The 72,089-nt window shown below is 34.9% G+C and overlaps 1 protein-coding gene across 1 annotated transcript; it reads left to right on the forward strand.

The window, feature by feature from the left end:
- The first annotated feature begins 25,322 nt into the window (after positions 1–25,322).
- On the forward strand, positions 25,323–29,607 carry LOC149145924 (uncharacterized). The gene is made up of 2 exons (XM_089448642.1): positions 25,323–27,093; positions 28,776–29,607. Exons 1-2 carry the CDS (start codon positions 26,157–26,159, stop codon positions 29,267–29,269), a joined length of 1,431 nt encoding a protein of 476 aa, XP_089304768.1. The 5' UTR covers positions 25,323–26,156; the 3' UTR covers positions 29,270–29,607.
- The last annotated feature ends 42,482 nt before the right edge of the window (positions 29,608–72,089 follow it).

A 72,089-nucleotide genomic window follows, 5' to 3' on the forward strand; every position in this document is an offset into this window, starting at 1 on the left:
TTAGCAATTTGTCATTTTCAACTTTTATATAAAGATTGCTATCTGCTGATCCTTTTGAAAAACCTTGTTGATGAAGATATTTGTCCAAACGGTAGTACCAAGCCCTTGGAGCTTGTTTGAGACCATAGAGAGCCTTTTTCAATCTGCATACAAGATTTGGATCATTTCCAAGAATGAACCCATCTGGCTGTTCAATGTACACTTCTTCTTCCAAGTCTCCATTCAGAAAGGCTGATTTCACGTCCATTTGAAATACTTTGAAGTTTTGAAAACTTGAGAGAGCAAGGAACATTCGGATGGCCTCAAGTCTTGCAACAGGAGCAAAGGTTTCTTCAAAGTCTATTCCTTCTTGCTGCGCATACCCTTTACAAACAAGTCTGGCTTTGTTTCTAATTACTTCTCCATTTTCATTCAATTTGTTTTTGAAGACCCATTTTGTTCCGATAACATTCTTATCCTTTGGTCTAGGAACCAGCTCCCAAGTGTTGTTCTTTTCGATTTGCTCAAGTTCTTCATCCATTGCTTTCACCCAACATTCATCTTTGCATGCCTCTTTCACATTTTGTGGTTCAGTAGAGGAGAGTAATGCCAAATAGCTTGAAGCTTCTGCAACTGTTCTTCTTGTTTGTACACCTGCTTCTTTCTGCCCCATAATCTGAGATTCTGGATGATTCTTCTGAACATATCTGGATGGAGTCTTTTCTTCTATTCTTGTTTGCTCCTCTGGTCCTTCTTCTTGAGGTTCTTCTTGAGGTTCTTCTTCTTCATCATTCTGTCGTTGGGGGTAGCCTTCATCTTCTTCGATGTCTTCATGATGTACTTGCCTAGGAATGTATCCCTTTTCATCAACCACTACATCAATGCTGTCAACAATTCTGCCAAGTCTTTTATTGTAGCATTTGTATGCTTTGCTATGTGGAGAGTAACCAAGAAGAATGCCTTCATCTGCTCTAGGTTCAAGTTTGCCAAGCTGCTCATCAGTATTCTTGATATAGCATTTGCTCCCAAAGATTTTGAAGTGCTTTACCGAAGGAGTCCTACCACTCCAGAGCTCATGAGGAGTTTGAGTGCTGTTCACCCGGACATTTGTTTTGTTGAGAATAACAACCGCAGCATGTGCAGCTTCACCCCAGAAGGTTGCGGGAGTTCCTGACTCATCAAGCATAGCACGAGCCATTTGTTGGATTGTTCTGTTCATTCTTTCCACAACTCCATTTTGCTGAGGAGTTCTTGCTGTAGAGAATTCTCTTCTTATCCCATGTTCTTCACAGAAATCGAAAAATTCATTTGAAGTAAATTCCCCACCTCTGTCAGATCTGAGGCACTTAATTTTGTGACCTGATTCATTTTCAACCAAGGCTTTGAAGGATTTGAATTTTTCGAATGCTTCATCTTTGTGCTTCATAAGTCCTAACCAGACAAACCTGGAGAAATCGTCAATGAATAATATCAAGTATTCTTCTCCTCGAGGTGTTCTTTTCCTGAAAGGACCGCATGTATCTGTATGTACTAGCTCAAGAGGCATGCTAGCTGATCCTTCTTTCTCTGGGAAGTTAGTTCTGGTTTGTTTTCCAAACTGACATGATTTGCATATGGTGTTGTCAGGAATTTTGATATCTGGAAGATCACGAACTGCCTGATATTTGCATGCTTTCCTTATTTGTGAAAAGCTTAGATGTCCCAATCTCCGATGCCATAACCAGTGCTCATCATCCTTGCTCAGATAGCATTGTTGTTGTCCTTCTTCAAATATGTACAGATTATTTGGAGTTCTTTTGCCTTTGATCACTGTTTTACCTGTATCAAGATCACGAACAAGACATCCATTTGATCTGAATATAACCTCGGTTCTTTGATCACACATCTGGCTGACACTTAGAAGATTATGCTTCAATCCATCAACATACAAAACATTTCCAGCCTTGACCTTTTCTTTTAACTGAGCAATGCCTTTTCCTTTTATAGTTGCAGGAGTATCATTTCCAAAAGAGACTTTCTTTCCCTTTTCTAGAGTAGAATAAGACTCAAGTTTTTCTTTATCACCTGTCATATGCTTCGAACATCCACTGTCAATGTACCATAGATTTTCCTGTCCCTCTGCATAAAATGCTATCCCACATCTTTCTGTTTGAGGTTCCTTTATTCTCCATGTTTTGGTGCTTGAGGCTTGTTCCCTTTTCTGCTGAAACCTGCTCCTGCATTCAGAGTCTTCATGACCAAAGTTATTGCAAATAGAACATTCAACTTCATTTTCAAGAACCGAAAAGTTGTTATAGGTCCTTTTTGTAATCCCCGTCATACTTCTTTGTTTTTGAGCTTCCCTAGTCATGATCGTTTTATATGCAACACATTGAGCTGCTTTGTGACCAAAGTTATGGCAAGAAAAGCATTGTCCATTGAAGAAACTTCTGCGGTTATCGAATCTACCAGCCAATTGATTGTAATTTCTATTGTCATCTATTCTTGAACCAAATTGAGAAGATTTTACCTGTGGCTGGTTGTAGCTTTTTTTCACCCTTAAGATGGATTGCCCTTGATAGTTTCTATTTGTAATTTGTCCCTGCATTACCTGATGATCTTCATTGTGCTTTTGCTCATTTCTTCTTGCTACATCAAGATAAATTTTTGAGGTGGATGCTTGAGAGGTTTCTCCATTATAGCCCAGACCTGTTTTGTTTAGAGGAGACCGCTGCACATTGATAATCTCATCCAAAGTTTCAGATCCTTTGACAAACTTGAGATTAATAGCTTTTGTTTTCTCAATTTCTTTTCTAAGACCAACAATTTCACCTTCTAATTTTTCAAGATGTTTTTCCTTTTCATCAATTTGAAATTGTAGAGTATCAATGATCATGTTCTTTTCTTCTATACATCTCTTGAGTCTAGTAATTTCATCATAAAGGTTATCCACATCTACAGCATCCATATAATCATCATCTTCAAATTCCATTAACAACTTATATTCATTACCTTGTTCATCTTCATCACTGTTTGATAGACCATCACTATCTTCATGAGTGTAGTAGCTTTTCTTGTTTGCGTTTTGTTTCTTGTTCCATCTAGCAGGTTCCTTTCCTTTATCCTTATAAGGACATTTTGCAGCATAATGACCTACTCTTCCACAAGCAAAGCATTTAAAAGGTAACTTACCTCTGAACCTTCCAGAACCCCTTTGAAGATTTCTGACAAAATTTGATTCTTCTTCCTCTTCTTCTGGGACGTGGCTTGCTTCATAATAATCTCCTTTGCCTGATGCCTTGAAAGCAGCTTCTCTTCTGTCTGATGGACCTCCCTTTCTCATTTCATAAGCAGTTAGAATTCCATGTAGCTGAGACATAGTAAGAATTCGTAGATTTTCCTTTTCTTCTATTGCAGATACTTTAGATTCAAACTTGGGGGACAATGATCTTAGGACCTTTTCAACCACAATAGCCTCTTTTATTTCTTCACCCAAATTTTTCATACAATTAACAACCTCATCTACCCGAAGAAAATAGTTAGCCACACTTTCATCATTATACATTTTGAGAGTCTCATACTGAATTCTGAGAGTTTGAAGTTTAGCACGCTTTACCTGTTCATCTCCTTCATAGCTCGTGACAATTTTGTCCCATATCTCTTTTGCGGATTTATAGTGCATTACCTTCATGAATTCTAATTGAGATATACATCCTAATAGAGTACTGACTGCTTTCGCATTTGTTTCATACTTCTTTTTCTCGGCTGCATCTGTAGGAGTAGCTGAAGGAAAAGCATAGCCTGTCTCTACGATGTCCCAAACTTCTGTACCAAGAGATTGAAGATAGGCAGTAACTCTTACCTTCCAATAATTGAAGTTTGTCCCATCAAAAACTGGTGGCCTGATTGATGCTTCTCTCTCGTAGTTGCTCATGATGAACGATCTACCTTCAAGCGATCAAGCTTCTCTGAAGGACCTGCTCTGATACCAATTTTTGGAAATAATACTGAGAGGGGGGGTGAATCAGTATTATATAATAAATCTTCCTTATTTGTTCTTTGAATTATTTTTGCATGTCAGTATCATAAAATAATGAGCATGAACAAAGAAAAACAGATAGTCACACCAAAGAACACAAGATGTAAGGTGGAAACCCAATGTGGGTGAAAACCACCTGCTGCAATATGTCTCTATCTTCTTTCAACTTAGAAACTTCTTTTACAATGGTTTTGTACTGGTGCAGTCCTTTACCAGTACGCAGGCTGTAACCTGCAGAGAGCTACAACTCTCTCTCTCTCATTTTCCAGTCTCTCTTGGAAGGGAGCTACAACCCCCTACTTCTTTTCATAAAGCATCAGATGATCATCAAGTACATAAAAGTTACAGTCCACTACAGTTATCAGATCAGCAATAACAGAACTAACCCAGAACACCTTATCAACAGAAAAATTCAATCAACAGAACATCTTAAGACAGAGACGCAGTTTTCCCTTCTGTGGCTTGCGTCGCGACGCAATTCACCTTCTGCTTTCCTGCGTACACCCGCAGGTATCCTTCTGCTGCACTGCGTGCCCACGCACTGTTCCTTGAACTGCACTGCGTCCTTTTGCTGCAGGGACGCACCCAGAAACACTATCGCGCCGCGTACTTTGCTGCAGGGACGCACCCAGAAATGCTATCGCGCCGCGTCCTTTTGCTCCAGGGACGCACCTGAACCTCAGTCGCTCTGCGTCCCCACGCAGATCTCCTATTACTGCACTGCATCCCGGACGCACCTGAACCCTTTTGAGCCTGCGTCCCGGCGCACCTGAACCCTTTTGCGCCTGCGTCCCGGCGCACCTTAACCCTTCTGCGCCTGCGTACCGACACACCTGAACCCTTACTGCACCTACGTACCTCCGGGCATAGATGATTTCAAGACTTCAGAAGTAACCCAGACAGTCAGATCTACAGATCTGAACATGCGCCGAAGAGATCTTGGTCCATCAGTAGATTTGCCTTGTTTAGATCTAGACCAGATCTAGCCCTCATAAGATATTCAACCCAAAACATGCTCAAGCCAAATGATCTCCTTTGCTTTATATAGGCAAGCTCCTCCTAAAATCATGGAACAATACCACGAGCCGACACCATAATAACCCAAAACCGTCGGCTAAATACCAAGAGTAAAACATAAGAAACCCCAGGTGTGCTTTTCTCTGCCTTGAAATGTGTGCACTGGGGGGACGCACCTCCTAAACGGCTGGCCTGCGTATCTGGACGCAGTCCCTGCATGGTGTACCTGCGGGTAAGCACCTTCTGAACTGCTTTCCTGCGTCCTTCTTAATTTTCAACAAAATGAGAGCCTTGCCACGGGAGTTGCCATCAAGTACAACATCTGTAACATATAGCCATACCAGAAACATAATGCCAACAGATTTCTTTCCAACTTGTTTTTAAAGCTAATGGTTTGAGATCTTGCATGTTGTCTACAAACTATTATGGAGGTTGTTGCATGTGTATGTGCTCTTATTTTACTTAGATCTATGAGCTAGATTTATTCAGGTTTAGACTTGCATATTTGTATAGGGTTTGCAAAGGGATTATGATTTCTAAGTAAGAACCAATGGTTTTAAATGGCCACATTTATGGCATGTGGACACAAGATATGAAAACTATTAAAAAATAAAAATCTTTCCGAGTTCACCAATATTGTATTTTTATACCATAAGGATGAACAAATTTACTAATGGAAATAAAGACAAATTTGTGGGAGTCATTATGATTTGAACCCCCAAGGAGATTCACTTTCATACAAGAAGGATCAACTATTTGAATCAAGTCTAGAAAAGTTTCAAGACACTATTTGATAAGATTGACGAAAGTCAAGTTATGTAGATTGAGAAAGCACTGATATCTCTTAACCTTCTCTTCTTCAATAGGGTTGAAAATTATTTGGCTCACATGAAGAAGCTATAATTCAAATTGGATGAATGTGGAAAGGATTTTTTCAAAGAATAATGTTCATGTAGCATTGACCTTAATGAATTTGAAGACACCCTATGATGTTTTCTATTTGATATTCCATGCTAATTAAGCTTCCAAAAAAATATGGTAAGGACTATGTATTTGATTTTATATGTGGCTTTCTGATAAAGTGATCCAGGTGGATGTTGGTGGCCACCCACCTATCCCATTTGGACCCCCACAACTGTCTCTTTTAGTCTTTTCAGTTTCCTAAATTGTAGCACAGTTTACTATTTTTAGCAGTTTTTTGGGTCCTGAACTTCCGAAGTCGTTTTGAAGCCCTAAACGGCGTTTTTTTGGGAATCTGGGGCAACATGGGTCCATGGACCCATGTTGCCTCCCAAAGTGGTAGTGCTCGGATAGATCTTTCTAATGAGCTATTGTACGCGTCAAACGGAGATTGTATGCCAAAGTTACGAGCCCGGGAAATTGATGTACCAATTTACCCAAACGGGGCCCACAATTTGGCGTTTCATTTTCTAGGGTTAGGTTTTGGAATGTTAAGGGTTTTCCATTGTTTCTCAACAATAAATAGGCCTTCGAGCCTCATTGTAACACAGTTCAGAACAGTTCAGAGGCATGTAGCCGCCACATCTCTTCTCAGAGATAAGCTACCATCGCCCTAGCTGGTTTCTTTCCATTTCTGTTTGTAAGCATATTTCAGTATTTTACAGTAATGAAATGAAGTATTATGTCCGCTGCATCTCAGTATTTATGGTTATCTCATCTTTGTATTTATGGTTATCTCTATAATTTGTTGCGTTCCTGTCTAAATCCGGATCAGTGGTATCAGAGCGGTTTGCTTTTTTCTCTGTTTTTCTTTGCATGTCCCCAACGAGGTCGGGATATAAGGAGTTAGGGCTTGAACTGGTCGAACCTTTGCAAGACCAGCCTCGAAAATCCCGACGACCTCCCATGGCGGATGAAAAGAAAGACAAGGGGGCAGGAGATCCTATCAAAATCTTGCTCGAAGAAGCCCTCGAGCAGCAAAGGAACGCGATGATGGATAGCTTTGCGCAGATCCTTCAGCGACTACCCAGAGGCGACGCATCGGCTTCCAACAGCGACTCTGGAAACGCCACACCGTTTAAGGTACAAGTGAATTTTGAAATCCCCATCTTCGAGGGTAAAATAGACGCAGATGCCGTAGATAAATGGTTAAATCTGCTAGATGGGTATTTTTCTGTTCATGAATTTTCAAGTCGGGAAAAGATTGTTTTCGCTCTTCTCAAAGCAGCCCCCCATGTCAAGGACTGGTGGGAAACCTACTGCGAGCAGAAGGATGAAAGTACAGGCTCACTATTTTCAGCCGCACCCACTTGGAATGACTTCCGGGATGCCATCAAGGAGTAGTACTACCCTGTCGGAAGCTATGAGGACAAATACATCAAATGGACCACACTGCGGCAGGGACGAGACCAAGATGTGCCGGAGTTCACAAACATTTTTCATACCCTTCGCACACAGTTGGGTATCAAAGATTCTGAGCAGCATCTGGTACTCAAATACCGCGGCTGCCTACACAGATACATCCAGGAAGAGATGGTGTTCTTGAACATCTTCTCACTCGGCACAGCATACCGATACGTTGTCAAAATCGAACAAAAGTTCAAACAGAAGAAGCGAGACTTTGGATCTGCAAATCCGAAGCCCAAAGGACAAAGGCAAGGCGGGGTGACCCAAGACAACCCGTCGAAGCCGCAAGAAAAGAACAACACCATGAATCCGAAGAAGGACACAGGAAAGTGGTGTGAGTTCCACAAGAGTCCCACTCATAACACAAGTGAGTGTCGGACCAAGTAGTCGCTGGTGGCCGAGTTGAAGGCTTCCGAATCAGATGCATGTTCTGACCCTGAGCCAGAACCTGACAAGGGGAATGGCAAAGGGAAGCAGATCATTAATGCAGATCCCAGTGCCACTGTTGCCACTGCCAAGATCCGGAAGAATGAACCTGCAAATCCAGAAGAGGGGGAGCGTATTTTCCACTCACAGATGTGGGTGAAGGGTTCCCTGCTACAATTCATTGTCGACAGTGGCAGCCAAAAGAACCTCATTTCAGCAAAGGTCGTGAAGTGGTTGGGCCTACCAACTACACCGCACCCGCAGTCGTACAGTATCGGGTGGCTTCACGAAGGACGAGATCTAAAAGTTCGCCAGCGTGCCGCCTTCCCTACAGCATCAAACACTTCACAGACGAGGTATTGTGTGATGTTACACCTCTGGATGTTTGTGATGTATTATTAGGCCAGCCATACTTGTGGAGGCGACATGCTGTGTATGAGTCAAGGCCTCGTGCTGTCATTATTTCTTTAAATAATTCATTATACAGGATACCGGAGGTAGCCCCACCTACTGCCACATCTTTGATCACTGCTAAGAAAGGCAGCAAGCTCATCTCCCAGACCAGGAAATTTATCTGTCTAGTTCACTCCCAAAGTAAGGGGAAGATCGTTGCTACATCCATGACCCCTGCAAAGGGTTCCTCCATGCAACAGCAGCAGCAAAGGGATACGGTCATGACAGAACACAAGAACAACTTCTCCTCACCCACAGGGGTACCACATAGGTTTCAGGTGGGCAACAAAGTCTGGTTGCATCGACAGAGAGAACGCCTTACCAGAACCCATCAGAAACTCAGACCACTCCGACATGGTCCTTACACCAGTACCAAGGCTATGGGAAACAATGCTTTGAAGCACAGCATTCCTCCATTCCTTCGCTTGCACCGAGTGTTCAATGTGGACCGTCGTCGACCATGCTTCCCACCATTTCTGAACACATCAGAGATTGCAGAACAGCTCACCAGGGACCAAGTTCAGCAGATGGAGGAACTCAACGCAATGGGGACCATTGCTTCCTAAGGGGAGAGGAATGATCCAAATGGATGTTGGTGGCTACCCACCTATCCCATTTGGACCCCCACAACTGTCTCTTTTAGTCTTTTCAGTTTCCTAAATTGTAGCACAGTTTACTATTTTTAGCAGTTTTTCGGGTCCTGAACTTCCGGAGCCGTTTTGAGGCCCTAAACGACATTTTTTTGGGAATCTGGGGCAACATGGGTCCATGGGTCGATGTTGCCTCCCAAAGTGGTAGTGCTCGGATAGATCTTTCTAATGAGATATTGTACGCATCAAACGGAGATCGTATGCCAAAGTTACGACCCCGGGAAATTGATGTACCAATTTACCCAAACGGGGCCCACAATTTGGTGTTTCATCTTCTAGGGTTAGGTTTTGGAATGTTAAGGGTTTTCCATTGTTTCTCAACAATAAATAGGCCTTTGAGCCTCATTGTAACACAGTTCAGAGGCATGTAGCCGCCACATCTCTTCTCAGAGATAAGCTACCATCGCCCTAGCTAGTTTCTTTCCATTTCTGTTTGTAAGCATATTTCAGTACTTTACAGTAATGAAATGAAGTATTATTTCCGCTGCATATCAGTATTTATGGTTATCTCATCTCTGTATTTATGGTTATCTCTGTAATTTGTTGCGTTCCTGTCTAAATCCGGATCATAAAGACAAAGGAAAAGTTGTCTAATAAGGGTAATTTTACATTTTTATTCGCAAAACTAACATTCATTAATTCACTAGGAAATAATTTATCTAGAAAAACTCAAAGTGCCTTGTTAACATCAAATACCATAGTTCATTTTTCTAACAACCAACTTTCATATCTTGAAGAGCACTAAAGAAGGATAATAATGGAATATTTGTTTATTGGTTCACAACATGACCAACAATTGTCTTGTGATGAGATGTTATGATTACTTCATGAACTCTATATGTTGATTCTCTAGGTTGTTTACTAGTATAGTATGCTCATCATATATAGAGAATTATTGATTTATGTTATGATTTTTTCTTCCTCTTTTGATGCGCTAGGAGAAGTGTGTTAAGATTCCACCATATCCTATTATTGTTAGGGTATTTTATACCCATGCATAATATTATAAGTGGCTATTTATGTTAACATTTTGGGTTAACATAAGACCATGATCTTTTGTTAACATCTTTTTAATTAACATTTTGTCCTAACAAAAGATTTCCTACCATGTGGATAGTTGGAGGATCCAATTTCTTTATTCCAAGCTTCTTTATGCACAAATCCCTTATCACATCTTTGAACCAAAGGAAGTTTTACACATAAATTCTTTAATTCCTCCATAAAATGAAATGCAGGTTATGAAGGAATTTCCACACTATTAAGACTTTTTGGAAAGGGTGGAACTCTATCTAACTTTTCCTTCTCATGCCTTATGTCATGCTGAACCATAGTATTTGGTTTATTTACAAGTATTTTGTTTCCTTCCCAATTCATTGTTCTTCATCAAAATAATTTTTTTCTTGTGGTTTTGGATTCCCTATATTTCATCTAAACCTAAGACAAATTGATTGAGAGTCTAAAATAGAAAGTTATGCATTTTAGTATCATTTACTTGATTCCTATAAATAAGTCGATTTTCTTGGCTTGATTGAATCGATTTATTTGGTTGACTCATTTGATTGGATTGATTTAGTTGATTGGTTGGGCAAGTAATTGAGTTGGTTTTATCGGAGCTTGGTTAGAGGATGGAATTGGAGATGGTGGAAACAATTATTGTTGTGACAGTGGCCAATTCTAATAAGGTCTATTATATTTTTTTTTATTAGCCACTGAACTCCTTGGAATGAATATGATTGTTGATTGTAAGGTGCTTGATAAGACCATGATATTGGAAGTGGTGCTTTCCAAGATTGTTGATTTGACATAAGTTGAGATTGTTGTTGTTGATTAGAATTTGATTAAGAATAATACCAATTTTGATTTGGATATTGATTTAGCCAGGATTGGTTGAAATATTGAGAATGTTGATTAATCTTAGGAAACTACAAATGAGGTTGTCCAAACCTTTACCAATTAATAAAATTTACATGTTCCATGTTCTCTTCAGTAGTTTGGTGTGCTACTTTTAACCTAAAAACTGAAATTACTAACATTATGATTTTCTAAACAAATGTTGCAAACTTTTACTAACCTGGATCTTTGTTGTTGAACTATGTTAGTTCTTTAAATAGCATCATGTCCCATCTCATCTAGTTAATTCATTTGCTCTATTCTTTGTTTTTGTGCTTCAGATAGATCAAGACCCAATTTGATTGTTGTCTTGAAGGTCTTTACCTCGAATTCAATAGGAAATAAGACTTGCTTCCCATAAACAAGTTCATAGGGAGTATGTCCCGTGGTACTTCTCCATGTGGTACAGTATGCCCATAAAGCTTCTAGAAGATTTTCTACCCAATCTCTTCTATGCAGATGCACAATCTTTGTAAGAATTGCTTCAATTACTTTATTGGTGGATCCCACTTGTCCATTTTCTTATGGATGATATGGAGTGGACTTTCGATGTTTGCTTTTTAATTCCTCCATTATCTTCTGTACCAACTTAGATGTAAATTGAGTACTTTGATCTGTCACAATTTCCCTTGGAACACCAAAACGAATAAAGGTATCCTAAAAAATAAATGAAACTACAACGCTTTTAGTAGCAGAAGAAAGTGCTTTAGCTTCTATCCATTTTGTAACATAATCAGTGCAAACAAGAATGTACCTTTTTTGTCTTGATGGTGGATTAATTGGACCAACAAAATCCAGAGCCCATTTCTCAAAAGGTTCAATGAGTACCTGAGGTTGTAGATGCATTTCATCTGAAGGAACAGGTTTCCCCATTCTTTGACAACTATCACATCTCTTAACATATTCTTTGGCATCCTTAAAAAGGGAAGGCCAATAATATCCTAAGAGAAGGAATTTGTAAGCAATTCTTTTATCAGTGAAGTGTCCTCCACATGGTTCATTATGACAAGCCTTCAATATCTCTGGTACTTTATCTTCTCTGACACATCTTCGAATGATCAAATGTGGCCTTTTTTTGTACAATTATCCATTTTTCCATGAGTAAGATGCACTAATTTGAATTACCTTTCTTTTTTCTCAAGGAGACAAATATACTAGTAACTTCCTTGTAGCCAAATAATTAGCAATATCTGCAAACTGAGGAGATTTAATAGATATTGCAAAAAGATATTCATCAAGAAAATTATCTACTACAGGTACATCATTATTATCATTTTGAATCCTAGATAGAAAGTCAGCAATTGTATTTTGTTTTTCAGGTTGATCCAAAATAGTAATATTGAATTATTGTAACAATAATAACCATCTTGTAATTCTGCCATTAGTGATTGGTTTATTCATTAAATACCTAATTGCAGAATGATCTGTATGTACAAAGGTTTCATAACCAATGATGTAATGTCTGAATTTATTAATGGCATGGGAAACAACTAAAAACTCCTTTTTGGTTACAGTATAATTTAACTCCGCATGAGTCAAATTTTTACTCATGTAGTAAATGGCATAAGGAGTTAAATCATTTTGTCCTAATACAACTCCTAAATCCATATCTGAAGCATCAGTTGAAATGTGAAAAGGTAGTTTCCAATTTAGTCCTCTTAGAATGGGAACTTCATAATTATTTTCTTTCAATGTTTCAAAAGCTTATTGGCAATCAGAATTCCAAATGAATTCACAATCTTTTGTGAGCAATTTGAAAAGTGGAGAAGAAATTTTTGTAAAGTTTTCTATGAATCTTCTAAAGTAACCAATAAAACCAAGAAAACTTTTAACATCTCTTTGACAAGTTGGAATTGATAATTTAGAAATAACTTCTAGTTTAGATGTATCCACTCTAATTTCATTCCCTAAAATATGGTGTCCTAAAACAATTCCCTCTATAAACATCATAAAACATTTTTCATGGCTTAATGAAAGATTTGCTTCCTTACATCTAATGAGAACTTTTTCCAAATTTTTAAGAGCTTCTTTAAAGGAATTTCCATATACAATAAAATCATCCATATAAACTTCCACACAATCATGAATTAGATCAGATAAAACACCTTAAACTGCCCTTTGGAACGGTGCAGGTGCATTACATAACCCAAAAGGAAGTAATCAGTAGGCATAGGTTCCCCATGGACATGTAAAAGTGGTTTTATCTTGTTCTTCTGGAGCTACTTGGATTTCGTTATATCCACTAAAACCATCTAAGAATGAGAAATATTTCTTTCCTGCCAATTTGTCTAAAACTTGATCTATGAGATGAAGTGGAAAATGATATTTTAAATTGCCTTTATTCAAATCCCTATAGTTAGTGCATACTCTCCATTTTCCATTCTTTTTAGGAAAAATTACCAATGGTGAAAGCCGTTGGCTATCTGATATTGGATAAATGAAATTCACATTCAACAATTTTTGAAGTCATGGAAAATTTTAGGGGCTAATATTCACAAGTGGGCTAATTTTCAGAAAAAAAGATTCGCCAATTTCTTTTTCTTCTAAAAATGATTTGCCCAAATTTTATAGTATATGATTATTTTACCTTTAAAATCACCAAAATTATATGGACTCTACCTATAAAATAATTAGAAATTTCAATATTTTTATAAATATATCAACAAACATTTTATAGTTTTCATATTAGACACCAGTGAGATTCGCCAAGAATTATAAACTTTAAAATCAATTTCCATCCTTAAAATTTTCTCTATTTGTAGTTCATCTTTAACAATTTCTCTTAAATTTGGATTCATTCTCATCTGAGGTTGTCGAGTTGGCTTGGCATTTTCTTCAATATAAATATGATGTATACAAGTATTAGAATCAATTCCTTTCATGTCAGTGTATTCCCATGCATAAGCATAGGAATGTTCTTGTAACATTTTTATTAAATCTTTCTTTTGAAATTCTTCCAGATTATTATTGATATTTAAGGTTTTTTTTGAAATATTTTTATTGAAGAATTGCCAAATTTTTCCATAGAATGTAAAGATAATTGACTAGATGATAAATATTCAATATCACATTGTTCTTGAAAATGTTGATTAGATTCACAATATGAGGAAGACTCATTATTTTCCATTAAATTCAAAATCTGATCTTCTTCATCTATTTCTGAAGTAACAAAGATTGGTCGTATATCAATATCATCATCTATCCATTCTTCACTTTGTACTTCTATTGTTGTTTTTGCAGGAGGATATAATGTGAACTTCTTTGTTGAACTTCCATCAGAAATAAACATAGCACCAGATCTGCAACTTATAAAAGCATCAGATGTAGCTAACCATGGTCTTCCTAGAATCAATGGATGTCCTCTTAAATTACTCTTCGGTGTTAGATTCATAAAATCAACAAGATAGTCCCAAGAATCTAAGGATACAAATATGTCTTTTAATACACCATCAGATTTAATAATAGATATGTCTGCTAATTGCAACAATGTAGGTGTATATTGAAGATTAGGAAGTTTCAATTGATTCATAGTTTGTTTACTCATGATGTTTATAGCTGCTCCTAAATCAATCAATGTGTTTGGAATTTCGATACCATTGATATGTGTTTTCACAATGGGACTTCCTAGATCAAGATATTTCTGAATTGTTGTTTTTCCCATCATGATATCTACAATTTTTCCAACTAATTGAATTATTTTGACTTCTTTTCTTTTTCTTCCTGGCCTTTTAATACTTAACTCCCTGATTGTCTTTGTAAATATTGGTATTTATTTGATAGCTTGTAACAAAGGAATTTTTATACAAACATTCTTCAGTTCATCTATCATATCATAATCAGGCAATAAAATATGTTTTTCTACCCCTTTATCAATTTTCAATCTCTTAAGAAAATGTGGTGTTTGGACATATACTGAAGGTTGTTCTATGATGGGAGTTGAGTTTATTGGAATATCATCAAAATGTACATGGGTGGTTTGTTTTTGAGATTTTTCTTTTTGATTAAGAGATTTCTCTTTTTCAGAAAGATTCTCCTTTTCAAATTCCTGAATAATAACTGATGGGGACTTCTTTTCCAATACTCTACCAGATCTAAGTTGGACATTGTTTAGATCTAATGGAGTTATCATGTAGGTTTGGAAATTTTGTCCTTCCATATTGTAAACAGGTTGTGAATTTTTATTATTATTTGGATTTGGAAGTGGTTGAGCAGGCAATTGATTTGGTCTTTGAGGAAATGGTAATGAAAGTTGTGGATTTGGATTATGAGGTTGAGTTGGTTGAACATGTTGAGGAAAATATTGTGGTGGAAAAACAAGGTAAGTTTGTTGATATTGAGGATATTTTCCATAAGGATTTTTCCATCCTTGTGCCCAAGGTTGAGGCCAAGATTTCCAAGGCATGGGTGCAATCCAATTGTTTTGTGATGGTTGTGCAAATGCTCGAGTTTTAAAACCCTGATTCATATTTGGTTGTGAATTTTTCCACGGTCTCTTAACAATAAAACAAAGGGGATATACTTGATTTGGTATCACTTCCTCTTGATAAAAAAATTTAAGACCTGGTATTGAAGGACGTTCCTTTGTATCATGATTTTCTGCACATATAACACAGGTTTCTACACTTTTTAAGTGAAGAGGACATTCTCTCAAAGCATGTTATTTTCTACATTTGGGACAAAAGATTAATAATGCAATATTTTCAACTTTTTTCTTATTTCGCACTTTAAAGGTATTTATTTGTTCACTAAGACTTCCCAAAATGTTTGTTTTAAAGTTGTCAAGAAAATTGCCTAATTCAGCCCTACTTATTGTCCCAGCTGTAGATTTATTAATCCTAGACATAAGAGAATATCTTATATTCTTCCCAGTTCTCGCCTTACCTCTTGAAATGTGTATGCATAACTCACAAATTTCTCCAAATGATAACTGAGAAATATCTCCCTTACCCATCAAATTGAGAAGATCAATCCACTCATCTCTAATGGATTTTAATAAGAGAGCTTTCAAAGTTTCTTCATCTAATTCATGCATTTTATCCCTTTTAACATTATAAGCAAATATTTCAATGAAATATTCAATATTTTCATAGTCTTTTTGCATCATTTTAAAGACTTCATCCTTAAGATTATGTGGCATACAATAGTCCTTATATTTATCTAAGAATGTAATTTTCATTTCTTCCCATGTTCTTATAGAATTTACTCCTAAGCCCATGAACCATTTTAATGTTGCATCCTTAAGAGTTGCTGGAAACAATTTCAACTTTTGAGTGTCAAGTAAGTAATCATAAGATATACACAAGAATTCAAACTCAAAGAGAAATGTTTCAGGATCCTCACTTCTTAATCCATGAAAATTTGGAAGGATGGAGGGTGAGATGTTTTTTATTGTAGTTGTTGTATCTTCATCGAGGATAGGAAATCCAAAGGGTTCTCCTCTCCCTCTTCCTCCACCTCTTCCACCTCTTCCTCCTCCCCTATTTCCTCCTCTTCCTCCTCCAATCCTAGGTTGTTCACCATTAATACTACGTACCTCTCCTTCCCCTTCTCCAGCCATTGTAAATTGTTCAAAACTAATATAGGGTTCCAAAATTGAGTTTTCTAATTCCTCTTCTAGCTCTTCTGGTTCTTTTATCAATAGTAAGTTAAAAAAAGTTTCTTCCTCCTATTCTTCACTAGGGATTTATATTTCTTGTCCTAGAAGTTTCTGTCCAGTTGAAGATAGGAAAACTACTTTGGATGTAGGATCTTCTTCTTCTATTACTGCTTCAGTTGCTGAGATTGGTGAATCTCTAGGTTGGATTTCGAATCTGAGTACCTCGGGAAGTTATGTTTGCCTGCAAATGATGGAATATGAGTTTGAGTGGGTGGTTGGGCACTACGAGGTCATGGTGGGGTGAGTGATGATGTTGGAATTAAGCTTTTACCTCTACCTACAAATCTACCTCTAGAATCTCTTTCCCTATGCATATCATTTTTGTTTATTTTGTTTTTCTGTTTAATTAAAAGGAAAAGACTCCTATATACACTTCCCCGATAATGACGCCAAAATTTTTGGTAATTTAATTGATCTTAAATTACTTACATGAAATATCAACCAAGGCTAGTAACTAATGAAGTGTAAGTGCACTGTATGTGCTAGAAGTCTTTGGTTATTCACACACATTCTAAATTAAATTGAGTTATCAAAATATAAATTCTAAATTAAATTAAGTTACTGAAATGCACATGAGCAAATTAGTTATTTCTAGAAAACAAGATTATCTCTACAATGATGATCACATTCTTTGCTTTAAAATAAAACTATTTCTACTTATAATATTCCACACTTTACTTTAAAATAGAAATCAATTTCACACTTACATAAATGAAAATCAATCCAAACTTTGCTTAAATGAAATTCACACTTTGTTGCATAAATGAAAAATGCTCTTACTTAAGAAATCTCATGTCTAAAGAAAATCACGCATATGCATGAATGGAAATCACGCTTGCATGAAAAATGAAATGAAACAAACTTCTGCTTAAAACACACTCACACTTACTTGAATTGAAGATCACACATGCTTGAATATAACAACTAATCCTGCAAATTAATCTACTATCTAAGATGAAACTCTATGTGAAACTAGAACTTTGCTACTAAGCTTTATCCATGTGCATTCAAAATCTAAACATCAAGAATGATTAGCATAATAATTTTAACTTAACTCTGAAAGAAAATTGAAAACATGAATAATCGATTGAATAAACAAAAATCTACAAGAATATAAGGCTAATAGCTAACTGTTAAAAACAAAGCAAGAATCATTATTGTCTCAAGGGGGCCCTCCATGAGAAGCATATAGTCATGATGTTATTGATCAAGCATTTCAACCACGTAATGATGAAATGAAACGACTCTTTTATAAACAAAGCATTAAAATAGAGCTTAAATCTCATTGTTGCGTCCTTACTTCATTGATTGTTCATTTCTACCGAGAGGCATATTTATAAAGCTCATAGCAATAAATTGTTCAAAGCTATACGTTAGTAATCCCTATCAACAGAAACCAAATTTAACTTGAAAAGATAATAATGCATAATTTGCTCATGATTTGCTATTATCAAAGCAAATCATGAGGCATGGATCTCATTCTCGCTTTCCTGTTGCTAATTATGGAGGTTGACTTTACCGTTGACCGCACTGCTAGGACATGTTTCCATCGATCTGGTTCATGAGAATAAGAGGAAATCTTTGAGTGCATCAACTTCCACCTATCCATACATTTCGCTTCCCAATTGACACCTTGGAATCTGTCAAACCACGGACTTGGCTGCAGAATCGTGTATTAGCTGCAGAATCATTGCAATTCAGTAGATGAAGTAAACATTAAACTAACTAATAAAGAACATGATCAATTTATGAAATACAAGACAATTGTATACATGCCATGTCATAATCTCTACAACTTGATGCCCAATGTGTGATTATGAAGGTTAAAATGAAATAGATAGAGTGAAAAAGAGTGTAAAAAGGAAGCAATTGTGAGACTCAACAAGTTCCATCAGGAGCAGTGTATCTTCACAACATATAAAAAAACAACAATCCAGTTGACATTGGACTTTTCTTCGTGACATTAGACTAGGTGATCTCTATGCATATGTCATATTAGAAATTAGAAGAGCAATGATGACATTATTGACAAGATCATACTCATATTATTTGATAGTGTCAATGTCTTTGTGACAAATAGATCCATCATTTCAGTCCCAAGGATGAATTGTCACAAGAGAAATTATTTAATCATTCCAAAATATATTCCAACAAGAACCGAAGAATTCAAACTGAGATCTGCATTGAATCTAGAAAATGCAACATTCCCTCTTCGTTCTGCACATGCACAATGTTCCTCCACGTAGGCTCGGTACAACTGCCAACTATAACCAAGGTCCTCGTTGATTCTGTCATCAACCTTTTCTAGTCAACACTACTAGCAACACTTCAAACTACAAATTGAAATAGTGGAAGATCAAGTTCTAGGGCATAAAGGGCATCTCGACATAATGATTTGAAAAATTAAAATTTTCAGGGACGTTGATCCTACTCGGAAAACCATGGTTCCATCACACCTCATGCTTTGCATTTCCATTTCTACAGAAGATTGTTAACCAGGAAAACCATGAGTGATGGCCACTACCACATCAATCGTGATTAAAAAACAAATCGGGCAGTGCATGCAGATCTATAAAAATAAAGCACACAAATCTATGCAAGGAAAAACAAATTTCACAATAAAAATCAACTTACACACAAACTTATACTAATCTATGTACAGAGCAATAAAACTCAAGGTTGTCTCATCTTCTTGGTTCTTCTCGTAAAGGAATTAAGCCAAAACAGGCTCTGATACCAACACATATATTGAAATTGGAGACATAGTACTAAAAAATAGACACAAAATAATATTCTTTATTGCACACCTTTGCACTCAATTACCACACATTTATATAGTTGGTCTTAGATCCAACTAATTCCAAACATAGATATGGAGGTTGAGATATTCTCTCAAAAAAATCCCAAACCAACTCTAAACTCAACATGGAAGCCTTATCTCCATGTAAATCCTACTAGGTTGTTGGTACTCATTACTGATATGACCACAAGTACTTAAGGTTTTGCTAGTGAAAATTTATTTATAGAGGTAGAAGCCTATATAATGTTTTACCAAGTATTATCATTATATTGGAGCTCAACTCAATTGGAAGTTGCCTTCAAAAAAACCTGTGAACAATGTTTTCTCATTTTAGATTTTCAATACAAAGGTTTATATTACATGTATTTGATATCATTATCATCTTATTCTACTTTTTTATAGTAAATATTTCTTTAGATAGTAACTCAATTTGCCTATTAATTAAGTACACTATATGTTATGTACGCGTGTTTTAGGAATCTTATGTATGGAATAGTAGTTGTTGTAAAATAAATCAAATACATCAAATACTAAGGTCCCTTCTATTTTGCACTTGTTAATTTCCTAAGGATACATTAACCCAATACCATGTTTCAGCATTGTTAAGGCAAGAGTTTGAATATCTATATATATATATATATATATATATATATATATATATATATATATATATATATATATATATATATATATTCCACATATAACTTAATTGATATATTTTTTTCTTTTTCTTTTTTAAATTATAGTGAATTGTAACACATTGTAGTAATGTGAGCAAGGCCCAAGATCAAATCTTTCGGCTACCACTATAACACCAAGAGTATATTCAACAACTCATGCGCCATGAACCAAATATATCGATAACTTATGACTTAGCAAGTGCCGAGATGTCCATAGATAGAGGGGCACCTATTTTTCAAGCCTGATCACAATCAAGGAAAATTTCATTGGCTAAATTTGCAAATAAACTTATTTTCCATGTATTTAAAAAAGAAGAAGAAAATTAGCAAGTCTCATTTTTTCTAAAAATGATTATCCCAAATTTTATAGAGTAAAATTAATTTACCTTAATAATTGCCAAAATTTTATAAAAATTATATAAAATCATTAAAAATTTTAATCTTTTGAAAAAATATCACCCTATCATTTTCCATTTCCATTTCCATTTCCATTTCCATTTCCACCCCTCAAACTAAATTCATAAAAACTATATCCATACTGAACCCTTTTCATTCATTAATGAACTCCAGAAGGTCATAAATTCTATTCTCAATACATTTCTACTTAACTTTATATCTAAAACAAGCAATCCAACGAGTTCCCATCTTGCTAAGCTTTAAAATTAACTTTAATTAGTATTATTCTATCATGGTATCGTGTGATTAAGGAATACCAAGGATAAAGTAGATACTCTTTATTATTATAATAACAATAATAGTAGGATCATGAGATTAAAGAATGTCTCAGATTCTTTCACATTAAGGTATAGTTCGTATGTTAGTATTTTTTTAGCAATAAAAAATCATTTTTAATATATTTAATAATAAAAATAGATATAATTAATATAATTTACAATTAATAGATTTCAACGATAAAAATAGGTCAATTTTGTTGCGCATGGATCCGAAAAGCAGGTCGCACAAAGCTATCATAATTAACGTATTGATATATAATTAAATTAGTTAATTTAAAAGGGGTTAGTTACCGACATTTAGGGTTTGGAATTGATATTTAATGTTGTCGTGTGAGCGTGGAAATTGATACGGATGATCTCATTTGGAGATTCTTCAAACACGTGCCATTTGACGGCACCGCGTGAGTGTCACCGGCTGAACCGGTCGCCCTCGCTATTTCATCTACGCGCACGTATCTGCATTCATTGGAAGCAAGAGCGGCAACTAACTCGTTGACACATGACGGGAGAATCCTTCAAGTTTAGAAGTTGGTCACATGGTAACGATTTGGATAGCAAGGGGCTTGGGGTTTGGTGGGGGTAATACAGAGAATAGACATGTTGAAATGGATTTAATTATGTGATTAGGCAAGTTTACTTGGGTGATTCGTGTCGTTACCTTTCAAGACAAGGTTTATAAGTAATCAGTTGTGGATTTGAACTTACATTTAGAGATGATTCATAATACATTAAATCATTGTTTCAGTGATATATTATTTTTTCTTTTGTAATTTTGGTTCACAGAGTTTGGAGATTGGTGACTACTATGTCAGTGAAATAGTTGTACTAGGTAGATCTACACAAAATGTCTTGTGAGTGACCGCTATGTCTATGGAATATTTGTACCAGACAAATCCATCCAAAATGATCACTACTTGCGAGTACAACCATAGAGCTTGACCCTAAGAATATCAAGAGAATCGAACCAGTAACTTTTCAATAGCAAAAAGTACTTTAACAATGAAAACTTGACCAATTAAACTAACCCATAAAGTTATTACTATTATATTGATATAAAAATATTCATTTAAATAATTATTTAGTACATCTAATACTTTAAAAATCTTCTATATCTTAATATATTATTAATATAATAATTTTTATATTAATAAATAATATTTAGATCTCATATATATCCATGATTAATAAAAAATACTTGGTGAATAATCTACATCTCAATATATAATATTTATATCAAGAAATAATATTTAACAAAAAGCTGCCATAAAAATTACTCAAAATTATTCGCATATTTAACCATGACCCACAAAGAGTAATATGGAAACTATTAACCCTACTTTTATAAAGTGGAAACAAAACACTATCATATCATCTTAAGAACATCCACCTCAAACCAATCCAATGCTTGCGTGGCATGGTCACTTTCAATTGTTAAGAGATTCAACGATGGTGAATATGAATGATGACATTGAGGTGAGGCTTGGTCTTCCTTGGAGTCCAAGTGTGAATGGGAACTAAATTACAAATTTATTTTTGACCTCACATGGTTCTAGAAACATGGGCTCATTGTTTTTGACAAATTCATGTCATTGGTGAGATATCTTAAGAGAATGAAAAACAATGACTTGGCAATTTGGGAACCACATTGGGCTCTTCCTGCACCTTGTTGGCTTGGGGATTTCCCCATAGACATCAACGAGATATTGGGATATAGTCAAGAAGATAGGTTAAGAACTTTTCCAAAATCAATTTATGTTGGTATAGTTAGATGTAAAGGGTGTTAGTTTTGAAAATTTAATGGTATTAGTTTTGAAAAATTTAATGTAAGTTGTTTTTCCTTTAAAGAATTAATATAATGATATTGATTTTAATTTATATTTAAAAATTGTGTAGTTTAATTAATAAATGAATTTTTTTTAAAGTATTTTTTAGTTAAAATTTTTAAAATTTTATAGATATTTTTAAGAATTATAAGTTTAATTATTTAATTTATTAGTGTTGAATTTATTTATGTATTTAAAAGTGCATTTTAAACAATAAAACAACCAAAAATCATAATCTTGCTTGCAATTATATTGCTATATTTTAAGCAAAAAATATTATTTCTTCTATTAATTAGATTGAATCTTTAAAAATTAATAAATTTCAATAAATTTTTATTTCAATGTAGTTAAATATTTAATAAAAATTTTAAATTATGATTTTACTAAGCTAGATATTTAATAAAATATATATTTATTTTCAATTTAGCAAATAGGGCTACCATAAGATTTGAACCAATAGCCTTGACATGAGAAGTACTTAATAATACACGCAATTACCATCTATTCAAAGCCTAATGCATAGAACAAAATATCTTTATAATACCATTAATTTATTATTAACTTATTTTGCTTTTATGAAAGTGTAATTTCCCATTATTGTTGTTATTTTTATAGGTTTTCCTTTCATTTAATGTTAATTGCTGTTAGTTTTATAAGTTGTCCTTTCATTTAATGTTAATTGCTGTTAGTTTTATAGGTTGTCCTTTCATTTAATGTTATTGTAAACATTAGGAGCAAAATTTTCATATGATTACGATTTTGAGCTTGCAAAGTTTATATAATTCTTTACTTATTCACATGTTTATTTGGTGGTATAGTGACAGGCAATGATGCTTGCTATAATCAATGTTTAAAATTTGTTGGATGTGCTTTACATTCTAATGAGTTATGTTGAAGCAAAGATATTCATGTTTACATAATAATCGTTTCCAACTATATTTATTGTACACAAAATAAAGTTTCTTTCTTTAAACAAATGGCATTTCCATAAGCAAAAAAAAATATGCTTATTAACTATCCATGTTTTCATTAGTTTTAAGAGATTTGAGTGTGTTGTTTATAATTTTTTTATCAATTTAGTATTATAACTTACAATTTTACTATGCACAAAATGCTCCTTGTGATTGAACTATCCTATGTTTCTACAATATGTTTCCTAGTCAATGAAGTGGTTATTGATTTTTTTGGGATATTATTAAATGCTTTTTTTTGTATTTCATGGGGAGCTATGAATTTGAAAATGCATTAACATTGTGTAAAGTAAAACATTTTCTTGTCCAATTGCTTAAAAATGTCCTTCATAGGTTTTAGGCATATCTCTTATCCATGAGAACCCAAGATTTTTATTAATGCTCCTCCTTAATTAACTAATTTTTTATCTGTCTTGAAGAAAACCCAAGGATGGGCCTTACTCTACCTCTATATATTCCAATAGTACTATGCATGTGTTTGACCACTTCCTCTAGGTGCGCACATCACCGCCCTAAGGTATAGAATAAAGATATAATTTGGCAAGCTTGAGATGAGAGCACATGAAATTGAGATTTAATCATCTAACATGTAAGCACACACAATGATTATCAATCCTTAAAACCAAAAGATGAGATGGACAATTTTATTGGTTTTACTTTGGTATGTTTCTCAAGGTACACCATAGAGTGTTTCAAATGAGTTCCACATCACTTTACATTTTTTATATATGGTTCTTGTATTCCAACATGACAATTATGTACATTTTTAATAGAAAAACATATTCAATGAAGCAAATATGACTTGAAACATTCAATTATTAAATCCCCCTTCATTAGTATGTTGTGAGTGGAGATATTCATTTTTCTGAGACTTGCACCTAACCTTAATTGTATTTGCAAGCATAAGCAAAAGAAGAAAATCCTCTTTCATTAGTATGTTGTGAGTAGAGATATCTATTTTTCTGAGACCTACACCTAACCTTAATTGTATTTACAAATATAAGAAAAAAAAAAAAACATGTTCTTAGAAAAATTTACTTTTACGAGAATAATAACAATATCCACTTTTAATAACTTAACAACCCACCATAAACTTTTTATTTTTTATATTATATTAATTAAAATTTAATATAAATAAATATGATAAAAAATTTTTATTACACCACTCAACATCAAATTTTTTAACATATTAAAAATGACTACATTAAAACATATTTTTAACCCAACAAAACATTGAATTTTGTTAACATATTTTTAAGCCAACAAAACATTGAATTTTGTTTTTTAAGATATAAATAATTTTAACAAAATAAAATTTATAATTAATTAATTAAATTTACAAAACATTTTGGATTACTCTAATATATTTTTAATAGACAATTTTATAGAAAACAAAACCTTAACTTTACAAAGTATATTTTTATTAAACAATTTTATAGAAAACAAAACCTTCACTTTACAAAGTATGTTTATTATGATATTGTCTTATTTTTAATTTGTTTTCCTCACATCTCTATGTAATGAATGTAACCCAATCAATGATTTTAGTGGCATTCCTCAGAATCTTGTAATTGACCATTGTTAGTTACAAACAAAACATCATTATTCCCATTCCCCTTTCCTCTCCTCCCACACCTGGGCCCAAGCTGCAGGGGATTTAGTATCCATGTGACCAGTCATCATCATTGAGGGGCTTAACAGGGTACCCATCTAAAAGCTAACAAACATAATCATGGTTGGAGACATGTTGTATGCATGCTGTTATGTGGAAACGACGCGTGTAAAAGATGAGATTCTGGCATCCATGGAAAATTATGGTGGACCAATGGAGAGTTTTAGCATTAAACACCCGCCCCTAAAAAGTCTCAATTTGTTTGTTTGGTGCGATCCCTAGAACAATTCAAAGGCTGTTAGAGTATAATTCAATCTACCAATTTGAGAACGCAACCGGCCCTCTCATCACTGGCATCCCCGCCTTCAATTTCTCATAGAAGGTTCTGTTCTGCGTGGATTCATAGCTCACCATTTGACTCGCACAAATAACAGAATAGTGCCCACTTTATGAAAGCCAGGCCATTCAATACAGACACACAGATTGATTGATGATTCTAAGCGTGCCCTGTATTGTACAGGGGAATGATCGCACGAACGCTGTACCGTAGTGGGGAGGTCCATTCATTGACCCACGTTCTGTTCCAGGCCTCAAATTCATCCAATTATGCATGTTGGTTCTTATCCAATTCATTCATCTGATACAGTTTTTGTATAGATTTTGAGATTTTATTCGGAGATCTTGCAAGGAAGACCATACTATTCCTCTGGCAAAATTTTGAGAAAACTTTCAGGTTTTGAAAAGAGTAATCCTTTGGCCTTTGAAGCTTTCATGGGGTCTGTAAGGCTATTTCTGTTTGTGTTATTGTGAATCAAGCTTTGAAATGAATATGAATTCTCCTTTGAGTTAAGAGGTCTGAGAATGGTTTTTGAGGTTCTGAATTTATTTCAATCATAGCAATTGACTCACTTGCAATTCCTGATCTTTGCAATTTATCCTGTTATAATCTTGCTCCTTGGAAGGAGCCCATTAATTGGCCTTTGGGTGCCCTGAAAATAATGCAGTAGAGGGGAGTGAACAGTAAAATTCAATCGGTTAGCCTCTGCGGAGATGTTATTGAATTGATAACAAGTTTCTTCAATGCAGACGTGGGCGATCCCACTGGCAGTAGGGGTGGTGGCTGCCGTGGTCTTAACTTATTTCGTTTTTGCGACCTGGTACAGACGTTATCGTCGCAAATGCAATCAACAGCGAACTCAAGATATAACTACTCAAAATTACTATGCAGGGCTCCTGCAAATAAGAGAGGGCACCCAGGACGCGAACCCCAAACACAGCAACCACCGTGTGGCTAACGTATGGAACGGTTACGATTACAGTCATGGATACTCCCTTAAGGCCTTCACTTGGACGGACCATCCATCTCTGATTGGAGAGGCAGTAGAGCATGGATGGTCCACTTTTGCATTCACGTATATGAGTTCTCAATCTTTTCCTGCGGCTGCTAGTAAATTCTGGGACAGCTGTGCGGGGTCTTCTTATGGAGAAGGGATGGAACCCGAGATCAGCTGGGAAATAGGAGACGGGAGTGATTACATGCAGAAGATTAGGCTGAATCCTGGATTGCCCGCCAAGAAGAACATGAATTTGCTACCTCCTGTTCAGTCCCTGCAGGCTGCATTGCCATTGCCAGGACCTCCTCTGGGGGCCCTGTCGTTCCCACAGGAGGCCTACTTTGAAACCACAATACTGGCAGAGTATGGACCACATGTTGGAGCCCTGGGTCCCCATAAGAGTTTTGCAGAGGGCGAGGATGTTAAGCTCATAGTAGAGCCCGTCAGTTCAGATGATCCTCAGCAGAATGCTGAGATGAAACCTACTAATTCGGATGCCAAAAAGAGCCCTCGGGCAAACAGTAAGGGTTCTGATTTTATGAACAATTTGGCTGTGGATCCTGCAGGCCATCCTAAGGTTATGTCTGTGGGGCTTGCAGTTGGTGGGGCTCCTTCATATCGGTTGCCGGGTTGTGAACCAGGGTCTATTGGATTCCATTCAACTGGTTTTGTCTTCCTGAATGGTGAGCTGTTTTTCCTTCCCCACCATCATGTCATGCATGCTTGCTGTTTTGTATGATATGGAACTGACTTTTGATTTGACTGAGCATGAAATTAGTTTGGCTTCTGCTTCCCCAGAACTGAAAATTCTAGGTTAAAATTTGTATTATTTGATAGCCATGGTGCTTCTATCTTCTGCAAAAAAATAACAGAAGCCAGTTTACTTGAAACTACTTTCTAGAAGTACGCAATTCCTCATGTTTTCAAATCCCATATAACTTTATGTGCCTAGAGAAAAATATGCCCAATATGAAAATCCAGTCATGATATTGCATTAGTGCGCACTGCGCAATTGAACCTGTGAATTCTTAAATCATGTCTTTCCCATCTATTGCATGCATTCATTTTTGTTGGAAGCTTCAGGAAACATGCCTCAAAAGGTTGCACTGCAAAAAAAACTGAATTGCTTAAGTCAACAGAGCTTTACACTCGGCCTTGTCTCTTTGTAAACTCAACTCACTCCTTAAGAGTGGGGGCAGACCCAGCGGGGATGGGACCTTGGCAGCTGGCTTGTCGCTTGACTTCACTAATGAAACAATGCCCTGTTAGCAAATACAGGAATTTGAAAATAATTAATTTCAGCAGCTGGAAATTACAAATTCTATTAATCTTAAAATTGTATTGTGAGAGAATACCATTATAATCAGGGTGAGTGGTTCCGTAGATTAATTCGGTGCATTTTGAACTCTTTGCATTGCTCTAATGTGTCTCAAATACTGAGTTTTTTTTTTTTCTTAAATAAGAAGGGAACTTGTGTCTTGGAAGGAAGAAAATTTTGAGATATTTTAGCCATTTACATTTTACTTATTGATATGCATAGACTTTCTTTTTGAGCCGGTAAATTTCAGGCTTTAAGCATAACTCCATGTTTTCTAGACACCCATGCTCTCACCCTGACATGGAAGGTGTGCACCGACTGCTTAAAATTTTTTAATCACAATGGTGTATTCAAAGATGATGCCTGTGTGCAAGAAGACTAAATGTGGCTTCCAGGGACTTATTATGCGAAGGTCAATCCTAGTAACAACACTTTACATCATTCAACCGGCTTTTTATTACTCTTTTACCCATAGAGTGAAAGTACATAGGCCATGGATCAAAATCTTGTGAAATTAGCATATTCCCTTCATCATCAACTCTTCCCATATCCTAAATGATGCATGCTGTTTTGGCTCAAAGAATTTTCTCGTTTTGGTTTTGAGCAAGAATTTTCTAGTTTAGGTTTTGTCAACCTATCCCTTTAGCCCTGAAGTTATAAGCATCCACCCTCGTCTGGATAATGAATGACCTTTTGTATATGATGATATTAATCCCAACGGTTGATTGTCCTTATGTAATTATCATGCTAGCTGCAGAGAAATAGGATTAAATTTCTACAGTTTGCAAATTTGCATAGAACCAAAATCAATGAATTGGGTTTGCATTAGCCAGCGCTTTGAAGAATGCATGCTTGTTGCTCTTTTTCATGAGTTCCTTTGAAGGTGGTATGCATATTTGACAGTCAATACCTTATCCCTTAATAATGATTAACACGTTCTTTATATCTCCAACTATGAAATGAATGCTGTATTTGTTTTACAGTTCCATATTGTATCCACATGAAGGTTGGAATTTGGATTGAAATAAAATGTGGGTGTTGATGCAGGGATGGCTCATGTAGATGGTGAGACAGAGCAGCATAATTTATCTTCTATGAAAAGAGCTTGGGGTGCTGTGAACACTGTCATTGGATGTGGCTTTGATCCTGAAAACAGAAGAGTTTATTATACATTAAATGGCAAGCAGGTTTACTCTCTGACGTGCAAATTAGATGAGTTTAGTAATCCTCTGTACCCAATAATTGCAGCCAACTATGATGTGACTGTGTTGGTAAATCTGGGTCAGAGTGCATTTGAGTATGCTCCGGCCAATGATCAAAGGGTGGCTGATCCATGCTTCAAGAGGCCACTTTTTCCTAGTCCTCAAAAAGCACCAGGTGTCTTATATGAAGACAGTGGTGATCTTTTCTCGATGGGTAAACTTGATTCACAATGGCTAGCAAATGTTGACTCTTCAAATACACATGATGTGCAGCTGAAACGCCCGCCTTCTGAGGGTGATTCTGAGTTCTTTGAGATTGCCCTCGATGCAAATAAGTAAATACAGAACTTGTCCATATATGGGATTCTTTGCCAAATGCATCATAGTAGAGTTGTATTTTTGTCTCATTATACTTCTTTGGTTCATCTCTTTGTTCCTGAGATTGGTAAGGATATCCAATTTTGAAGCCCAGACCCTCCCCTCTTATCTCTTCTATCTGGAAAATATTATATAGGTCTGTGTGTGTGTTTCATTGGAAGGTAATGTCTTATGTATAGTACTCCTGATTCTAGTGGCAGCTGGCTTGGTTTCAGCTTTCATCCCAAATCGATCATGGGACGAGAATGGAATTGAAGAATTGTGATTGGTCATTTAAACAACTAGGCGATGTTCATTTCCTTTTGGAATAACATCCAAAAGATTAAATGCACACTGCAAATTGGTGACATGATTCACGAGGATCATGACATGTTCTCTCTTTTCAAGACTTGTGAATTCTAATTGAATTATGGATCTCTCTCAAATTTAATGAAAATGCTGGTTGAAGATACTATTTTAAAACAATTCTCCTCAAAATAAAAATAAAAAAAGATATTCTTGTAGTTTCAAGTTACCAGGCATCATCTGTCACATTCAAATGAATTTTGCCATATTATGCTGACAGGCCCTAAAACATTCCACTGCCACTTTCACAAGGCAATGTCTGTTTCCAAACTTGTATAAATTGGTCAGTATTAAATATTGGAAAATCCAAAACTGCAAATCCATTAAGCATTAGAGAAGTGAGCATAATAGATTGAGCAAGGCATTATGGACAGAAATATTGTGATTGAGTAGACATATTTGTTGACTACTCCTTCATTAGTGTCGAGTGTATGATGAATACCACAGTGCATGTTAGAGGTGTGAGGTCCACAACAGAGCCCTCTCCTCCTGCCCAAGAGGGGAAAGTTGTATCAGCCTTATAACTCCAATCAAAAGCAAACAAGCGGAACTGGGTATGTCACATGAACACTACCCAAAGTTGCTAGATTCGTTCAAGAATTGTTTGCTTTTTTAAATTCGAAGTTCAGAGGATGAAACAGGAAAACTGCCAGCTAGGATATCTGTGTCCATCTTCAATGTCATTGGTAATTTAATGGAAATATGCTATCCACTTGGGTTCTAGAGAAATGGATTGCAACCGTATGGATAGATGGGGATAGTCTTTTATGAATTGAATTTCAAATTAAAATGGCAAGAGTTTCCCTCAAGATATATTTGATTTAAGCCAATAAGACTACAATTCCAACAATAATGAGCGGCAAAGGAAAACAACTGTTGTGAAAGAAGGATATAATATTAGATTGCAGGGAACTTCAATGTAAACAGTGACAGTTATTGATTGAAGATGGAAATCACACATCAAGAGTCCACTAATTATGCTTGCCTGAAGCTAAGTGAAAACCTTCACTGGATAGAAACAAATCTAACCTTTAGCTACATTTAACCTCTTTCAAGAAGCATGCAGAAAGCCCACATTCACAAGATAACCCTTCCATATTGTTCAGGCCTGTTTATATTGTCTGCACATTGAGGTCAGCCTGGTTTTCATTTATTGAAAGGTTAGCACAATAATAAGCTTTTTTCATTTTTCAGTCTGTATATTCCATGAGAATATACATGTTTCGCTGAAGATTTTTCTCAAAAAAGGAATATACATGTTTCAGTTCTCAGAGGAGCTAGGTATGTTCAACAATAAAGCAGCTCGAAGTTACTACAATAAAGCTCATCATGTCACTTACACATGAATTAAATGGAATATATCTATTTCAGTCCTCAGAGAATTACTTATACTCAACAGTAAGGCAGCTCGAAGCCACTACAATAAAAGCTCATCATGTCACTTACGCACAAATTGAAACTAGTAGAGAGAATAACAATCATTCCTCTAACCACCCTAAACAAACATTATTTCTTATTTCTTATTTCTTATCATAACATATATTATTAATATATTATTATTATTAACCGGTTTAAGATTACTGTGTTATATTGGATTGCAAGTCAGAGAATATATAATCCACACAAGATTGCAAGTTTTCCAGAGAATATATAATCCACCACAAGATATCTTCTGGGTGTTTGGATTTGAAAGGTCGACCAACATGTACAGTAGATTATTGTACAGAAAACTTGCAATCCAATATATCATTATTCCTGGAATCCTTTTGGTTTTGTGCAATTTTTCTTGGAATCCTTTTGGTTTATGGGAAGCAAACTTGCAATGCAAGATATCATTAGTCCTGGAATCCTTTTGGTTTATGGGATGCCCTTTTTTTGGACAATGGATTTGTTTTGAGAAAAAGAGATTTAGGACAGGAAATAGATTTGCTCTTAACAAAAAAAGGGTTAAATTTAGAGGGATAGAGTATATAGACACTTTTATGAATTTTAATAATCAAATCCAGTCTACAAAAGTAGATTGTCTAGGATATACAATTTCTTATACACTTAATTTAAGCATGATATTAAATTTTATTTATTATTATTATAAATTATAAGGTCGAGAATAGATTGGAGGATTTGGGTGATAAAGATTATTTTTGAGTTGCATCTTTCTAATATGCATAGTCTAACTAATAGATGAAATGGCTATTTTCTAGCCATTTTTCCTATTAATTTTGTCCACAATTCAATAGAGATTTGTAAGAATCATTAGTTTAAATTGTTTGAGTGTCTTAGGATTTTCGACATGTTGAATCTATTAATACATTTTAAACTAGAAAAAATCACAATCTTGCTATAAATTATATTGTTAAATTCCGATAAAAAAAATTAAAAACCATAATGCAAAACCCTACATCATTCTATACACTTTTATTTGCAGAGTTGAGCAGCATCGAACAATGACGATAGCATTTCAAGAGCAGTAGTATTTGAAAAGTAGAATTGCCATAGCAACATTCTCGTTTGGTGATTTAGAACCGCAAGATCTGTCACTTCTCAGTAAATCTGAATATAAATTTTGAAATTCGAAATAGTTTCCCGATGGTTTACGCAAACTGCCGCATCAATTATGCGGCATAATTTATGAAACTTATGTATGTATCTTTGTCATTATAATAATATTATTTAAAAAATTAAGGTTTGGATTATCTCATTTTTAATTTTGGGGTTATTGTTGCTACTGCATCATAATACTTTATTGATTCTGATGTGTACATATATGGTTTGGATAACCTTGCATAATGATTTACCTTATCCTAACAGTGAACGTGATTAATATTCTGAAACCTTAATTTGTACGGTAAAGACAACTGAATCTATTAATTAAATCTGTAGGCTAAAACCATATCATAGTTGATATTTTTAATTAACATGCTTCTTATTAAAAAGTAACTTTATATTATATTAGTGATGTTAATCATCATTATTATTAAATTAGTATAAATTTTTAATTTTTAAATTTAAAAAAATTCTTATTTTTATTTTCAAACAACTTTTCATGTTTATTAATATAATATAAATTTTGTGAAGAGAGTTACAATCTAAAAAACCAAATGAGAGTGAAAACATTAATTGAAAAGTGTTATGGAAGGCAAAGAATCTAAAATTTATAATATAGAATTCCAAAGTTAGAAAGAAAAAATAATTGTTTTGTATATATTGCCACATAACTTACACTTCTGATAATGTGGAAGAAATCTTCAATCCACTGGGTCTGACTTTGGGGTGAGTCTCAAGTTGAGTTTAGTGTCTCTCTATCTTGACTTCTTTGTCTAGGCTTTATAAGTTGAATGAAATATAAACTAAGAAAATGAATGTTTTGCATTTTTTTTATAAGTCAATCTAAACCAAATTATGAAATGAGATAGAACACAAATCCCCCCCTGTGTATGGGGGATGGGATGCCTAGGGGACTCCCACTAGCTCCCTCAAGGTTACAATGTTTTCTGAGGAAGGTTTGAAACTCTTTGAAAAATATGGAAAGGTTTGATGCCCCCTTTTCAACAAAAGGGAAGAATATGGATGCTTTTCGAGGGTCTTGGATAGTCCAAATCACCAAAATTTGGTCAAACACTTTGGTAAAAGATGCCCCAAATGACTTTGGGAACATCCAAAAGCTTGGTCTAAAATCCAAACAAAAAAAAGCCAACTAAAATTTTATTGAAAAGATAGTCTAAACAAGCAAGAAAGAGCTAACTAAAGCTAGCCTTTCTTGACTATCTTTTATCTATTGTCTATGCAACAAATAAATAACACTCAAATTTTCCAAACAAATCATTTGATAGCTTAAAATAAAGTAACCAGGAAGATTTAAAAAAAAATATATATAGTTTTAAAGCAAGAAAAGAAGAGAGCTTGTAAATGGTGTTAAATTTTGTAACTTGGGTTGGCCTTCATAATGTATATTTTCATCATTTATGTATTTATTAAAACATGTTCTTCATGCTCAAAAGAAAATTTTGTTATTATATTTGTCAAAAGAAAATTTAAAAGGCATGTTTTTCATGACCTTCTAAAAAAGGAAAATTTGAATTGTTTTTGGTTTGTGACTCCACAAGAAGACCAAGTCGACCATCTTCCTTATTAAGTCGAGTGAGCTCCAAAGAGGCACCTATTCAGTCCCCGAAGGGACTATATATATGTGCATTCGTTCTCCCTCCAAAAGGGCAATTCAAATCATTTGTTTTATATCTTTGAGGCCAACCAAGATGGCAATAAAGTAGGAAGAATTGAAGGCTTGCAAAGGATGAATATCTCTCTCAAGGAAAACCAAATTTCTGTGGAAGATCATTATTGAAGGTTGAACCTCTATGCTGGATTGAACCTCTGTAGAGGAACCAAATTTTATGTAAGGACCAGAAGACCGAATTCTGTGGGCATATATCTTGAGGGTTGACTTGGCTTCTTGGTGGAATGTTGGTATAGTCATCTTGTTGGTCAATTTGTCTATGATTTTGATGTCTCTCTTACTAACTTAATTCTATAAGGAAATGGTTATTAGCTTTTTCCTCCATGTGGGTTCTCCCATGGTAAATTATTGTGTTCTTGTGTGGCCGTCTCTTTCTGATCTTTATGGCATTTTTGTTTTACTATTGAACCCCTATGTGTAATTACTTAAAGATCACAAGAAAAGGATTAACCTAACTAAATTCATAAGAAGTAATTATCAGTATAGAGGATGCCCTAAAAATCAACATCAAAGCTTATGGTTGAAAGAGAAACCTTGAAGATGAAGCCTCGTTAGGCTTTGAAATGAATCCTTTCAAATTTTAGTTAAATTTGTATGGTAGACCAAAGTTCCTCAAAAGTTGGATGAAGCAGCGACAAGCTCAGAGCCCTAATTCCTAAGCCTCGGCCCTAGTCTTTGTATTGAGCTTCATGACCTTTTGCATACGCCGAAAAACCTTAGAATGTATGAAACATCTCAGAGTAAAAATATAATTGCAGGCGGTTGAACATGTCCACAAGTGAGTAAGAAAATTTGGCACCAAAATTTGTTTCAAGAGGACCAAGAAGCATCAAAATGATAATATTTGTCCCAACGTTAAAATAAGAGGTCTTGAGATGATAAACTAACTATTTTTTTTTAAAGATCAGTGGATCATATTAGAGATACAAGACACTATGACTAAACTCAAATCACACTTAAAGGTCTAAATCCATTTCAATATCGAAAGCCTCAGAGTACTGCTCAAGATCAAATCTCAATCAAAGATGAAGGCCGAAAGGTCGATTGAATGGAAAATCATTTATGGAGAAAAGCCCTGAAATATTTTTGTACTAGCATACTCAAAGCTAGAGATTGACCTAATGATAAGTGTGAGAAAAAGAGTAAGGTTGAAGTATGACACTATACATTTCTAGCTAAATAAATACAAGGACTAGAAATATAACAAAATACTACCAAAATTTGAAGTGTGATGTTAGAAATTTCAACACTACAATTTGAGTCATGGATCATTTCAAGACTGAGTCACATAAGAGAAATATGTGACCTTTACTCAGGTTCTAAAAGGATTGAAGTATCATGTGCTGCCTTTTGAAATGTTGCATTTAAATAATGGTATCTATTTCATGACTTATGGATGCTCAAAGAAGGAAAGAAAGGACATATCGTCGTCACTAAGTATGGCTTTAAAGAAAGCCTACTTACTGTGGAAAACATGTTGATTTTTTTCTTTAAGAATCATGATAATGAAGTTCAAAGAAGTTATTGAAATGATCATAAGATCCTCTGAGCCTGAAATGTAATATTTTTTGAAGAAGCCTAACAATTAGAATCTAAAGATGATCCTTTTAAAGTCATTTAGTTGGCCCAAATATCTTGAGTCCATTTTTCAGAAGGAAAGACCTAGTCCTTCTCATTATAAAGTCATGTGCAAACCCAGTGTTATGACAAGTCAAAGTTATAAACGATATAACCTATTGATGTCAAGAAAGATATCTTGCATCTATTGCCATGAATATTGGGTGCTGAAGAATGATGAAGTTATTTTTTGCACATTAAAAAAAAGGCCAAGCATCTATGGACAAATAATGTTGTTGTTACAAGGATTTTGAAAAAGAGGAGTTTCTTGGATCATCATTGGACATCCTTGATGGATCAAAGGCATTTCGTTTCTAGGTTTGAACAATTGAATATCTAGGGATTGTAAATCGTAGCAAGCAACAAGGCTTGGATAAGAAATCCCTAGGGTTTATGGACAAAACACTAGGATTGGTCGCTTCTGTTGAAATAAGAAATCTTAAAGGAATTACATCACGATGACGATAAGGATGAAGCTGATTAAGTTGTAAAATGGATGCAAGAAAACCAAGATCAAGAGGGACCTGATTTTTTCTCAAAAGATAAGTATTTCGTATCTCTCTTTTGAATTATTACTATTGTTGTTTTTACTAGTATTTAGTCTCTTGTCTTTATATCATATGCTTGGTTGTAATTGTTTTTGCATGGCCTCCTAGTAAGAATTGCAGGTATATGGTAAAGGCTGCCAAGGTGGAAGAAGTGGAATATTGAAGCAAAGCACGTGACAAGAAGGCTCTTCCTAAATAATGAGTTAAGAGATATTATACTAGATAAAATCCAAGCTTAGAGGGAGCTAGTTGTAGGTTTGAAGTATGCGTACAACAAATGGTAGCTTGGACAAATACAAATCAAGAATTGAATAAAAGGTTCACCCAGTAAGAGGGAAAGGATCATGGCAAAGAAGTTTGTCCCGGTTGGCACTATAGTATCATTGTTTTGAAGATTGCACCAAGTTGATGTAGAGGCTACTTTCCTCAATAATTGAGGAGGAGGAAGTGTACATAAGAGCTACCTCAAACTTATGAGGTACATGAATAAGTATTATACTTGTAAGAAAAAAGAAGGCTTTGAATAAACTCCTCGAATTTGATATACTTGAATTGATGGATCAAGGTTGATCCTATATGATTTTTTTTTTTTTCTAATGAAAGTAGAACTCATTGAAGGAGCAATCAAGGCTTCCTCGGAAACCTTGTTTTAACTTCGAGGGGAGTTGACCTCTAAGTTCGATATGATGGATTGTCATTGATAGCTAATATGTAGAAAGATAGCAGTGGTAGAGGGAGCAACCTCAATTACCACAAAAGGATATGTCTCAATTTGAGAGGCGTTGAAAAATGTAGCTAGGTTCGGTCTTCATAATTATCATTGTACTTGTATCAACATGTGTTTCATGTAAAAGAAAAAAAAAGAAAAAGAAATTATTATCATTATTATTATTTTCTAGTCAAAGAATGTTCTTCATGTTTCTAGGGTTTATTGAGTCAAAAAGAAAATTTGTTATGAGTCAAAGTCCCATTTGGATTTTTTTAAAGAAAATTAAAGTTTTTTTTTTTAGCCAAAGTGTCTTCATAAGACCAATTTGGCTCTTCAGATGGACATGTCGTCCAACCCATAAGCCGTGTCTCTTCATATGGTCGAACAACTATATATTGGCACATGTGATCCACATTTTGACATTTTTTTCATTTTGGGTTCTTTGTGGAAGAAGAAGTTTGGATCTGTAACATTAAATTTTGTGCCAAGAAGAAGAAGAAGATACCAGCGAAGTTAAGGGAAGGGGAAGGAGGTCAATGGAAAGAGAAAGAAAACTGTCTTACCCTAATTTCATCCTCACATGCGAAGTTCCTGCAATTTTTCATAGGTTGTTACATGGTTGAGATTTTAGGGCCCGAAATTTTAGGGGACAAATTTTTAGGGGATCATTAGAATGTATAGATTTGACCAACATTGACTTTGTTGACTTTGACTTGTTTAAGACTTGGAGGAGGGATGACTTGGGTTCATTGTGGAAATCTTGGTCTTAGTATTGGGTCTTGGATATCTCATTTTGATCTAATTCTAAAAGAGGATGTTTTTTTGGGTTTTCCTTTGTGTGGGGTTTTGCCCTCGCTTGGAGCCTAATTTCTTGTCTTCTGCCTCTTGTGATCTTCATGTTTATTTTTTATTTTTTTTAATTGCTTGATGAAGAACATAATAAATTAAATAAGAAGCCAACAACCATTCATAAGTAATTATCAAGTAAGAGAAATCCACCTGATCTTCATGCCTATTGATTTCTCAACAAGAGGGAGCACCCAGTTTGGGTGACTGGAAGACATTTGTGATCTTGTGAAGGGAGCAGAATAATTTGTGGTTGAGCCAAGATATGTTTCTCAACATGTGTTGAATTACTAATATGGTACAAATGGTCATGGATTATTTGAGAAGTATAATTGTAGATTTTAGAGTGTCAAAGACAGAAAAAACTCATCAAGATGTTGCTTCAATGAGCATGAAGCAGTCATTTGTCGCACTTAGCATGTTAGAGATTGAGTATATTGCAACTAGATTGGAAAGTTGAGAAGCAATATGACTTCAAAGGCTAATTGCAATATTATATTGATCAAGTGCTAGTGATGACCATGATGATAGGTTGAACTACATTGGGATCAAATACCACTTCATTCAAGACATGGTACTGAAGGGCGAATCTTTAGTATATCTCCACTGATGAGCATGATAGGTGATAGTCTGATGGTGCCTCTTTCTATAAGGAAGTTTGTGCACTTCTAGGACAAGCTTGGGCTCGTGGAGAATACCTCTCTTATTGAAAGGGAGAGTTGATGAGACACCATTATGAATGGACATTTTCCCTATTTAGTTGGCCCAAATATCTTGAGTCCATCTTCCTGTTTTGTGTCTATTCAGTATCATCATCTATCATGATTTTATCCTTTTATACTTATTCACTTTCATCACCATCTATGTCTTTTTCTTAATTTATTTATTTTTTAATCATTTTTATTCACTTTGATTCTTCTCATAATATTCGTATTTATCTTATCTATTTAATTATATATATTAAAAAAAATCATCGTAATTAATTTTTTTTTTTTGTATTCTTAGTTTCTCAAATTTTTTTTTTTCAAAATATATTTTTTTACTAACTATTTAACTAATATTCTAATAATAAAATATCTCTTAATATTTAGTTATTTTAATAATATCTATAATATTTATCACATTCTATAATAATCCTTTGTACTATTTATTTAAATAACTTCAGTTATTTTTTTCACAATTTATTACCATTATAATCTTCGTGGACTCTCTCTTTAGTGAAATGTTCCTAAAAATCGTAAAACGTTAAAAGAATGCAAGCAAAGTTTACCTTTATCCAAAAAAGAAAAACTGAAGTATTGTATCCTGTGGAAACAAAACAAAACTGAAGTTTCAATGTGTATCCTGTGAAAATTTAAAGCGTCCTCCAAATTAAACGCTGTATAATACTAAAGCGTCCTCTTAATTAAATGCTCACTTGTATAATGCTCTTAATTAAGCTTAGAGTTGATGATGGGTCTTCCCTAATAAACACAACTCTCCTATTTTTAAACACAACTCTCCTATATTTGATTTAATCCAATGAGACTACAATTCCAACACTAATGAGCGGCAAAGGAAAACGACTGTTGTGAAAGAAGGATATAATATTAGATTGCAGGGAACTTCAATGTAAACAGTGACAGTTATTGATTGAAGATGGAAATCACACATCAAGAGTCCACTAATTATGCTTGCCTGAAGCTAAGTGAAAACCCTCACTGGATAGAAACAAATCTAACCTTTAGCTACATTTTGCCTCTTTCAAGAAGCATGCAGAAAGCCCACATTCACAAGATAACCCTTCCATATTGTTCAGGCCTGTCTGCACATTGAGGTCAGCCTGGTTTTCATTTATTGAAAGGTTAGCACAATAATAAGCTTTTTTCATTTTTCCATGAGAAAAGTCTATATATTCCATGAGGAAAATACATGTTTCAGTTCTCAGAGGGGCTAGGTAGGTTGAACAACAAAGCAGCTCGAAGTTACTACAATAAAGCTCATTATGTCACTTACACAGGAATTAAATGGAATAAATATATTTCGGTCCTCAGAGAATTACTCATACTCAACAGTAAGACAGCTCGAAGCCACTACAATAAAAGCTCATCATGTCACTTAGACATGAATTGAAACTAAGTAGAGAAAATAACAATCATTCCTCTAACCCACCCTAAACAAACATTATTTCTTATTTCTTAATCATAACATATATTATTATTATTATTATCAGATTTAAGATTACTGTGTTATATTGGATTGCAAGTTTTTCAGAGAATATATAATCCACACGATATCTTCTGGGTGGTTGGATTTGGAAGGTCGACCAACATCTACAGTAGATTATTGTACAGAAAACTTGCAATCCAATATACCATTATTCCTCCATTATTCCTGGAGTCCTTTTGGTTTTGTGCAATTTTTCTTGGAATCCTTTTGGTTTATGGGAAGCAAACTTGCAATGCAAGATATCATTAGTCCTGGAATCCTTTTGGTTTTGTGCAATTTTTTCTAGAATCCTTTTGGTTTATGGGATGCCGTTTTTTAGGTGATGGATTTGTTGCGAGGAAAAGAGAGTTAGGACGGGAAACGGATTTTCTCTTATTAAAAAAAAAAAAGTTAAATGTAGAGGGATAGGGTATAGACATTTTCATGAATTTTAATAATCAAAACCAGTCTACAAAAGTAGATAATGTCTAGGATATACAATCTCTTATACACTTAATTTAAGAATGACATTAAATTTTATTTATTATTATTATTATAAATTATAAGATCGAGAATAGATTGGAGGATTTGGGTGATAAAGATTATTCTTGAATTGTAACTTTCTAATATGCATGGTCTAACTAATAGATGAAATGGTCATTTTCTACCCATTTTTCCTCACAATCCAATAGAGATTTGTAAGAATCATTAGTTTAAATTGTTTGAGTGTCTTAGGAATTTTCGAAACAATGAATCTATTTATACATTTTAAACCAGAAAAAATCACAATCTTACTATAAATTATATTGTTAAATTCCGATAATAAAAAAATTAAAAACCATAATGCAAAACCCCTACATCATTATATACACTTTTATTTGCAGAGTTGAGCAGCATCGAACAATGCCGATAACATTTCAAGAGCAGTAGCATTTGAAAAGTAGAATTGCCATAGCAACATTCTCGTTTGGTGAGTTAGAACCGCAAGATCTGTCACTTCTCAGTAAATCTGAATATAAATTTTGAAATTCGAAATAGTTTCCCGATGGTTTACGCAAACTGCCGCATCAATTATGCGGCATAATTTATGAAACCTATGTATGTATCTTTGTCATTATAATAATATTATTTAAAAAATTAAGGTTTGGATTATCTCATTTTTAATTTTGGGGTTATTGTTGATACTGCATCATAATATTTTATTGATTCTGATGTGTACATATATGGTTTGGATAACCTTGCATAATGATTTACCTTATCCTAACAGTGAACGTGATTAATATTCTGAAACCTTAATTTGTACGGTAAAGACAACTGAATCTATTAATTAAATCTGTAGGCTAAAACCATATCATAGTTGATATTTTTAATTAACATGCTTCTTATTAAAAAGTAACTTTATATTATATTATTGATGTTAATCATCATTATTATTAAATTAGTATAAATTTTTAATTTTTAAATTTAAAAAAATTCTTATTTTTATTTTCAAACAACTTTTCATGTTTATTAATATAATATAAATTTTGTGTAGAGAGTTACAATCTAAAAAATCAAATGAGAGTGAAAACATTAATTGAAAAGTGTTATGGAAGGCAAAGAATCTAAAATTTATAATATAGAATTCCAAAATTAGAAAGAAAAAATAATTGTTTTGTATATATTGCCACATAACTTACACTTCTGATAATGTGGAAGAAATCTTCAATCCACTGGGTCTGACTTTGGGGTGAGTCTCAAGTTGAGTTTACTGTCTCTCTATCTTGACTTCTTTGTCTAGGCTTTATAAGTTGAATGAAATATAAACTAAGAAAATGAATGTTTTGCATTTTTTTTATAAGTCAATCTAAACCAAATTATGAAATGAGATAGAACACAAATCCCCCCCTGTGTATGGGGATGGGATGCCTAGGGGACTCCCACTAGCTCCCTCAAGGTTACAATGTTTTATGAGGAAGGTTTGCAACTCTTTGAAAAATATGGAAAGGTTTGATGCCCCCTTTTCAACAAAAGGGAAGAATATGGGTGCTTTTCGAGGGTCTTGGATAGTCCAAATCACCAAAATTTGGTCAAACACTTTGGTAAAAGATGTCCCAAATGACTTTGTGAACATCCAAAAGCTTGGTCTAAAATCCAAACAAAAAAAAAGCCAACTAAATTTTTATTGAAAAGATAGTCTAAATAAGTAAGAAAGAGCTAACTAAAGCTAGCCTTTCTTGACTATCTTTTATCTATTGTTTATGCAACAAATAAATAACACTCAAATTTGCCAAATAAATCAATTGATAGCTTAAAATAAGTAAGCAGGAAGATTTAAAAAAAAAAATTAGTTTTAAAGCAAGAAAAGAAGAGAGCTTGTAAATGGTGTTAAATTTTGTAACTTGGGTTGGCCTTCATAATGTATATTTTCATCATTTATGTATTTATTAAAACATGTTCTTCATGCTCAAAAGAATTTTTTTTTATTATATTTGTCAAAAGAAAATTTAAAAGGCATGTTTTTCATGACCTTCTAAAAAAGGAAAATTTGAATTTTGGAATTTTGGTTTGTGACTCCACAAGAAGACCAAGTCGACCATCTTCCTTATTAAGTCAAGTGAGCTCCAAAGAGGCACCTATTCAGTCCCCGAAGGGACTATATATATGTGCATTCGTTCTCCCTCCAAAAGGGCAATTCAAATCATTTGTTTTATATCTTTGAGGCCAACCAAGATGGCAATAAAGTAGGAAGAATTGAAGGCTTGAAAAGGATGAATATCTCTCTCGAGGAAAACCAAATTTCTGTGGAAGATCATTATTGAAGGTCGAACCTCTATGTTGGATTGAACCTCTGTAGAGGAACCAACTTAAGTGTAAGGACCAAAAGACCGAATTCTATGGGCATATATCTTGAGGGTTGACTTGGCTTCTTGGTGGAATGTTGGTATAGTCATCTTGTTGGTCAATTTGTCTATGATTTTGATGTCTCTCTTACTAACTTAATTCTATAAGGAAATGGTTATTGGCTTTTTCCTCCATGTGGGTTCTCCCAGGGTAAATTATTGTGTTCTTGTGTGGCCGTCTCTTTCTAATCTTTATGGCATTTTTGTTTTACTATTGAACCCCTATGTGTAATTACTTAAAGATCACAAGAAAAGGATTAACCTAACTAAATTCATAAGAAGTAATTATCAGTATAGAGGATGCCCTAAAAATCAACATCAAAGCTTATGGTTGAAAGAGAAACCTTGAAGATGAAGCCTCGTTAGGCTTTGAAATGAATCCTTTCAAATTTTAGTTAAATTTGTATGGTAGACCAAAGTTCCTCAAAAGTTGGATGAAGCAGCGACAAGCTCAGAGTCCTAATTCCTAAGCCTCGGCCCTAGTCATTGTATCGAGCTTCATGACCTTTTGCATAGGCCGAAAAACCTTAGAATGTATGAAACATCTCAGAGTAAAAATATAATTGCATGCGGTTGAACATGTCCACAAGTGAGTAAGAAAATTTGGCACCAGAATTTGTTTCAAGAGGACCAAGAAGCATCAAAATGATAATATTTGTCCCAACGTTAAAATAAGAGGTCTTGAGATGATAAACTAACTATTTTTTTTAAAAGATCAGTGGATCATATTAGAGATACAAGACACTATGACTAAACTCAAATCACGCTTAAAGGTCTAAATCCATTTCAATATCGAAAGCCTCAGAGTACTACTCAAGATCAAATCTGAATCAAAGATGAAGGCCGAAAGGTCGATTGAATGGAAAATCATTTACGGAGAAAAGCCCTAAAATATTTTTGTACTAGCATACTCAAAGCTAGAGATTGACCTAATGATAAGTGTGAGAAAAAGAGTAAGGTTGAAGTATGACACTATACATTTTTAGCTAAATAAATACAAGGACTAGAAATATAACAAAAGACTACCAAAATTTGAAGTGTGATGTTAGAAATTTCAACACTACAATTTGAGTCATGGATCATTTCAAGACTGAGTCACATAAGAGAAATATGTGACCTTTACTCAGGTTCTAAAAGGATTGAAGTATCATGTGCTGCCTTTTGAAATGTTGCATTTAAATAATTGTATCTATTTCATGACTTATGGATGCTCAAAGAAGGAAAGAAAGGACATATCGTCGTCACTAAGTATGGCTTTAAAGAAAGCCTACTTACTGTGGAAAACATGTTGATTTTTTTTTTTAAGAATCATGATAATGAAGTTCAAAGAAGTTATTGAAATGATCATAAGATCCTCTGAGCCTGAAATGTAATATTTTTGAATTGAAGAAGCCTAACAATTAGAATCTAAAGATGATCCTTTTAAAGTCATTTAGTTGGCCCAAATATCTTGAGTCCATTTTTCAGAAGGAAAGACCAAGTCCTTCTCTTGATAAAGTCATGTGCAAACCCAGTGTTATGACAAGTCAAAGGTATAAACGATATAACCTATTGATGTCAAGAAAGATATCTTGCATCTATTGCCATGAATATTGGGTGCTGAAGAATGATGAAGTTATTTTTTGCACATTAAAAAAAGGGCCAAGTCTCCGTGGACAAATAATGTTGTTGTTACAAGGATTTTGAAAAACAGGAGTTTCTTGGATCATCATTGGACATCCTTGATGGATCAAGGGCATTTCGTCTCTAGGTTTTGAACAATTGAATATCTAGGGATTGTAAACTGTAGCAAGCAACAAGGCTTGGATAAGAAATCCCTAGGGTTTATGGACAAAACACTAGGATTGGTCGCTTCTGTTGAAATAAGAAATCTTAAAGGAATTACATCACGATGACGATAAGGATGAAACTGATTAAGTTGTAAAATGGATGCAAGAAAACCAAGATCAAGAGGGACTTGATTTTTTCTCAAAAGATAAGTATTTTGTCTCTCTTTTGAATTATTACTATTGTTGTTTTTACTAGTATTTAGTCTCTTGTCTTTATATCATATGCTTGGTTGTAATTGTTTTTCCATGGCCTCCTAGTAAGAATTGCAGGTATATGGTAAAGGCTGCCAAGGCGGAAGAAGTGGAATATTGAAGCAAAGCACGTGACAAGAAGGCTCTTCCTAAATAATGAGTTAAGAGATATTATACTAGATAAAATCCAAGCTTAGAGGGAGCTAGTAGTAGGTTTGAAGTATGCGTACAACAAATGGTAGCTTGGACAAATACAAGTCAAGAATTGAATAAAAGGTTCACCCAGTAAGAGGGAAAGGATCATGGCAAAGAAGTTTGTCCCGGTTGGCACTATAGTATCATTGTTTTGAAGATTGCACCAAGTTGAAGTAGAGGCTACTTTCCTCAATAATTGAGGAGGAGGAAGTGTACATAAGAGCTACCTCAAACTTATGAGGTACATGAATAAGTATTATACTTGTAAGAAAAAAGAAGGCTTTGAATAAACTCCTCGAATTTGATATACTTGAATTGATGGATCAAGGTTGATCCTATATGATTTTTTTTTTCTAATGAAAGTAGAAGAACTCATTGAAGGAGCAATCAAGGCTTCCTCGGAAACCTTGTTTTAACTTCGAGGGGAGTTGACCTCTAAGTTCGATATGATGGATTGTCATTGATAGCTAATATGTTGAAAGATAGCAGTGGTAGAGGGAGCAACCTCAATTACCACAAAAGGATATGTCTCAATTTGAGAGGCGTTGAAAAATGTAGCTAGGTTTGGTCTTCATAATTATCATTGTACTTGTATCAACATGTGTTTCATGTAAAAGAAAAAAAAAAGAAAAAAAAATTATTATCATTATTATTATTTTCTAGTCAAAGCACGTTCTTCATGTTTCTAGGGTTTATTGAGTCAAAAAGAAAATTTGTTATGAGTCAAAGTCCCATTTGGAATTTTTTAAAGAAAATTAAAGTTTTGTTTTTAGCCAAAGTGTCTTCATAAGACCAATTTGGCTCTTCAGATGGACATTTCGTCCAACCCATAAACCGTGTCTCTTCATATGGTTGAACAACTATATATTGGCACATGTGATCCACATTTTGACATTTTTTCATTTTGGGTTCTCTGTGGAACAAGTTCGGATCTGTAACATTAAATTTTGTGCCAAGAAGAAGAAGAATATACCAGCGACGTTAAGGGAAGGGGAAGGAGGTCAATGGAAAGAGAAAGAAAACTGTCTTACCCTAATTTCATCCTCACATGCGAAGTTCCTGCAATTTTTCATAGGTTGTTACATGGTTGAGATTTTAGGGCCCGAAATTTTAGGGGACAAATTTTTAGGGGATCATTAGAATGTATAGATTTGACCAACATTGACTTTGTTGACTTTGACTTGTTGAAGACTTGGAGGAGGGATGACTTGGGTTCATTGTGGAAGTCTTGGTCTTAGTATTGGGTCTTGGATATGTCATTTTGATCTAATTCTAAAAGAGGATGTTTTTTTGGGTTTTCCTCTGTGTGGGGTTTTGCCCTCGCTTGGAGCCTAATTTCTTGTCTTCTGCCACTTGTGATATTCATGTTTTTTTATTTTTTTAATTGCTTGATGAAGAACATAATAAATTAAATAAGAAGCCTACAACCATTCATAAGTAATTATCAAGTAAGAAAAATCCACCTGATCTTCATGCCTATTGATTTCTCAACAAGAGGGAGCACCCAGTTTGGGTGACTGGAAAACATCTGTGATCTTGTGAAGGGAGCAAAACAATTTGTGGTTGAGCCAAGATATGTTTCTCAACATGTGTTGAATTACTAATATGGTACAAATGGTCATGGATTATTTGAGAAGTATAATTGTAGATTTTAGAGTGTCAAAGACAGAAAAAACTCATCAAGGTGTTGCTTCAATGAGCATGAAGCAATCATTTGTCGCACTTAGCATGGTAGAGATTGAGTATATTGCAACTAGATTGGAAAGTTGAGAAGTAATATGACTTCAAAGGCTAATTGCAATATTATATTGATCAAGTGCTAGTGATGACCATGATGACAGGTTGAACCACATTGGGATCAGATACCACTTCATTCAAGACGTGGTACTGAAGGGAGCTGTGAATCTTTAGTATATCTCCACTGATGAGCATGATAGGTGATAGTCTGATGATGCCTCTTTCTATAAGGAATTTTGTGCACTTCTAGGACAAGCTTGGGCTCGTGGAGAATACCTCTCTTATTGAAAGGGAGAGTTGATGAGACACCATTATGAATGGACATTTTCCCTATGTATTCATGACCTTGGTTAGAGAATGGTTTGATATTCTCCCTATGTCATTATGACCTTGGTTGGAGAATGGTTTGACAAATTAGATAACATCGTGGACTAAAATTCTTCCTGTGTATTTATGACCTTGGTTGAAGAATGGTTTGATAGATTAACATTATTCTTGTGTCACTTTGACCTTGATTGGAGAATGATCCATTAGAATACATTTTTCTTGTGTCACTTTGACCTTGGTTTGAAGAATGGTCTGGAAAAGGATATTCTCCCTATGTTAGTTTGACCTTGGTTGGAGAATAGTCCTATAGGTTACTTAGATGAGCATGATCCTCCCAGCAACATGCTCAGATTTCTTTCTAGAGTGAGTTTGTTTATCATTGATGAGGCCTCTAGTACTTCACCTAGACTATGTCTATAGTTGTTTGATGTTGAAATGTGATTATGTTGATGTTGGTGACTAGGATATTGATGATGATGCTTATCTTAATGTTGATCCTTCCTTATAGAATTGTTACCTTGAGAACATCTTGATAGTCATTATGAATACCTCCCTAGTTAAGAGGGAGTGTTGAATTTTGTAACTATGGTTGGTCTTCATAATGTACATTTTCATCATTTTTGTATATATTAAAGCACGTTCTTCATGCTCAAAGGAATTTTTTATTATTATATTTGTCAAAAGAAAATTTTGAGGGCATGTTCTTCATGACCTTCTTAAAAAGGAAAATTTGAATTTTGGAGTTTCGATTTGTGACTCCACAAGAAGACCAAGTCGACCCTCCTTGTCAAGTCAGATCAACCCCAAAGAGGAACCTATTCAGACCCCAAAAGGGCTATATATATGTGCATTCATTCTCCCTCCAAAATGACAATTCAAATCATCTATTTTACATCTCTGAGGCCATCAAAGATGACAATAAATCAAGACAAATTCAAGGCTTGCAAAGGATGAATATCTCTCTCAAGGAAATGATTGAATTTCTATGGAAGATCACTATTGAAGGCTGAACCTTTATGCTAGATTGAACCTCTATAGAGGAACCAAATTTTACTGAAGGACTAGAAGACCTAATTCTTGAATTGACCTAATTCCGTGGGAAGATATCTTGAGGGTTGACTTAGCTTCCTAGGTGGATTTTTGGTCTGGTCATCTTGGTGGTCAGTTTGTCTAGGACTTTGATGTCTCTCTTGTTGACTTAATTATATAAGAAAATGATTATTGTGTTTTCACCCATGTGGGTTTTCCAAGGGTAAATTATTGTGTTCTTGTGTGGTTGTCTCTTTATGATCTCTATGGTATTTTTGTTTCACTATTGAGCTCCTCTGTGTAATTATTTTATGATGGAAAAAGATCACAAGAAAATGATTAACCTAACTAAATTCATAAGAAGTAATTATCATTATAGGGAATGCCCTAAAAATCAACAAATAGAATATTGCGCAATGGAGTATTTGTTGGAGCATGGTGGGATTTTTCTTCTTATAGTTTGAAGTTCATGAAACATCTAGCCAAAGTGATCCATATTTTCAAATCAAGGTGCTTGTAAAGCTTTAAAAAATCTTTCTAAGAAACTCTGTTAAATATAGGTGCTTCCTACATAAGAAACCTAGAAAATATGCCAATCACCAAGAAGTACATATAATCTTTGATTTCTAAATGCAAGAAAACAAATAGATTTCACCACAATCAAATTGAGAAATATACTCCTACTGGGTAACAATACCCCTTCAAAGGCCTATAAACAAAGCTTGAAAGCAAATTAAAACAAAGCAATGTTACCTCATGCATTAAAATCAAGCATCCACACAAAGCTTGTACACCATTATTTGCCTCCAAAACCCTTTTTTTGTTTCAATGATGAGTACAATACAAATGAAAGCAAGGCTCCCTTCCAATCCACCACTAACTCCTTTTAAAATAGAGTGCCTTGTTTTATAAACCAAAAGGGAGGAGTTTCAAAACCATAGTTTCCCAAGAATCTCTTCAACTAGAAAAAGAAGAAACCCTTTCACTTAGAAAAAAGGAAACTATTCCACTTAAAAAAAGGGAAACTTTTTAACTAGAAAAAAAGAGGAAACTCTTTAACTATGAAAAATAGGAAACTTTTTAAATAAAAAAATAGGAAACTTTTTAAATAAAAAAATATGAAACTTTTTAACTTAGAAAAAGAGGAAGCTTTTTAACTAAATGAAATGTTAAGTTATTCATCTTTTTGAATGAATAGTAAATTTTCATGAGGATAAATTAATATTTTCTCTCAAAAAGGGGTAATAAGGTAAAGTGGGTACTCTGAATTAAAAAATGAGCAACTCTAAGGCATATGACACCCCGGTTTGACTTTTTTAACGAAAATTCTCATTTGCAAAAATTTTTTTTACTATACAAAAAAATCATAGAAAAATTGAATGCAATTTTGTAAAACTTTGAATAATGAGTAGCATGGTAATATACATTAACTCTGGACTTAAACAACACCACTAAGGCCTAGCCATTATGACGTACTCCAACTTTGGAGGTATGAGTGAAAGAACTTAGGAATTTATTAATCGCAAAAAAGTAAAAAAAAAGAACAAGTAAACAAAACACTCTAGAGTAATTTCACTAGTAACCAAGTCCTAAGGAGCTAAGTATTTTACATAATTTCATCATACTAACATTATTTATTACAGTTTCCACATGGGGGTACAAAAGTTGCATAGAGAAGAAAGCCATAGGAAAAGACACAATTGTCGTGCAAGGCTTCTGAACTTGAAATTTTCAAGAACAAGTGTCTTATTCAATGTTGGGTCCCTATAATACTAGTAATTACCCCATTACTATTGTAGTTGTACCCCTTATTAATATTGTTGTGCCCCTATTATCCCCATATTGTTATTACTGTGCCCCATGGAATCCCTCTATTATTATTTTTGTGGCTTCATATTATTAGTGTGAGGTCGGTTGGGTTATATTGTGACTCCTTAGACTCCTATATATAGAAAGGAGGTTTTGTCATTTGTATCATCCAAGAATTGTTCATTTATGTAATGTAAAGGAGGTTGCCCCCTCGAAGAGGCTGAATTTTAAGGCGTTGATCCATCTTTCTATCTTTTTCTTGAGCTGGTTTCATAACATTTGGTATCAGAGCTTTAGATTCTAGGGTTTCGCTACTCCAAACAGGTCATCGCGGCATTTTCGCTATAATTTATTTTTTTTATTTTTTATTTTTTATTTTTTATTTTTTATTTTTTATTTATTTATTTTATTTTATTTTTTTATTTTTTATTTTTTATTTTTTATTTTTTATTTTTTTTTCTGCGACGTTTTAGAAGCTAAAAAAACCCATTTGAGAAGAAATCGCGCTGAATCTCAGGTCCGAATTTCAGATTTTTTTGCGCTATATTTGCGGAGATATGATTTGAGGAAGTTGGCCTTTTTGCAGAATCCGGAATTACATTCCAAATAGGTGACCTGGGGAGAATCATCATAACTTTCTCTCTGAGCATCAGATTGAAATTTCGTAAGAAGGCACAGAAAGAGGACGAACTGTAGTTTCTTCCATATATTTTTCAGAGCAAAAGGTCGAAACAGTGACTCGTGGCACGCCGTACAAGTTCGCTCTACTGAACTAGTCTATAATCAGGTCACTGTGGGAAATTTCGTATAACTCTTCCTTGGAGAATCCAATTTGGATCACACTGGTGGCACTGGAAAGAGGACACAGAGGGCTACCACAGGTCATAATTTCAGAATTAGATGATCCAAAATTACAAAGATACATCAGAGGCAATATTGAGCTCCTACAAAGTGAAAAAAGGTGTGTAGATTTTTTTAAATTTTTGCTTAAGCTTGGTTTGAAAAATTATTTTGAAGGAATTCAAAGGGCATAGTAGAGCATTAGTATCTATAACTGATGCCCTGAGGAAAGAAAATGAAAACACCTAGTAAGCAATCTGAAAGCTCTAGCATGACTCATGAAGAAGAGGAAGAAATGCTACATGATATATCAAAATTACAAGACCAAGCGCAACAAATTTCACGCTCACAAAAGCTAACAGAAGCTAAGATAAATGGTGTGGAATCTAAGATATAGAGCGTGGAAGCCAAGATTGACGATTTGAAGATAGATTTGAAGGTAGATTTGACAAATTTTCTACAAGAAATACTTACTAATGGTGAAAGGGGAGTAAAGGAAACTCATGATGTGAACAAAGAAAATGTTAATCATGATTTCATAGACTCTAATGTTGGATCGAAGACGCACGATATTCCAAAAATCGATATGAGGAAGTTTGATGGCAAGGATCCCGCAACATGGATTTTACAGATGGAGCAATTTTTCGATCTCAATAATGTGCAAAACACACAAAAGGTACGTATAACAACTTTATATTTGGAACCAAATCAGTTTGTATGGTATCAATGGCTTTGCTCTCGTAAAAAATTTATCACTTGGGCAATTTTTACGGAAGAATTGATAGCACATTATGAGGATACAAAAATCAACACTTTTTTTGGCCAATTGATAAGTCTCAAACAAAAGGGTTCAATAATGGAGCACATTGAGGAGTTCCAAAAATTGAACATAAGGGTAAAAGATATTCCAGAGGAGCATAGGATTGATGTGTTCATAGGGTCTTTAAAGGATAATATCCAACATGATGTTCGCCTTTGGGAACCTGATTCATTAGAAAAAGCATTCATGTTAGCAAGAAAAATGGAAAGCAAAATTATGGCAACCAGGAAGCATACCACTCACAACTATAAAGACGAAAGTGTTGTTGCCGCTAGTCTTCCACAACCTATAAGGTTGACACCACAACAATTGGAAGAAAAAAGAGAAAAAAGGCTTTGTTACAGTTGTGATAGCAAATACACTAAAGGTCATAAGTGTGCTAAGAAGAAATTATTCTACATATATTGTGAAGAGAAAGAAGAAAAGGAGCAAGAAAGGTCAAAAGAAGAGGATATACTCCAGGAACAAAGCCTAGATGAAGAACAAATGAATCCGACCATATCTTGTAATGCATTGGCGGGAATTACCACTCCTCAAACCATCAAGATAGAAGGAAAAATCAATAAGAAAAAGGTAATAGTGTTGATTGATTCAGGAAGTAACCACAATTTTATTCATTGTAAGGTAGCAAAAGAATTGAATTCCTTCTTATATCTAGCACCAGAGTGTCAAGTGATGGTTGCAAATGGAGGAACAATAAATTGCTCCGGAAAGTGCCATAATATCAAGCTATCCATGGGAGAATATATATTGACTAGCCCAATGCTTTCCATTCCAATGGGAGGTGCTAATGTTGTATTAGGAGTCCAATGGCTACAATCCTTGGGTACAATAGCTTTTAATTTTCAAGAACTTTTCATGAAATTTTCTGTGGAAAGAAAGGAAGTTGAATTAAGGGGTATTGCAGGGAAACCAGGAAAGATAATCAGCTCTAACGGTATGACAAAGCTTCTAAAAAAGGAACAAAGAGGTGTAATTGCACAATTATGTTCGCTAGATGTTTCCACATTGGAATCATCTATTTCTCCAGATCTCCAAAAAGTCTTGGACAATCATTCCAAGGTATTTGAGACTCCCAAAGGTCTCCCACCTATTCGTGATCATGATCATGCTATTCATCTAATTCCAGGAAGTGTTTCTCCAAACATCAGGCTGTACAGATATCCCTATGACCAAAAGAGTGAAATTGAACGTATGGTTGCAGAAATGCTAGAGGCTGGTATAATTCAACCGAGTCAAAGTTCTTTCTCTGCTCCAGTAGTATTGGTACACAAGAAGGATGGATCATGGCGCATGTGTCCGGATTATAGGGAGCTTAACAAGCTCACTATTAAAGATAAGTTTTCCATTCCTGTCATTGATGAATTACTGGATGAATTGCATGGATAAATTTACTTCACCAAGTTGGATATTTGTTTAGGATATCATCAAATCAGAATGAAGACTGAAGACATTCCGAAAACAACATTTAGAACTGATGAGGGTCATTATGAATTTTTGGTCATGCCTTTTGGCCTTACCAATGCACCTTCAACATTTCAAGGTTTGATGAATTCCATTTTCAAACCATTCCTTAGAAAATTTGTGTTAGTATTTTTTGATGATATACTAATCTACAACAAGTCTTGGAAGGATCATGTTGAACATGTTGACAGGGTGCTACAACTATTGGAGGAGAAACAATTATATGCAAAAAGATCCAAATGTTTCTTTGGAGTACAAGAGGTGGAATATCTGGGTCATATTGTATCTCATGAAGAAGTTAAGGTAGACCCTAGCAAAATTAAAGCCATTAAGGAATGGAAAATCGCCACATCCATAAAGCATCTGCGAGGATTTCTCGGGTTGACAGGGTATTATCGCAAGTTTGTTAAGAATTATGGGAGAATAACAGCACCTCTAACAACATTATTGAAGAAAGATGCATTTTCATGGACTCCGGAAGCAACAAAGGCCTTCGAACATCTTAAAGAGGCAATGTGCCAAGCACCGGTCTTAGCTACACCAGACTTCACAAAAACCTTTATTGTGAAATGTGATGCTTCAGGAAATGGAATTAGTGCTATTTTAATGCAAGATGAAAGACCCATTGCTTTTGAAAGTCGTCCAATCAAGGGAAAGTTTTTACACAAAGCTATTTACGAGAAGGAAATGTTGGCAATACTCCATGTACTTAAGAAATGGCGACCCTACCTAATGGGAAGACACTTCAAGGTAAAAACAGATCATGATAGCCTTAAATATTTTTTAGAACAAAGATTATCCTCTTAAGAGCAACAAAAATGGGTCACAAAGATGTTGGGTTATGACTTTGAAATCATCTACAAAAAAGGGAAGCAAAATGTGGTGGCAGATGCACTCTCAAGAAAGGATGAGGACGTGGAAGGATTGTTGTGCGCCATTTCTATTATCCAACCAGGTTGGATAAACGAAGCAAGGGAGGAATGGAAGAATGACGAAGAAGTGTGGGCACTTATTCGAAAGTTACAACAAGATTCCAGTACGTCTGATACATTTAGCTGGAAAAATGATTCTTTATGGTACAAAGATCGCTTATACCTCTGTAAGAATTCCCAACTAAAACATAAGATTCTTATGGAATTGCACACTTCTCCCTTAGGAGGGCACTCAAGATTTTTAAAAACTTACCACAGGGTTAAGAAGGAATTTTTTTGGGATGGCCTTAAATCAGATATTCAAAAGTTTGTGGCGAGATGTTTGGTTTGCCAACAAAATAAAGTTGAAACAATTAAGACCCCGGGTCTATTACAACCTTTATCCATTCCAAGCCAACATTGGGAGGAGGTTTCAATGGATTTTATCACAGGTTTACCCAAGTCTGAGGGAAAGAGTGTCATCATGGTGGTAGTTGACAGACTTACCAAGTATGCACACTTTTGTGCATTATCACATACATTTAAAGCCAGTACAGTATCTACTGCATTTATGGAAACAATTCAAAAGCTACATGGAAACCCAAAGATTATTGTAAGTGACAGAGATCCCATTTTCACTGGAAATTTTTGGACAGAATTATTTTCTTGTCTTGGTACTCAGTTAGCTCATAGCTCATCTTATCATCCTCAATCTGATGGGCAAACTGAGATACTAAACAAATGTTTGGAAGGATATCTTCGTTGCTTTGTATCTGATAAATAGACACAATGGGTCAAATGGTTGCCTCTGGCTGAATGGTGGTATAACACTTCCTTCCATACAACAACAAAAATGACCCCATTTATGGCACTTTATGGATATCAGCCACTGTCCATCACATCATATTTAAGAGAAAATTCTAAGGTTCAAGCAGTGGAACATCACATCGAACATCAACAACAAGTCCTCCAACTCTTAAAGGATAACCTCGTGTTGGCACAGAATAGAATGAAACAACTGGCAAACCAACATCGCAGTGAAAGAAGTTTTGATGTAGGTGATTGGGTATTCCTACGGCTACAACCATATAAGCAAATGTCCCTCAAGCAAGCTAAGAAGGATAATAAGTTATCAACAAAGTATTATGGTCCGTACAAGATGTTGCAAAAGATTGGTACTATGGCATAAAAATTGGAGCTTCCTGCAGCCTCTCGATTGCACCCAGTTTTCCATGTTTCATGTTTAAAGAAGGTTATAGGCAACAAGCTCCCAGTTCAAACAATATTTCCAGAACTTGACAAGGAAGGAAAAATTATATTGGAACCGGAAGCAGTCACTAAAACAAGAACTCGACAGCTACGAAATCGAACAATTTCAGAGTATCTTATCAAGTGGAAGAACTTATCTGCTGAAGATTCCACATGGGAGGATGAGAATTTTATACAGAAGCATCCAAAACTACTCAAGCGTTGAGGACAACACTTTTTTGAAGGAGAGGGGCATGTTGGGTCCCTATAATACTAGTAATTACCCCATTACTATTGTAGTTGTACCCCTTATTAATATTGTTGTGCCCCTATTATCCCCATATTGTTATTACTGTGCCCCATAGAATCCCTCTATTATTATTTTTGTGGCTTTATATTATTAGTGTGAGGTCGGCTGGGTTATATTGTGACTCCTTAGACTCCTATATATAGAAAGGAGGTTTTGTCATTTGTATCATCCAAGAATTGTTCATTTATGTAATGTAAAGGAGGTTGCCCCCTCGAAGAGGTTGAATTTAAGGCGTTGATCCATCTTTCTATCTTTTTCTTGAGCTGGTTTCATAACATTCAACCTTGGTGGCTCAGTGCAAGTCTTGCCTAGAAGATTTGGGGATGTAGCAACATGATCATACACTATTAAATAAAACATTTTTATTTTTTGAATGAATATTAGTTTAGTAATTTTATGACTATGCACTATTAAGATAAAATTAGTACAACCAAATAAATTAAATGGCTGGTAAACTACTATAGGTATCAATCCATGATAATTATCAAACACTTTATAATACATATTACATTGTCAAGATTTTAAAAAATATAACAAATAATTAAATTATAACTTTATTTTAAATTATGCAATTCAATTGACAATTGTTGTGTTATGATAAATTATTTAAACCATAAGGTTCAAGGTTCATATCCCCATGAGTCAAACAAAAAAAAACTTCATTTTAAATAATAATAATAATAATTAATTATAGAATGAATTAATATATAAGTTAAACATATATACAAAAATGATGTTAAAGTGGACCTAAAGGTTAAAAACATGTGTTTTTTCCAAAGAGCTCAAACATAAGGAGATAGAATTCAAGGTTCATATAACCATGAGTCAAACAAAAAAAACTTTATTTTAAATAATAATAATAATAATTAATTATAAAATGAATTAATATATAAGTTAATCACATATACAAAAAATATGTTAAAGTGGACCTAAAGGTTAAAAACATGTGTTTTTTCCGAAGAGGTCATAAGTTCAAACATAAGGAGATAGAGTATATACACCTCTATAAAAGTCTAATGCACTAATTTTCCCATGAGGGCAAATGTAAAGCAAAAGATTCAATGTTCAAATCCCCTGTGGGTCAAACCAACAAAAAGGAGTTAAACATTTATACAGAACTTATAATAAGATACTTAAAAATGGAAAACTCCATCAACCCAACAAAAAAAGTTAAACATTTATACAAAACTTATAATAAGATACTTAAAAATGGAAAATTCTATCAACCCCACTTAATTGTGGAGATCCTTAATCTATAAATAAATTTCATTACAATATCATAAGCCATGCCTAAAACATGAAGCTCTTCAATATCAACACACTTTATATATTCAATATATAAACCATAGGCCTCAATAGTAACATCAACACAAGTAATATATAATGAATGTGGGATAAATACAAACTTAGCTACCAAATGACATAACTACCACAATGAACCTCGTATGTATTTAAAATATAAAGAGCCACATAAATGGTTATATTAGTCTAATATTACCATAATTTATGTGAGAGTATAAATACTTATAACTCTAAATGCACTTAGTACATCAACGAATTTGACCACTAAATACATTAAGACCTTGAAAGCTAGTGTTGGTAGGAATAATAAAGTAGAGGAAGAAGGAAGAAGACCTTGAAAGATAGTGTTGGGTTGAAGACTAAAGTTAATGGGTTGTAGTGGTTATCTAGTCTTTAAGGAAAATTAAGAAAACATGGGAAGGGGAAGCTAGTAATGCTAGGAAGTCTAAAGTTCATGGGTTGGAATGGTTACCTAGTTTTTTTTGGAAAAAAATGAAAACAAGGGAAGAGAAGGCTAGTAATGCTAGGAAGACTAAAGTTAACGGGTTAAAGTGGTTATCTAGTTTTTGGAAACAATTAAGAAAACAAGGGATGAGAGAAAGTAGATCACTAAGTTTCTCAAGAGGCTTGATATTATTTTAGTATGTAATGCACATTATAAATTTAACCTTGTTACTACAATAAGCCTCCAAGACTCATCAATCATAGAACTTTATACAATTCCAAACATTATGTCATTGTTTAAGACCTTGAGGCCTTTTTAAAATATTGAGCTTAATAGTGAGAATACCACTTTACATAATCAATGTTGGATAAATAAAAACTTAACTAATAAGTAACTTAAATACCTATATTAAGGAACAAAGAACCACTTAGATATTTCAAATAGTAAGAGCCACATAAATGGGTTCCAATAAGTTTAATATTGCCCTAGTTTATGTACATAAATGCCCCACATATGATGATTATACATGTTATTGACACAATGGGAAAACTTATCATATGTTATTTGTCAAACCAACAGTGGGGACAACCATAACTAATTGCTATCCACAATTGTAGGTTGACTCATCACTATTATTCAAGGAAAGCCATGTCACCTGTAATTACCCATTAGTGGTCTATAAGGGAGTAGACTTTCACTCCTGCTAGATGTCTTTAGGTCTTGGGTTGTTAACTTGTTTCCTTATGTTTGAGGAAGACGAACTCTTAGCCAATCAAAAACAGTTTTAGGGCATACTTCAAGCCCAAATACAATATATATTCTAGTATTATTTTATTAAAAACTCTCCATGTTTACTTTTATTAGTGTTAACTAATTGGGACTTCATTGTTGGAGACTTTTATTGCTTGCAAATGTGATCAGGTGATCAAAAATTTGCTCAAGTTCAAAGTTGTCAAATTGGTGTGGAACCTAAATGACCATGTAGTGCTCATCATCCTAAATCCGGCGCAACTTGTTTCACGCAAAACAGACTTCGTATGCTCCCAGAAACATGTTCTGTACGTTTTCATAAACAAACGAATTTTTGCAAAAAAAAAATATGATAGCCCAATCAGTAGTCCGTACTACTGATGTGGCGCTGACTAAGCATGCCTATGTGGTAGGGTGACTGTGCATTGATTTTTTTCCTTCAACAAATTAGGTGGTGCCAAGTGGCACGATTTCAATGGTGTTGACATGGCATGATATGGTTGGTCGGTTGGTGGCCAACCATAGGCTGCCACATGGCCCAACTAGGGGCTGCCACGTGGCAGCCCAAGGGCCACCAAAATTTTTTAAGGTCTGAATGGACTAGGCGGGGGTTGAACACAAGACCTCCGTCCAGCAAATAATGCCATCTATCGTCATGCCACTATATGTCTTATTATATTATGGCATGCAAATTATATTTAAATTTGGAGTGTTGTGCCATTCAGAAAAGGGGCTAGCCTGTAGGGGGCTAGCCCTTGGGCAAGTGCAACCCAACAGAACAACAGGTGGAGCGGAGTGGGGGCATGACCGACGGGGGCAGGTTGTTGGCCTTAGCCCTGTGCATGCGTCCTCCCCATGTGGCATTAATTTTCGGAAATAAGTCCACATTGGGCATTTAATTGCTCTAACAAATTCACTCAGAATTTAACAGAATCAACCCCCAGTTAGCAAAAATTAGGGCAAATTTGTAGAATGGTGCTAGATTTTGGGGAAATTGTAGAGCGAATATTGCAAGAGTTAGGGGAAACCATAACTTCTTCAGTTTTTGACCAATTCAAGAGTAGAAAGAGGCTAGATAGAAATTTTTGGGCATTTTGTAGCCATTGGAGTAGGTTTCAGAGCTGTTTGAGCATTGTAAACTAATGTATTCACACTTTTGAGCATAATAGAGAGGGCCAATCCATTAATAGTTGGACCGAGGAGACATAGCCCAGGCGGGGTGAACTCCTTCATCATGTGTTGTTGTGATACTATTTTGGTGATGTTCTTGTCTATTGTATGTTGTTGTTCAATCATTTGTTTATGTTAATTTGTACATGAAATTTACATAAAAACACTCAAAAACTCATGATAAAACTTGCAATTAACCTCATGAATCCTTAAGCACTTTTACATATTCTGAAGAGGAATTTAGCACAACAAAACTAATTTTCCCATTCATATCAAGTTTGGTATCAGAGCTCTTGGTTTTCTTTGTGCAAGGAGGATTTAACTGTTTGCAAGTGAATGTGATGCTTACAAGGTTGAAGCTCAAGAGAGGAGAAGGAAAGCTGGTTGAAGGTCTTGAAGTTGGGTCAAGGAGAAGGAGAGAAAGTTTTCCACAATCTCCACCACTAGTTCTACCTCAAATTGCAGTTGAAGCTTCAACAAGCATGTCACATGAAGGAGAGCCTGCAAATATGTCAGAGGATGAGAAGGTTTTTAGGAAGGCTTTCTTTGACATGACAGAGATGGTGAAAGTCCTCTATGAAGAGAGGAATACAATACTGCACGGTGAAGGCTTCAAGCCTCCAAAAGGAGAAGGTTCTTTAGGAGGAGAAGGTAATGGAAATGGAAGTAAACCTCCACCATATCCACCATCATCTTCATCTTCATCTTCATAGGCATATTCATCCTCCTCCACTAATACAACCCTTACTCATACTCATCAACATACCTCAAAAGGAATTGTTAAAACAACCCTATTAAAAATTGATATTAAATTTGAATTGCTTATGTATAATGGTGAAGTGAATGCAGAGAAGCTTGAAAATTGGGTTCGTTAGTTGGAGGTCTATTGCAGAATTCAAAAACTTCAAGATGATGACACAAAGATTCAGCTAGCTTCCTTGATATTCGAGGGTGCAACACTAATATGGTGGGAATCCAAGACACGAGAAGAGATAAAAAAAACATGGTAAGATCTCAATTTCTTGGTTTGATTTCATTGTTGCAATTAAAAGACAATTTTACCCTCTATCATATATGAAAAAAACCATCATGAATTAGCAAAACTTTAGACAACTTAAAGGTAAAAATGTGCAATATTAAACCCAATAATTTAGAAGAGGGTCCCTGACATTAGATGTAGATTTGCAATCACAAGACACATTGCTGCAGTATATAGGGGGTTTACATAGTTACCTTAGGCATATGATACTTATTTTTAATCCCAATAGTCTAGATGAGGTTTGTGTGCAAGCCACTCATCTTGAGGAAAGAGGGAAAAATATTCCAGAAGAGGGTAGAAAAAACCCATTTAAGGGTAAAGAAAAAGCAAAGGATTTCAAAGGGAAAGGAAAGAAAAATGCATCCATTAAAAAAGGAGAGAAAACAAGTAAATATTGTTCCAAATAGGGTCACAAAGAAGACCATTGTTGGAAGCTTCATCCATAGATGAGGCTTAATAAACTCAACAACAAAGGAAAAGAAAATATAACTACAATCATTCAAGAGGATTTGGGATCCGATTTAGGTGATGAAACTAAAATTACAACCATGGGTATAAAACGAAAAGAAGCTATTGCTAGCACTAGTACATCAAACTGTCACACTAGCACTCCAAATGAAGAAACAAGGATTAATTTATTTCATGTGAGGGTTATTGTAAAACATACAAAAATTGACACACTATTTGATAATGGGTCACAAGCCAATGTGATATCTGAAGAATCAGTCAAGAAACTTAATCTTGAAACCATTCCACATCCCAAGCCATATCCATTGGGTTGGATATGCAAGGACACAAACTTACAGGTTACAAGGAAATGTATTATTCGGTTTGCAATCACAACAAACTTCATTGACGAAGTTGAATTAGATGTTGTACTGCTTGATATTTCAGGAATTGTTTTGGGTAGTCCTTACCTCTATGATAGAAAAGAAATATTCTATCACCATGAAAACAAGTACCACTTTTTCAAAGATGGTGTGGAGTATATTGTGAGAGCTCATCACAAGAAACTAAATCTTTCATTAGTTAATGCAGGGCAAATGAAAAGACTAGTGAATTCAAGCAAGAATTTAGTGCTTCTTATGATCAAACCAAAGAATGATGTTGATTATGAAGCGTTTGAAGGTTGTGATACAAAATTGAAATCTGATTGTGTTGATGTAGTTAACCAATATGATGAGATGTTTCAAGAACCAAAGGGATTGCCTCCCAAGAGAGGAATCCAACATGAAATACCATTGCAGAAATATTGTCATCTTTCTAACATTGGCATGTACAAGATGTCAATAATGGAAAATGCATAAATACAAAAGAAAATCCAAGAGTTGTTGAACAAAGGGATCATCCGACCATCTCCTTTGCCATACGGGTCACCTATTGTTTTGGTGCCCAAGAAGAATGGAAAGCATGTCACTAAGTGGAACTTAAGGAGTGGATTTCATCAAAGTAGAATTGCTGAAGGAGACACATGGAAGACGACATTCAAAACAAAGCAAGGTTTGTTTGAATGACTAGTTATGCTTTTTGGTCTTTTCCATGCTCCTACTACTTTCATGCATATGATGAATGATGTATTGGATCCATTTCTAGATGAGATAGTCTATTTAGATGACATCTTAGTTTTCATAAAATCTCTTGATGAACATGTCATGCATGTGAGAAAAGTACTTGATGTCTTGAACAAAGAACAATTGTTTTTGAGGATGTCAAAGTGTGAATTCGGTAAAACTTCTTTAGTGTGCTTGAGGCATATTTTTGGAGGAGGTGAGTTGAAGATAGACCCCTCCAAGGTCATGTTGATGCCTCGAAAATTGTTGCATCAACATTGGGGAAAACCACCCGCTCTGGACCTTAAAGGCAACTCCTTTTCCGTTTGGTGTGGTGGCTCCGACTGAATATAATGGGACCAATTTCCCAATGATTTTTAAATAGGATGGATAATTGATTGATTTTCTATTATCTAATAATAATGATGGATGATTTATTCTAAAATGCAGAATCATAAACAACTAATCTATCCTGGGAAATTTCGACTTTAGTGCAACTTTTGATAATTCTTATTTACAAATAGGCATATAGATGACTCCACTTATAAATAAAAACATTCATTCATATGATAATTAATTTGTTCAAGTAGTTGAACAAAGTAATAATTAACAAATTATTACACTATTCTTCATATATCATTGACATAAATACGATTGAAAGAATAACATTCCTTAAACATTCAATAGTGATAAGTAAAAGGACTGCTGTTAAAACACATACATATATCAAATGATAGCAAGGTTGAATAAACGCTGATTCATATAAAAGAATGGAGCAAAGACATAGATAATAGTACCATATGTAATTTGAATCCCTTCCGATATCAATCGCATTCAGATCCCGTCTTCCAACTTAGAAATACTCTCACAAAAAGAAATAGTGCATATCTCATCAAAGTATTCTTCATTAAAATTCAGAATATAGGCCCAGTCTTCATAAAAAAATATATATCGGAAGCACAATAGTGCAACTCCCGATCCAAGTTTTGATACAAAAATTGAGGACCCTTTCTAAAGACATGAAAGGGTCTATAAATACTATCTAAGCTAACTAACTATGAAATAAAAATGCTATGAGGTGGTATAACCAAATCATGAAAATCTCCTTGAAATAGACATGCTTGCAGTCGATAGAATGATTCACTGTTTCGACTGATTATCCTTTGGTTTGAGCTGGCATATAGCGAGCATTGGTTGCAATTCTGGAGGGTGACTCATACGTGAATGCAGTTGGGCTAAATACGTAGCATCATTAATTTCAGGAATCATGTAACTGATTGCATCGGTTAAACATTTCATTGCTGCCTTTTGACTATGTGGTTTAACCAAGAAGAACCAAAAGGTGTCCCAAGTTAAACTTTGGATGCCCGCGATTAATCTCTCCTTCTTTTCTAATTCCTGTTTGCATGTCTTCTCCAATGCTTTAGCTGATGGCAATTTACCTGGAGTGCATTCTGAAATCAAATTAGACAGATAAAGTGTATCATTAATTAATTCAATTAAATTACCAGTCGTTGATCTACATCTTGAAGTTGCCCTCTCTGCTTTCATCAATTGAGATTTCCATTCTAGGAACATAATTTCTTTATGTGATTCCAGAATTTTAGGCAGATTTGCAGCTTGTCCTTCCTTGGTTTCTTGCCAAGAAAGAAAGTTTGTTAATATCTCATCGGCTTGCTCCAAATTATGCCTTGTGTGAATTGATTTATCAATCATTGATGAAGAAATTTCACAGAGGGGCTCAACAAGAGAAATATTATGACATAGCAAATTTAATTGATTAATCAATGCCTTATTGATCTGGAGAGCTTCGGATTTGAACTCTGCTGCTTGAGGAAAACTTTTGAACTTTTCTATTTGTTGTGATAGTTGAGTGATTTGCTCATCTTTTGTTTTGCTCAATTGTTCATTCATTGACTTCAGCTTGGCCAATGCTAGGGATAATTCTTTTTGTTTCTGAACTGCACTTTGGTCTATCCTCTGCTTCTCCTTGAGCAATTGCTCATTTAGTTGGTTATTTAATTGTTGTTTGCGCTGCTAACTATTGTTCTAATTGCTCTATTCTCTGTTGCCTTTCGGATACCTGTGCTTCCAGTGAAACAATTGTCTGATCTTTTTCTTTGAGTAAATTGCTAACTTCTGATGCTTTATCCATAGTAGCTGCCGAGTATGCCCCAGCATATTGAGAGAGTTTTGTAAGGTCTTCGGAAGGATTAATTTCTTCTCTCCATACCACATTAGCCATCTCCATTTGTGCAGGTAAAAGAGAAGATTGATCAAACTTTCTCTTTTTCCTTTGTCTTTTTACTACAGCCTTATGCTTAGGGCTGTAGAAGACATCTAAAGGTGGTATTTCTTCTACATGTAGGATGATTTCATCAGATGGATTTTCTGGAATTATCTCCATATCTTTTTGAGTGATGGGTGGGCCACTGGTTCCTTCAGTTGGAACTGTATTAGTTGTTGTTTTGTGACCAATTGTCACTTCAGGCGTGCTAAATCCCTGTAAGGTCTCAGTATTTCTTATAATGGAATCGAACTGTTGCCATTCTTTAAGAAGCTTGGGATCAATCTAAGTATCTGTATCCATGAGTTGACTATCTTTTCCCTGTTCCTATTCCCGTTCCTTTTCCTTTTCTTTTTCGGAGACCTTTTCCACATTAGAGGTCTTATCAGTAACTATTTGTTCAGCCTGACCAGATGACTGGACTGTAGGAGCTGTGACTAAGAGGTCTAAAGGCAGAGTTTGCAACCTCTGTTCTCTAAGCCTATTAAACACTTCTAGTCCTTCATCTTGATATTTGATTCTAGCCAATGATTTAACCTGAAATAATGATTCAGCTGAGGAAAATAGATCATCGAAGTCATCCTTTCATGATCGAACTTTGCAAGTTTGGCTTGTTCAAGAACATTATAGGCAACTTTTCTTGGATCATATTGCCTGTTAGGAATTGTAGCAAGATTCAGCATTTGTATTTTTTCTGCCTCCTTTTCTGCATGTTTGTAATCATGAAGAGTGAAAACACCACATCGTAAAGGGAATATAGGCCATACCTGTTTCTTGGAATTTCTAAGAGTTTTAGATGTCCCATCTACTGTTATTTGATAAGCCAATTCCCGAGCTAACAATTTATTGGGCACATACAGGGGAAGGACATGGGGTTTTGTAAGGCTACCAAAAAGCCTTATATAAGTGATTTTTTCCTCCCCAAACCAACTGCTAACTGCTGTCAAATCTGTTTATGCTTCTGGGGATATCCTAGGAGCAGGCTTATCAAAAATAGAGTAATAAGTAGGCAAAATAAAACCGTTGCAGATTTTATACAGATAATTTTTATAATTAGCCTTCCATAACTATTCATGATAGATATGGATTGGTTTAGGGTCTGCGGGGGTCCATCTCCACCCGAGCAATGGAAATTCAGAATTGAAACAAATAGTATCCATAATGAATGCACTGTAATAGAATGGAGTAATGGTCCTAGTAGTTTGATATGCATTTGCTTTGTACTCTAGAATTGTTGTGGCTAGTTTATCAGATAAAATATTGGCCCAATCCATCACATAGCCATTGATTGCAGCCTCCATTAGAGGGACCATTTCTATAGTGAATTTAGCAGAGTCATGTATTCCCCACATTCTACACATCATAGCTCTGGCATAACAGTAAGGAGAAGCCAATGAGTCTACAGAGTACTTACCTGATGATTCGTGCTTGTGCTTCTCAGGGAAATGTCTCCACTGCTTAATCGGGGCTGATTCTAACTTGTTTTCCTTTGCAAACGCTTCTAGGAATGCTTTGTTGTACCGCTTCTCAGGCTCAGGTAAGTGATACATTTTCCTTAGATCATCCGGCTGAAATGAGCTGAATACCCTCCCGTCATTTGTGCAAAAGGTTCTGTTTGTAACTGGAATTTTTTCCACCACCCATCTCACAACATCAGTATATGGGAGGACTTTAGCTCGCGCTGCTATTCTGTGAAGAAAGGAGCATGCCAACTCTTTAAGAGTTCCTTCAGACTTATTAGTTGAATCAGCCGTGGCCTCTTCTGATAATTCTTTAGGCTCTTCAACTTCAATTAGATTATAGATACTCTCCCAGCTAGTGTTTCCCAGTCCGAGACACGTTGTGTCTGATATTAATCCCTTTTTACTTGGTCCTGGATCTTTTACTGGAGGAGCTGCTGTTGCAGACTTCTTTGATTTTTTCCCCATTTTGCTTCAGATTTTTGATTTCAGCGGAATTTTGCACAAGCAATTGAAAAACCGTGATACAGAGAAATGCTGCTACAGACCAATATGATAATGAAAAAGAGTTACGTCAATCAGCAGGTGATAATGGAATATAGTTAAAGATTGCCGCAGATAAAATCTAAAGAAAAGATCTACCCTTAACTGCTTCATTGAATAGCCGTTTAACCTGTCAATCGTGGTAAAGAAGGTTTTAAATGCCCATCATGTCGCTTATATGCTGAATGATTAATTCAAGCGTGCCTTAGATTTCTTTGATGGATGATCAGTGATAAATCGCAAATCGGCGATCAGGAACGTCAAGGGAAAGGCTTTAACACTTGCTTTAAATATCTCCGATCTCCGAAAGGTGATATAATGCATGCAAACCATTTTAAATATATTTTCAAGATGTGCGCCTAATTAATATATCGCAATCGGGAATGGACTCGGGCTTTATTGTTTTGTCAATGTGATTTCGCCGATTGCCGATTGCGATATGCTTTATCACATCAGAGGATTTGAGCATGCCTTTGTTTATGTGTTGGCTTATTATTGTCATCGCCGATTTTCCGATTGCGATATGCTTTATCGCATCAGAGGAATTAAGGGGCTCCATTATATTGTGCTTGGCATTTGGCTTCTCCGATTTCCGATTGCGATTGCCTTTTCGGATCAGAGAGAATGGATAAGGTTTATTGTGGCTTTGCATATGTTTCCTTTGTTATTGCGATATGTGATCTTCTAATCGCTTTATCGCAATAACGAAGAGTTTTATAATATTTTTAAAGTCACACTTTTATTTCCATTCAAAAGGATTTTAAAATGATTCATTTACCTTAAGCCTTTTAATAAGGGTTTTTCCTTATGATGGGTTAATACCGATTTTATTTATGAACACACAAATCTTATCTAAGTTGAATTAAAGGGACCCATTTCTTATTTAAATTTTATGTAAATATTTTTTAAGAAATGGGGGGTTGTTGTTTAGCACAACAAGTTCATGTCATGATGAATTGTCCAATGCCCAAGACAATCATGGAGTAAGAATTTTTTTGGGAGAAACCCAATATTGGAGAAAGTTTATTGCTAAATTTTCTTCTATCGCAGCTCATTTGCATGCATTGACTAGTGTGGAAAAGGTCTTCCAGTGGGGAGGCAAGCAACAAAAGGCATTTGATGTCTTGAAATAAAATATTGGTTCAACTCATGTACTTGCAAGTGACTATGCCATGGGCGCAATCCTCATGCAATATGGTAAGCCCATTTCATGTCATTCAAAAATTTTCAATGGTGTAGTGACAAAGTTGCAGCAATCAAGGCACTTTCGATGGATGGGATCCTTACAACAATTCCACTTGGTCAGCAGGTATAAGAAAGGTATATACAACAAGGTTGATGATATGCTTTCTAGGCCTATTGTTAGTGCAACTACTTTACTCAAGCATAATTTTGTTTTGCATGAAAGTTATGTTCAGCAATATGCATACTTTCAAAATGTACATTTAAGCTTGAGTCAAGAGAACCAAGTAGGGGAATTTGATTACCATTTGCATCATAATTTTTTGTACCATGTTGGTAATAAGGATGTTTCTATTAATGGTGACATGAACAAATCCAAGAATTTTATTGAACGATTCCAAATGGTACCTCAAACAGTTCAAGATCAGCTTGAAAAGAGCCAAGGCAAGTACAAAGTAAGGCACGACAAGCATCGTGTAGATCACAAGTTCCAAGTCGGTGATGAAGTTTGGCTTTACATTAGAAAAAAGAGGCTCCAAGGATAAGGTAAAAAGATGAAACCAATTCGATATGGTCCAATCAGAATTCTGGAAAAGATTGGTGACAATGACTTTAGGTTGGATTTTCCTTCATATAGGAAAATTTATGCTGTTGTTAATGTGGAAAATTTAAGGTTGTATGAGGCTCCTCTAATTGAACATCAAGAAGAGAATGTTCAAATTCCTTCCATTGAAGATTTCTCTCCTAAATACCTTGATGAACTACAACAAGACACCATTCTTGACAGAAGAGCAAGGTCTTCAAAATGAGGGACTGTAGATTACCTTCATGTGCGGCTCAAAGGAACAAATCCTTCTAAGGGGAACAACTGAAGATGATCTTTTGGGGTCCAAAAGCTTCTAGTGGGGACGAGGGATCAGGAGCTCAAATTTTTCTCAAAATTAAGCTTTGTCATATTGGTGTGGAACCTAAACGACCACATAGTTCTCTTCATCCTGAATCTAGTGCAACTCGTTTCGCGTGAAACAGACTCCGTATGCTCCCAGAAAAATGTTCTGTTCGTTTTCCTAAACAGGGGAATTTTTGAAGAAAAATATATATGACAGTCCAGTCCAGTTAGCAGTCTGTAATGTTCACATGGTGCTGACTGGGCATGCTTATGTGACAAGATGACTGTGCATTGATTGTTTTCCTCCGATAAATTAGGTGGTGTTAAGTGGCACAATTTCAATGGTGCTGTCATGGCGTGATATGGTTGGTTAGTTGGTGGCCAACCACAAGCTGCCACGTGACCCAGCCAGGGGCCGCCATGTGGTAGCCGGAGGACCACCAAAATTTGTTAAGGGCCTAATGGACTGAGAGGGGGTCGAACACCATACCTTTGTCCAAGAAATAGTGTCATCTACCATTGTGCCAATATATGTCTTATTATATTATGGCATGCAAATTATATTTAAATTTGAAGTGTTGCACCATTTAGAAAAGGGTCCTGCCCACGGGGGGCCAACCCCTGGGTGCATGCAATCCAACATAATTGTGGGCGGAGCGGAGTGGGGGCCCAACAAGCGGGGGTGGGCCGTTGGCCTTAGCCCCGATCATGTGGCCCCCCCATGGGGCCTTAATTTTAAGAAATAAGGCCCATTGGGCATTTAATCACTCCAACAAATTTCACCTAGAATTTGGCAGAATCGGCGCCCAGTTAGCAGAAATTGGGGAAAATTTGTAGGATGGTGCTGGATTTTGGGGAAATTGTAGAGCGAATAGTGCAAGAGCTAGGGGAAGCCATAACTTCTTCAGTTTTTGACCAATTCAGGAGCAGAAAGAGGTTAGACAAGCATTTTTGGGCATTTTGGAGCCATTGGAGTAGGTTTCAGAACTGTTTGAGCATTGTAAACTAATGTATTCACACTTTTTAGCATAATAGAGAGGGCTAAGCCATTGGAAGCTGGACTAAGGAGACGTAGCCCAGGTGGGATGAACTCCTTCATCATGTGCTGTTGTGATACTATTTTGGTGATGTTCTTGTCTGTTGTATGCTATTGTTCAGTCATTTGTTTATGTTAATTTGTACATGAAATTTACATAAAAACACTTAAAAACTCATGATAAAACTTGCAATTAACCTCATGAATCCTTAAGCACTTTTACATATTTTGAAGAGGAATTTAGCACAACAAAACTAATTTTCTCATTCGGATCAAAATTCCCCCTCAATTTATCCAATGCAAATAATCGTTTTTAAGTTGTTCTCACTTTAAAGGTCTTTGAATTATGCTTCATTTATGTTGGCATTAATGTTTCATTTATGTAATCATTGCGGTGTGTCACTTTTAATAAAATATCTATATCTAGGAACACTAGAGCTAGTAGATAGCTTATTAGGTTCATGTGAAAGTATTTTAAGGAAGGAAATTGGATATTATTCTTAAAGGGAAGATTAAGGAGGACATTATTTTGACAAAGAGGTTGAGGACCAGAAATTATCTCATCATCATTTGAGAAGGCCATCCAATGAGAGCTCCAACTAAGCCATTGTCCGTTTAAATGATGACTTTGATTGGTTCTATTGGGTTCTCACTCCATTTTGACTTGTGATGTTAGCAATTTCTCATCAACAGAAAGAAAGAAATCAAATTTAGCCTCTTGTAGAGCTCTTGCAAGAAAGAAATACCTTAAGATGACTTGAGGGCTCAATCAAGCCACACCTATAGTTTCCCGTGGGTAAGGGGACTTCTAAAATTGTAGTGATTAATCTAAATCCAAATCTAGTCTAGAATGCAAGTGAGAGAAAATAAATCCTAAGCCTGTCTCGATTAGGAAGATGTGGATCTAAAACCAAGAGAAATGTAATTAAATGAATGGGGATTTAACATGTATCTTTTATATTGACTATCAGGCTAATGAAATATTTCTATAAGTTGATAGTATTGTTGCAAAATGTACTTTTTTCAGAGATCTTAAAAAAATTAAATAATTTGCTATCAAAACTAGGAAATAGTTCATTGAATTATAATAACAATTAAATCGATTTTAGATGGAATATTTATGATAAAATAGTTACTCATAAATTTGATTTGAGCACATGAGAAAAGTGAAACAACAAATCCATGAAACTAATGAATTCTAAGATAGCTAATCCAAAATACAACCATCTTCATATGAAACAAAAGTGCACAATATGAGATAATTGGCACATATCTGCAATTAAAAGAATGTGATTTGCATTAACAAATAAAAATAATTGAAAATACAATCAATAAAACCTGTTTCCTTTGCTCTATTTCTCCATATATCTCCAACAATCCTTTCAAAATGACCAGCTCTCCTAACAGGAAGAATAATTACAAAAGTGCATACTCTCTACCTCCAAGACAAAGACCATATTTCAAAAGGAAAATCCCCTAACAACCCAGATCTGAGTTTTCCCCCTTCAACTACAAGTAAAACCCCTTAAAAAAAGTGCTCAGATCATTAAAATTGCAGCGAAGAGGAACTCTTTCCTCATTTTTCGAAACACTATTTATAATTTACAAAAGGAATCCTAAAATGGAGAGTTGTTGAAGAAATTTATGATCCATCGATTTTGGAGTTGCAAATACTCTTCTTTTCTTTTGCTGGTGAAATATAATTTCTAAAAAATTCCTAAGCCTCACCCTCTCAAATTGATTTCTTGTAAAAAAACCAATAAAAAACCATAATAACATGAATGAATTTGTTCATTAAAATCAAAATACCAAAACTAGGAAAACAAACTCTCAAATTAAAATAAAATAAAATGAATGAAATGTGTGATTTCCAATGATCTCTATAATAATATATTTTGCCCAAGAGGACTGAATCAAATGAATTAGCTAAATGTGCATATTTTGTTAAACTAATACTTGCATATTTTTCTCCATGAACTTATCTTTCTAACAAGCCATCCTGGTTCTCATTTGGCCAAGTAGAACTCAAGATAGAGCCTTCCAAAATTGAGTTATCAAAACTACCAATGTGCCGGAAATGCATGTCTAGGAAAAAAATCTAAATATTTTATTAATATATGAAAATTAAAATTAATATATACATGTTAAATAAAATTCTAATTTTAAAAACCATATGTCTAAATTTAAATAATTTTAAACTTAAATTAAATCATTATTAAATGAAATTAATAATATTTACAAACTAAAATAAACATTATACATTAACTAGCAGTTGCCCCAAAAGGTGCAAAGCTACACTGAAGGAATAGAAGATTTGGGAGGATCACGTTGAAAAGCTAAATCACTACATATAAAATCTCTTATTTCTATGAGAATAAATGCTATATAAATATCAAGACCAATCTTTGTCGATGTCATAGAGCCCAACGACTAATTCCCTAGGCTACACAATGGGTCCAACTGCGAGATTCCATTAGTCTAGTTGACAATACTTCAGGAATGAGGCTAATGTTCTTAGTACAAGAAGAGCACAAAAATTGTTGGATTATGAAGAGAAACCTTCTAATTCAGTGGTTGCTTACTTGCTGATGGAAATTTGTCATTGCAACATTTGGTTATGCCTTGAGTAAGATCACTGATGCTAAAGTACGCAGGTAAATAGCTAAATAGAAAACCACCAAGAAACTTGGTGCATCTAATGTAAATTATAACATAGTTACCAAAAAAATCACAATTATATAAATGAATACATCTAGAAAATATTACCCTAAAGCATTCATTAGAGTTCTCTTGATTTTAACTTTGTGTACTTTAAAAAGTGTCAATGGGCCATAATTCATCTATGAAGTTTTCCCTCAATGACATTATAATTTAACATTAAGTTGATAAAATGAACATAAGCAAGGAAATATCATGACTTCACCATTGCAACTAAGTTTGGCTTATTTCTAAATCTAAATAGGCAACCGATAAAAAATAAATAAAAATCAATCACAAAATGTAAATTACCATAAACTTTGAACCAGATAACAATGTAATTGAATCCACC

The sequence above is a fragment of the Pinus tabuliformis genome, chromosome X (genome assembly GCF_031772625.1).
Source record: "Pinus tabuliformis cultivar Carrire ecotype Pingquan chromosome X, CPIR1, whole genome shotgun sequence".
Lineage (NCBI taxonomy): Eukaryota > Viridiplantae > Streptophyta > Pinopsida > Pinales > Pinaceae > Pinus > Pinus tabuliformis.

Coding starts and splice junctions, on each gene's coding strand:
- LOC149145924 (XM_089448642.1), top strand. CDS start 26,157: ATGCAGACGTGGGCGATCCCACTGGCAGTAGGGGTGGTGGCTGCCGTG. Junction 27,094..28,775: donor TGGTTTTGTCTTCCTGAATG/GTGAGCTGTTTT, acceptor GTGTTGATGCAG/GGATGGCTCATGTAGATGGT.